The following is a 72,089-nucleotide window of genomic DNA, read 5'->3' as shown; positions in this document are numbered from 1 at the left end:
GCATTGAAAGAGAAGAACATGTAAATTATGCACAAAACAATAGTGTACACAGAATTGAGAAGAAAGCCTTGAGGCTTATACTATGTCTCTCTTCTGTATGTCATTCACGCTGCTAGGCTGGTGCGCAAGTTGCAGTGACTCGAATAAATATAATCTTATAGTCGAATGGTGCAAACTATGCTGTGTAAAAACAAGTTGTTTTAGTTTGTAATCAATTAGTTAGAAGGAAGAAAGGATAAAGGTTGAAGAAAAGGAAGGTGTGATAAGCAAGGTGGTACAGGGACTGGTCAGATCGGGATCGGGATAAGGTTTGTTGGAGCTTGTACTCAAAAACGTTTAGATTGGCGTATATAGTTCTGGACGTGGTCAAAGATAAGTTTGTTCGTTTGATATGAAGCTTCCTTCGATCCAAAGAGTAATAGTGGAAGAGACAAATGACCAACGGTGGATAACTGAACAATGAGATAATTTCGTTGGACGTTATATAATGGACAGGTGAAGAAAAAGTGGAAAGTGTCCTCAATTTCACCGCATTGACAATTAGGGCTGTTGACAATATTTTTTGAGAATAGATGCTCGTTAAGGTTGCTGCAGTGCATACGCAACCTCGCGTGATTGACACAAGATTTGCGGTCACCTTCGTAGTAGAAGTCAGGAACTTGTTTTTTGTTCTTATTAAGTTTGTATTTGAAAGAGGGCACGGATGGCGATGTACGAACTTCTTCCGGGAGTGCGTTCCATGCGGATATAGTTGATGGCAGAAATGAACTCGTCAACAACTGTGATTTGCATGAAATGTTTCGAATGTTAGCTGCATTTCTAAGGTTATACGAAGTAGTGTCGCCAACTCTTGTTGGAATCAGAGTAGTTAGATATGCTGGTGCAAGAGAGTGAAACATCTTGTAAAATAGGATAAGTTTATGTTTACGTCGCCTTTCTTTGAGTGGCTCGATTCCAGTTTCAACATAAAGATTTGTCAAAGATACTAAACGAGTTGCACCGGATATGATTCTGGCCGCCTCATGTTGAACTTTTTCTAAGTCATCCTCGTCAGCTTGCGTCAGATTATTCCAGACAACATCGCCATATTCCAACAAAGGCCTAATGAATGTGAAATACAGAACCTCAAGCGATTTACGATCAAGAACGTATTTGAGTGATCGCATGAAGTGAATTCGCTGCCAAGCCTTCTGTTTGACGGATTGAATATGATCGTGCCAGGAGCAGGTGCTAGAAAGTGTGACGCCCAAGTGTTTATGAGTTGTAACTTCAGATATTTCTGTATTATTCATGAATATTGAGGGGTGCATATGCCTATTAGACTTTCTAGTGAATAATAGCGATTTGGTTTTTGCAGGATTGAAAGTAACAAGCCATTTCTCTGCCCACATATGAATTTTGTCTAGGTCATTAGTAAGTTGCTGTGCGGCAGACACGGGGTCTTCGACAATTATATATAAGGTTGTATCATCTGCGAAGAGTCGAATATGTGATTGTATATCATCAACAATGTCGTTAATGTAGATAAGAAAGAGCAGCGGCCCAAGAATTGAGCCTTGAGGAACTCCAGCTGATATTGTAACTGTATCAGACATAGAACCAGAAAGAACAACACGTTGTTTACGTTCACTGAGATAATCACGAAGCCATAACAATAAAGAACCGGTAATGCCACTTTCACGAAGTTTATGGATAAGACCGTCATGCCATACTCGATCAAAGGCTTTCGAAATATCACAAAATACTGCTCTTACTTCTTTACCTTCATCTAGAGCGAGGCAAAAAGAATGATAGATCGACACGAGCTGGTTGACAGTGGAGTCTTTAGGAACAAAACCAGATTGAAATGATGATAGATGGTCGTTTTGACGCAAGAAATTAAACATGTACTTATGCAAAATTCTTTCAAGAACCTTACTGACAACACTTAAAAGTGAAATTGGTCGATAATTTCCAACATCTTGAGGGTCAGACTTCTTATAAATAGCACAGACATGAGCCAACTTCCACTTACATGGTACTTTACCGAGACGAAGTGAGGTATTAAAAAGATCACGGAGTGGGTAAGAAATTTCAATTGCTACTTCGCGCAGTACATAGCTATTTATTAAGTCTGGTCCAGTTGCTTTGCCGGTTTTAAGAGCCATTATTGAATCGATTACATCTTGAAGTGAAATAACAAAGTCTTGAAGTTTTGGATTATCACTGTCAGTGGAGGAAGAGAGGGGCCTGTTTGGTATATTTAATAGAGTCTGGGATTGGAAGAAATTATTTAATAGGTTCGCATTGTCCGTATCTGATTCGTAGATAGTACCGTTATTGCTAAGTGAAGGGATTTCTTTCGATGAAATTGTTGAGATAGCGAAGTTCTTTATGGTTTTCCAAAAATCGGAGGTGGCAATGTTTTTTTCCTTAAGTCGTGTAGCTAGTTTGTCATAATGTGACTGCTTGGCAGTTCGAACAAGGTTGGTAACGCGATTTCGTATTTGGTTGTATATACACCATTGGTGTTTGGAATTTATACGTTTCGCCGTTCTATAAGCGCGCCGTCTTTGTCGAAGAGATTTTCGGATTTCGTTGTGAAACCAAGGGGGGTCCCTATTGCGAATTACAACAGTCTTAGTAGGTATGCATGTCTCACACATAGTCATGAAGTGGTTAGTGAAATTATCGGTATATATATTGATATCTGTGTGCACACAGGACTGCCAGTCAAAATTAGAGATAAGGTTCCTTAGTTTGGCATAATCACCTTGAACGAATTTCCAGACCTTTCGTTTAAATGATGAACCGACAGTTTTATCGAAGCGTAGGACGCAATAGACTGGACAATGATATCGGACTAACTGTTCGAGGAATGGTTCACCTACTCCACAGTCGAGAACAATATCTTTTGAAGAAACGAGAAATAGGTCAATAAGAGACTCAGAGGATTCGGTAAAATGGGTAGGGTCTCGAATTACTTGGGTCAAGTTGAACTGTTGACAGATAGAATCAATCTTTTGACGGGTTGGGGGTTTATTCATATCTAGGTTAAAATCCCCTGTGATAAGAATGTCTTTGATACCTGTATCAACAGCCAATGAAATTGAGTTGGTAATACATTCAAGGACATATGGATTGGAGTTAGGAGGTCTATAGAATGTTCCAAGTAGAATGCGTCTATTTTTAATTCGCAGTTCAAGCCAAATACATTCAAGGTCATTTATCTCGAGGTCATGTCTTTCTAATACAAAAACATCTGACTTAATATATACAATAATACCCCCATGTGCATCGGATAGTCTATCTCTTCTGTACGGAACATGGAAGTTCGGAAATATCAAATCGGAGGTTACTGAATTAGAAGAGAGCCATGTTTCGGTGAAGGCTAGTATGTCAAAGTTGCGTAAGTCCGCGTACAAGATATCCTTTTTACTACTGAAACTTTGAACATTATAGTGGACGACATTAAGACATCCAGTAACGTCAACTGGGATTTCAGAGGAAGAGGATAGAGAATGTGCAGGGCCAGGATTTTCATGAACGTCTCCAGAACAGAGTAGGAGCATTGCTAGCCAGCAAATAAGTTCAAAGTGAGTGAGGCATTTGATTCCCTTAGCACGAGATTGATAGTAACAGAACAAACCTACCCTCATTCGAAATGTACCTAATTCAATAGACATGGGTAAAAGTGATTCCAGGATCAAACGGCGCTAGGAATGAGGGGTATCCACAAACCGTCTGACCAGTACCGCCATGGGATAGAAAGAAGAAAGAATAGAGTGAAAAGTAAGTTAGTGAATAGAAGTAAGAATACATTTTACAAGAAAATAAATGTGATGAGTTCCCTGTTTAAAAGAAGTGTTAGGGTAAGTGTAATTTCATATTTAAGCGTACGGTGAGAATAAAAGTTGTGCTCAATGTATGTAGCTGGTATTCTAAGTTTACATGTAATTGCAAAAAAGTATCTTTTATAACATTCAAAATAATCTGATCGTTTATATGTTTGATACCGTAGTATTGCAACCAAATCAAAAATAAGAATATTCGATTAGTATAATTCATCAGTCAATGGTATTATTTACCGCTTGACTAGCCACGACTCTAATCGAGCAGTACGAATTAGAATGTGCCTTTAATATGTATACAAATCTGCACGCTTTCCTCAAAATAAGCATGAATTAATTTGACATACATGTTGTATTTCTGAATGAAATTTTCCATTCATAGTTTTACGCTGTTAGTTGAAGCGGATTTAATCTTGTGATGTTATGAAAATGTGATTAGATATTTACTAGTGTAATATAGTAAAATTGTGATTGCAAAGTGATGCAAATATGAAATTAATAGTTTAACTGTGTTCTATGGAATTTAGTTGGAAATTATAAGAAGAAAGAAAAATCTAACAATTGAATTGTGGATTAACAATGTATGGAAATATTGTTGAGACATTTCTTAAAGATCAATTTGTATTGATGCAGTTGTTTGAATGCACGTTCGTGTATGCATGTATTTGATTATACATGCATATAATGACAGCAGCCTTAAGAAATTTGCAGTTAACTTAATAGTGTACTAGGTATGTAGAAATTTATAATTGTTTAGCATTTCAGTTAGATGTTACAGGACATCACTATATGGCAGATGTTTTAACATTTTAACATGTCATGTTTGTACATTTTTTTTACAAGTATATCTAGACATTTGACAGGTACCATTTGTTCAAAGTTCGAATACATATATTCATTATAAAAGGCAGATTTCTATATCAACATTATTGTATACACATGTGTATAGTGTTTATAGACAAAAAAAAACAATTTAAAGATAGGAATATTAATAAATTTGCACTTAAGTAACTAGCCAAAGAATTTGTAAAATGATGATTTTAAGGTTTCCATGATTAAGTTTAGACAAAATTTCACAATATATATCTGCATTAAACATAATTACCATTTAGAAATAAGCAAAAATGATCAAGATTTGAAATAGATGATAATAAAAAGCAAAGCTTAAGATGTGTAAAGTATAGACATCAAAATAAGATAGTTGACATATATATTGCAAATACTTCTAATATAGTATAGTAAAAGTATTTTAATGATGGATAAGTAGTATCATACATAAAGCTATTTAATTGTACATGCCAGAATATAAACATTGATGTGTGCTCAAATAGATGCTTAAATGACTTGTAATAATGTTCTTGTATAAGTATATATGAATAAACTATAAGAATTCAAAAAACACTTGATGCTTAACAAAGCAAAACAAAACAAGACATAATTAACCTTTCATGTAGGCCAAATGTAAATTGTAGAAATTCAGTTTTAAGGGTATCATTTATCATAATAACATGTATGCAGAAGTAATTGAAGTATTGAGATTTTTTGCACTGTTCAAAAGGTAAGTATATCAAAAAAACAGATGTCCATCTACATGTTTAAATAAGAATGAATATATGATGAACAAGATGACACAATATAGACAGTAATTATAAATATAATTATATGAGAATAATAATTATAGTGTTAAGTACAATTACTTTTGGATGTAGGTTGTGGTTATAAACTGAAAATAAAATATAAAAAGAGCAACAATATGTTTAAATATATTCATATAAAACAAAGGCATATATACACACACCACACACACATACATATGTATATACACACACGCACGCACGCACGCACGCACGCACGCACGCACGCACGCACGCACGCACACACACACACACATGTACACATATACATAAAATATTGCTGTCAACATAATGACTATATGAAACATATTTGCTTATTAGATGTTGTGCTAGCTAGGTAATTTTGGCTTTTATATACAAGTTAAACCAAGATGTAATATAACTTGAATGTACAGAGAAATTGATGTATACTGTAAGTCCATCTACCATCTATATCCAAATAGGTAGTTTCTCTGATATGTACATATATACTCAATGTTGAGTAAAAAACATGTATGTTAGTGCATGACCTAGATGATCTAGGTGCAAATAAGAGAAAACATTGTTTAAACATCAAAACTAATGCAGAAATTAATCTTGACAAATGACATAACACTTTAAGATTAATTAAGACTCAAATGGTTGCACTTCATGTCTGAAAGACCAACACTGGCACTTCTCAGTTCATAGATTGGTTTGGGTTATAACCAAACTGAACCAGGTCATTGTGGGTGTTGACTCTGATCATGTGGCCTTTCACCTCTGTTTTGATGTAGATGTTACCATCATAGGTCCAAGTGTCAAGTACAGGGGATTTGGGATTCTTTTTCAGGAGTCTGCATTGGAAGGCAAGTTCACCCCTGAATGAGGTGAGATGTTCATTGATATATGCTTGGCTTTTCCTTTGCCTTAGTTGTTTTCTGATTTTCATAAGATCATGTTTGGTCTTGTAGGACACAAACTTCACAATTATGTCTCTGGGTTTGTTGACTTTAGGTTTGCCATTTCTATGTGACCTGTCTATATCAGAGGGTGTAATATCAAGGCCACCTTCTTTTGCCACCTGTATGGCAATATCATTGGTATTTTCTTCAGGCAACTCCCTCATGTTGCTGATCAGTATACAGTTTCTTCTACTATACTGGTTTGCTGCATCCATTTCACCTTCAAGGTGACTGACCTTTGCCCTTAAGTGTGTCAGCTCATCTTTTAGGGGTTGAACTTGAGTCTGTATGGCAACATTCACTATGGCATTTATTTCATCTTTTAGTGAGATCTTCAGTGAGTCTACAATTCTTTGTATATCATGATCTGCTAATATGGAGATTTGATGAGGGTTTCCTGGGTGGGGAGGTCCTTGAAGTGACAATCGAGTTGGTATTACATTCAAAGATATATGGATTGGGGTAAGGAGGTCTATAGAATGTTCCAATTAGAAGGCGTATATCTTTAATTCGCAGTTCAAGTCAAATACATTCAATGTCGATTATTTCGAGGTCATGTATTTCTAATGCAAACACATCTGACTGTATGTATACAATAATACCACCCTGTGCATCGGAACGTCTATCTCTTCTATAAGGATCATGGAAATTTGTAAACATCAAATCGGGGGTTGCTGAGTTAGGAGTTGGCCATGTTTCGGTGGAGGCTACGATGTCAAAGTTGCATAAGTCAGCAAACAAGATATCATTTTTGCTACTGAAGCTTTGAACATTAAAGTGGACGATATAAAGGCATCCAGTAACGTCAACTCGGATTTCAGAAGAGTAGGAGGAGGATGGAAAATGTGCGTGGCCAGGATGTTCATGAACGTCTCCAGAACATAGTAGGAGCATTGCTGGCCAGCAAATTAGTTTGAAGTGAGTGAGGCAATTGTATCCCTTAGAACGAGATTGATAGAATCAGAACAAACATACACTCATTCGAAATGTACTAAATCAAAATACATTTAAAATGTTATTCCGGGATCAATCGGCGCTAAGAATTAGGGGTATTCCAAAACCGTCTGAATAGAAGTAAGATAACATACTATAAGGAAACAAATGTGATGAGATCTCTTTTCCTTTCTTATGGTTAGTGTAAATTTTATATTTAAGCATTCGGTAGAAATACGTATTGTGCTCCAAAGGAAAACATTCCATGTATCAACACTTATCGGAGTTAACCTTCTGTATGCTAGAGGAGATATACATTAGGGCTTTTTATGATTATTTTCAGTAATAACATAAAATGTGTCATATGATTTATGGTGTTCGTTATATTATATTATATTTGATTTCGAGACATTAAACAAGAGGAAATACCTTAAATCAGAATTTAGTTGGTAACTTTTTAGTTTTACATCCATTTAACCTACTACAGACGTGTTAACTTTACGAAAAGACCTTAATACGAACGGAAAGTAATTTAGTGATAGTTTACCAATAGACAGTGCTATCCGGAAGCTCAGTTAATTTCTTATAAATGCTGATCCTGATTTTGATGCTGATTCTGATTCTGATCTTGAACGAACATGTTTAATTACAAACTGAAGGTCCAAACTTATTGATGTCATCCAATTCAAAATTATTTTCTGTGTAAAACTGCCAACTTTGATTGTTGAATTAACGTCTTTTACTAACTCATAGCAAACAGTATTAGAAAACAATGTGAGCCATATATGAAAATGAAATTCACTTGTTATACGCGAACCTTGACAGCAAAACTTTAATTACCAATATATACCGTTTCATGTCGCCACTACTTTAAAAGATATGGAAGATATATACCGGGCTTATAAACACTTATTAAACAATATATGACGAAAATGTCCCCATATAAACAGATATCAATAAGCCAATATAAGCTATGCAACTTTAAATAGTTTAAAACAGTTTTAAATCAGATTAATACTGCGAGAAAAATTAATTCTGCAAGAAGATATGAAATACTATTTTTGAATTCATATCATAAGGAATGGTTGTGACAAGAATGTGCATCAAATTACTCTCCTTTAATGATCGTTTCCAATTGTTCTCAATTTTGTCAATTGGCATAAAAATCATTGATACTGTGGTTAGGAGCGTTAAAATGTTCAGACATATTTGTATATGTATCTGGAAAATGCTTAATATCAAACTTATGACTATTCATTCTCTGACTAAATGTATGTTTTGTCTGACCAACATATTGCTTTTTATATTTTTGATAATTGATAACATATATAACACATATAGAAGAACAGGACAATTCATCTTAAATTCTTTGCAAAAATATGTTCTTGAAAATTTGTCATTTTCAAAAATAGTACAACAATGTGAATATCTGGATCTATTACATTTAGTAACGATCCCGTTAGTGACAACATTTGTAAGTTTATTGTTAACAAGTATATCTTGAGTATTTTTAGGCCGCTTATATGCAACAATTGGTCTGTAGTAGATCTTGGATTGTTTTACCTTTTGAATATCTGAATAGTCCCCAATATTGGTTTATAATTGATGGATTAAAAGAACACACAAAAGGAATAATGTTTTTTCGATGATTTTACAGTTGGCTGTAAGGCGCCCACTGCACATGTTTTCGAAACAGTTTCATCTATAACAGAACAGAAAGGGTAGTTCGTTCTTAAAATAAGGTTTTTGGTTTATTACATTCCACCTGGAAACGGTCATCAGTTCTTCATGGACCACGATGTTATTCTTCTATAGCCTATAGCCTGGCTGTAAGGGATGCCCGACTTGCACTATTGGGGATGACACGAAGAGTATTCTATTTTTTTTGGTGGCAATTTGTTGATTTTTCAAAAAACGTTCTTTCCAAACAACCCTTTAATTCTTTTTCAGATTTGAACATCCAAGAATTAAACACATGTTTTTTGAGACATTATTCGTAAATTTAATATTTTTGTGTACTTTGTTGAACTCTTGAAGAAATTCTTCTTCAGAACGTTCCCAAATGAAGAAAATTCAATCAAGAAACCGCAACCATAGGGTTTTTTGAAACAGTTCTTAAGGAAATCTTGTTCAAACTTTCCCAATAACAAAGATGCAAAACATGGTGCCATTTCCGCGCACATAGCTGTTCCTAAAATCTGTAGGTAGTTTGCATCCTTTAATTGAAAAAAAAATGCTAATACAAGTTTGAATAATTTTGAGATGTCCTCAGTATATCCAAGAGAGTTATAATTGTCTTGTTCAAGGAAGAATGTGCATGCTGCTATACCATCATCATGTGGAATGTTAGTATAAAGAGAGCTGACGTCGAGTGTCACTAAATAATCACCTTTTTTAAATCGGAGAAAGATAGTATTTCTTGATGAAGCCTGTAATGTTCTTTACAAATGATGACAAATTTTCCGTGTGAGATTTTAAGACGCTGTCAACATTTTCCCGCTATTTCATCATATGGTGTATAGCCCCTTTAATTGATTTCACAAATAATAATAAAATTGTACTGAAATAGTCAGCAAGAAGATAATGTAGACAACCCAAAATGACACTAACAGATAGCTGTATTACTTTTACAGATCTTTATTTCTAATTAAAATTCATTTTTAAAATCCAAGCTAAGATCAAGAGTGTTTAACTTGTTTACGTTGAATCTTTTAAAAGGATTTCTAAGTATGGCCAAGGTAAAAGTTTTTGAACAGGAATACAAAGCTGACAACATAAAAAATCTAACCTAAAAAATTAATTCTGACTTGGAAAGACAATTTTTACAGGTACATCATTATTGTATAAGATCTGTCTTATTATGTTACTCCATGTTTAATTCAGAGTGACATCTTACCATAAAAACATAGCTGAACCTAAGGCACACATGCGAAACACATGACACTTCTGTGGGGTGGCGAAATATATCGGCCCAACTTGTTGGCATGATGTGGATAGTGGACTTGCTGGGCAAAATCCCATGAGTAGTGGTAGTGCACATCTTGGCTACATGGTTCAGCACCTTCAAAGACAATAATGATAGCAAATAAAAAATCAAATAGTATTTTACTTTATGAAAACAGGTGATCCGAACCGTTATTCAGTAACATTCAAATGATAGTAGTATGCACACTGCAGTTTGTTTACATTTTGAATCTCCTTGACATCTTCAGTTCTCAGAGTACCATCATAATTATTTTATAAAGTAATAAATCATCGTTGAAATTAGTCTCAGAAACATCATGTCCACTATCAGACTCTTGTTCATTTCACAATCAAAATCATCATTATTTATCAAACATAAAATTGACCTTTCATCTGAATCTTTTATATTTTGACTTTGAGAAGACTGCACAAATTCATTTATAATAAAGATTGTCAAGTTAAAGTTGTTCATTTGCAAAATCTGGATCATCATTTTGAATATATTCTTTTTCATAAGGTACCGTCGAGGCCTGTGACAACGTTTAACATTTAACCTTGGCGGTCATTATCGGTTGCTAACAACAAAACAATTCGCAGAATTCACTTCCGGGTTTTGACAATTACTTTGATTGCCATGTGAAAGTACTGTCAAATTACTTATCAAGCTTGTAGATTGTGTTATACTGATTAAAAATAATCATTAATGATTAATTAACATTTTATTTGTACTTACCACTTGCAATTCCACAATTTAAACCAAGAAACGTTGAAGTTTAACACCGGATGTTCCTCGTGATAAACTGGGAAACGGTGTCTCGGTTACTACGTTGTTTGTCAGAATGTTAACAAATATCGGTTATAAACAACCATTTCATGATCAAGCATATTCTGATCAATGTTCTTTCGTTTCAAAAAAATAAAATAATACTGTTTTTATTTCAAAAACGCCTCACATCATCGACCAGAAATGTTTGCACCTTACCGTCATACAAACGTAGTTACCAAAGCCCAAAAGCCGAACAGCTGATCAACTCTTTCGGTAAATTAAACACACGTTAAAAGGTTATGATCAACTAAACGTCAATAAATAGTGTTGCAGAGGGTTTATTGCTGAAATTGACGTGTTTTTTATGTTGACAACAAATAACTAAGTTTTAAGCTCGAAAATACCATGAAAAATCAAGGGGAAAAGAGTGCGCGATTTGATTCTCGCTTTTTCTCGTTATTCACGTTAGCATTACAATGATCAAAATCGCGTTCCCATCCACATATGAAGATACATTTTCTGTTCGTTATTCGCATCCCGATACTACAGGTCGGCCCGGATATGCCAGCGGTAAAGCATTATTGTGAATCTTTGGCAGGACGTTGAAAGCAGGCATTCTATTGTTAGTGCACGGGAGTAGTTTGCCTTTAATTGTTTCACAGATTTTATATATTTTTGACACTTCATGTACAATTTCCTTGGCGAACTGTTCTTGTGGGTTGTTTGGAAGTTTACAATTATGTACATGTATATTATTTTCAAATTGTCTGTCTACTTTATTTGTATGACCAGTCCAATTCATAATGACAGTAGTAGCTCTCTTGTCTGCCTTTTTTACTATGATCTTTTTATCTTTTAGGAGATATTTGAATGCCTAAATTTCTTCAGGTCATATATTTGACTGATATTTATAAAAAAAAAAAATTCAATTTCTTTATTTTTTTCTATATTTTTTTCATTTCCTTCTGCTTTATAGCCTGACGAATCTCCTGTTTCTTTTAGATTTCGTAGGCACGGAATTAATCTCTCTCTTATTGATGACCGGGTTTCCTTGTCTTGCTGATTTTTGTTCTTTTTCGTAACCGTTCTCCAGTGTTGTTTTGGGGTGTTGGTATTTCTGGTTTGTATTTGTTGTTGCTGATGATGGTTGGTTTGTTGATTATTTTGCTGTTGGTGTTGGTGATATTTTTGTTGCCTTTGCTTTTGTTGCTACTGTTGTTGTCTTCCCATTTGTACGGCTTCGCTGTAGCTGGTCTTGTTTGTGACCGGGGAGTGCGCGATTTTTTGAATGCTTATCAGTATTTTTAAGCGTTTTTCTGGTGCAATTTTCGAAAGAATGAACCATTTCCTTTTTTGGTTTGAAATTTTTCCCTACTACTTGTGCATTGTTCTGGCGGAGATGTCTCTGGAAAAGGTTTTTTTTTTTCAATTCAGTCGCGCTCTTTAACACATTGTATAAGCTTCTTCTCTTGTTTTGCAACAATTGCATTTTTCTAGGTGTCAACATGTTTATAGATTTCTTGTGTAATGTTTTTTTTGCCACAAGTTCATTGTTTATGAGCTTTATAAACTGTGTTTCAAGATCAAGCATTTTACCATTGGAGGTATGAAGCTGCCTTTGATGATTTTCTGCGACCAAAGACATCTTGTTAAGCACTCTGTCAACAGCTTGTAGATGACCATTATCTCCAACTTGTACTTGTAGTTTTAGCCTCAGACCAGTTGGAGCTACGTTTTCTGATATGCAGTTTTCCAGAAAACGCATATGAGTTGCTTTCCTTATTTGGAAGTCAGCCATTTCCTCTATTTTTCTGCGCCAAAGTTCTAAATCCATGTGAAGGATCTATACCGATACCAACGACTTCTTAATAAAGTACATATGGTGATTATTAAAGAAGTTTAATTTCAATACAAATTGTTAAATAATGAAACCTCATAAATTTCATTTAAAGATAATTTGTGTTGAAGTTGGACTTCTTCTATTATCACCATATTCCAATATAAACAGAAAATCAGAAGAGTAAATCTATCACTCTAAATCAACTCTATTCTATACTGTAAACGTAAACAAGAATCGTCAAGCAAGAAACACATGTAAAGGACATCTGAAATTGGCAAACAGTTTAAAGCTAGACAAAGTTAAAAAAACACATACAATCAAAGTCGAAAGAGAATCTATATATGTTAAATTCTAAACACTATGTAGTCAAGGGTCAAAATATCAAGATTCTGACCTAAAATTACCTCACACAAAAACCTAAAAGTAAATCCGTTAATCAAAAAATACTCAAAAAGGAATGAGAAAAAAATGGTTTCGGATCAAATAAAAATTAAATGAACTATTTCACATCAATAATGCGGGAAATATTGGACTATCTGGAACTCAGCTTAAAGATAAACACCATAGTATTGACAAAATAAAGACTGTTTGTCCAATACCACCTGATTTTTATTTCGCGCCAGTTGAAAAATATATTGATAGGTTAAACAAAAAACAAACGGAATAGATCTAATAGTAATCATTGCTTTCGAAGATTCGTTAAAGTTTCCATCCAAAACACAGCCAATGAGATCATAATGCAAGCACAGACAACCTCTACTTTCGAGAAAGATATAAGACCAGTTAGTATTTTACCATTAATGTCAAGATTATAATAAAGGGTTTTAAGCGAGCACCTGAAAAGTCATTTTGATGAAAAAAAGACTTCATCCTTTGCTGGCAGCTTTCAGAAATACATATACAATGCAGTTGTAAAAGTACCTTAATAGGCTGGTGAAAGACTTGAATAAAGCCCTTAATGAGAACGTATATGTAAAATTCTTATGGACCACTCAAAAGTATTCGACAGCCTGATTCATAATTTAATCTAGAACAAGCTTGACCTTTATGTTCTCTCTATGTTAACTATTGCACAGCTATCTAACAAACAGAAAAAACAACGGCTTAAAGTTAGGAACGCAGACATAATATATCGTCGACAATTGTAGCATAAACGTTCATCTGCACCAACTTACGAGTATGTGCAATTATAATGAAAATTTGATGTAGTGCCGTAACATAACAAAAAGATAAAACAAACTAACGATCGCTTGCCATAAATCTTGGTAAATATTAGAATACCAATATATACACTTAAAGAATGGCATAGACGGATTAACGGTATAGCGGGTCGCAGCAAATTGCAGTTTTAAATTTTTGTGCCATTGATGCAGCGTAAGGCCGAGACAGTCGGACGCAAAATACAGTGTTTGAGTACATATTGTCTCGCAATAACCGATAACAGTGTACATGGATATAGACGTAGAACTGCAATGCCTGTTGAACGGGGAAATTAGCAAATCAGCATGTTCAAAAGTCGATGGAAGTGTGTATCGTCCCATTTGAAAACTCGTATCGGAGGATCACGTTTTATGTACCTATAAATCAATTTACATTATAATAGTATGTCACGAAATATTAAATTAATGTAATAAAACAACGTGTAATCATTGCTCTGTTTTTTGTTGTTGTTTTTTGTAAGAAAAAAACCTATGTATTTTGTATTTTTTATAAAATAAGAAATTATGCATTTCAGTATAACTGTTAGGGTTTTAACTACCAACTTTTCGCTAACTTTTATTCTTATTTACTTACAAAGTCAAAAAAATCTTATATATCAAAATAGAGAAATTAATCTTAACTTTGTTATATACCCATTTATTTCACATACATTTAGTGTTACAATTTAGTTACACGAAGAAACTTACGCCTAGAGGGAAGTAAAAGTCAAGCTCCAATTATTACAAATGTTTACGTTTATTTATTGAATTCAAAATTGTTTTTGCAAATGAATTTGAATATTAATGAATTGCTTTTAAACATCGAATTAAAATTTTGACAATGAACGTTACTTGTTATAATAATTAAATACACAGTGTACGCATTTTACTGACATTTAGTTTAGCAAAAACAGTAAGAAGCAAATTATTCTCAAATGAACAAATGTATAAACGTTTATATAAAATTGTTGTTAAAATCAAACTAATGCAATAAATTTAGATGTTAAGATCAGATACAAAACAAACAAACAGTTTGTATCGACAAAAAAGATCAGATGTACGTATGTCAGTTATCTTGAGCCTTTGTTATGACGGGAAATTAATACATGCTACCCTTATTGGATGGTCTTATCATTTGTTAAAAGGTAGTTGTGTTGAAATAACGAACCCTATTACGACTGAAAAGGAGAAATGTTGAGTTTTAATTTTATCTAAATGATCACTTAATTCTAATATTTATTGACGCATAAAGATAATTCGAATAATGTGCCAAATTGATTAAGCGTTATGGTTCCGAGTCGACTAAGTGCTGAATATGTTGGTGCCAAATTATATTGTAGCGCAATTGTTCAATCAATAATCAACGTCTGTATTGTGGAGCTAAGCCTTTAAAATGCACTCTGATGCAACTGTCAACTGAGCGAGCTGTACTAATGATGACGTTTTAAATCTAATTGGTTGATGGCTAAAGGTACAAATCTATTTACTTGTTGAAATGAACGTTATATATACTCATAAAATGATCTAAGGTCCACAAGAAGTAACCCATATACGAAGTGATATGTTTTGCGTTTATATGCATTTAATAAAAGTGTCTTCATGTTAACCAAAATTGATCGTGTGTTACCCAACATGTGGACTGATTAGTACGATTTGAATATTCACATTCATTTATTTTACTTTTTTGTTAGCGTGGATGTTTGAATAAAATTGCATCTGTGTTTTTACTTATAATGCACGTTCGAAGACATTTAAATTAGGGTAAAATGCAACAAATCATTGGGAGGCTTTCGATTGGACAGAGCCAAAGAAACGTCGCATGTCAGTACAACGAAAACCATACAGTGATTGGCCGGTTACGGCAAAGGTACCTAGAAATCTGCTTTGTTGTATAATTTCCCTGAACTGGCCATTCGCGAAAGACAACGGTCCGCAATGACCGTTATAATGTTATAACTGCCCAAATAGGCACGTTCCAATCTGCACAAACGCTAAACACACACTTCTTGGAGGTGTTTTAGGTTCGCATGTGTGAACAATTCCTTAGAAATATACTTCATGGCACCATTTTTTGTGCTAACAGGACTGCTGTTTCACACCAAGTCAACAAATACTAAGATCCGATTTTTCCGATGATCACCTATGTATTAGACATCACAGACTCAAGTAATTCCTTTTTACATACGAGTCTTAATTCTGTGTTTAGTTCAATGGCGGCCCGAGACGTGAATGGAGGCAAAAACACGAGCGTCACGGTTGTCTTTATGTAATTGTCTTGGATGGGTTGGTTGTCATATGGTTGATCTACACACATGTATGTGTTCCGTAAAGATTCTTTAACCGCGGTTTGTTATCGCGACAAAACAATATAATTATAAGGCCATTTGATGGTCCTAAAGGCGACGACTTTGTGTCTATGGTTGATACGCTCGCCAACACCGAGCTCTGGTAGTCAACACATACATTGAAAGTGAGGGTTTAGAACATACCAGAAACATTCAGTTCTGTCAAACTTATTGAGGAGTGGGCACGTGTCCCTTGTCCACAGATTAGAACGTTCATTTGGTGTTTCCGATTTAGGTGCACAAAACTTATTGAAGCTCGTTGTGGACACACCTGGTATTAACACTTGGTTAAGAATAGTAGTTTCTATGAAACATATAATATATCAATATAATAACCTCGCGCATTCACATGTTATCACTCGATTTTTGGTGGTTATCACGACTATTAATTGCGTTCATGTTTATTATTGCTATTGTCCAAAGCAAAACATTACACCTGTGTATTAGTGACAATGCGGTATCATTTGCAAAACTTGTCTGGTCGTTGTTAATAAACACATATAAAACAAAGCCTTCTTAGTTTCCGGTCCTTAACTTACTTAGAGGAGTATATCTTGGACACGGCGCTGGCAGTAAAGACTCCGATGATAATTATAATTAACTAAATAGACAATTACAAAGCGAATGTCAGATAAGAGAAAGGTTATACGGAAAACGGACAGTGAAATTGAATACCTTGCTGATGAAAACAGATTAAAGTGTTCCAAGCATTCCAATACGGATGACATATGATATCCCAAGTGTACTCTAATTACACAACACTAGAGTAGACACTGCCAGTCAATAATGCCGTTGCGTTGGAAATATTCCATATATATAATTGTGATTTTTACAGGTATGTACTGGCTTGTTTTCATGTATAAGTTTTAATATCATTCAAACTTCATATGAACATGTTGTTAAAAGAATATTGGGTTGCGATAGGAATAACCTAGCAAGTCGTATCGAAATAATGTATTCTCTAAAATTATGATATTGTTTGTCAATGTAATGAACTCACTCATGTCATAAATTGGTCTTCAAAACTTAACTCGTTTATTTTAACGATAATAATTTCCGTTTAACGGTTGAGCAATGAAGTATCTAAGTATTGGTCGAAAAGCAGGGTGGATATTAACGAGCGTTATAGTTAATAACTGAAAACACACAGCAGGGTCTGAAAGCTGCATGCAGCGGTCCGGAAGTAGTTATTGGTTGTTAAATTGAATAACAAAAAACAAACATTTTGAACGAATGTGTTGCACTTTTGTCCTGTATTTTAGTCAACATAATTTCACAATTAAACAATGTTTAAATCCGACCAATATCATTATGCTTGAATACGCAGGTTAAAAATATTCGATCGAACGTATTCATGATTTTGTTTCTAAATTAGATTTACAGTGTTAAAGTCATATGTATAAGTTAGTCAATAAAGAGTGGAATACATATCATGCAAGTCCGTAATAACTTATATACGGCCTATATCGGTTACAACTTACTAATCAGCGTTTCATAGTAATGTCACTTTAAGAATGTAATCTATGAGGCAAACGTAGTTTTGAACATTTAAATGTTGTCAATAAATCATTTTGACTAAGTTAACAGAAGCTCTTTTCTGGTAACTTAACACATATTCATAAACATTTAAGATATAGACACATATTTTAAGGCATTTCATTTATGTAGAAAGAAGACCTGTATATCATTCCTAAAGAAAATTCAGTAAAAACCCTTGCAAATGCCGACTGAGTGATGAAAAATAAAAAAGGTACTCGGAGTAAGGAGAGTTCATATACTGAATCGTAAGCTGTGTAACTCAATGTGATAAGGTAAAGAAAATTCATGTTTAGTCTTATCCAATACAAACAAAAAACTGCATGAGATCGACAGTAACGTTGGACACTTCGGCATTAATGTTTATGATATGTTTAAATGTTTTTCATCTTTAATAGGGTTACTTTACACATTGTACGCAGTCAAGGCACGATTAGATGGCGCTTATTCAATTCGCTTGAATAAAAAAACGACCAACTCAGGTAAACATTATACTTTGCTGAATAGTATTTAAACGATTGTTTATTTTGTCATTGTTTTTGTTTTATTGACCTCTTAATAAACGCACCAAATATAAATCTGATTAGATCGCTGTTTTGTCTATTTCTTATTAAAATGTTAAATCAAGCGATGTTGACAGTATTAATGCCATTTTAAGCATAGAATCTGCAGTATGTCTTTTACTTATCAAACTTATTTATCTTCACGAGATCAATCAAATACATGTGTCCGATCAAATCTTGATCATTTTGTAGTTGTCGCTAATTCAATTCGCTTGGATCCAAATGCAAGGGATGGAAATGTACTTACAGGTATTATAATTTAAATGTGTGTCTATTAATGATTTATTATTGTGTTTAATTCATCATCTGATGTTTGGTCATTCATTTCATATAAGCTTTAAAGATATTTTTCTAATTTATTTAAGTGCTTATGGCAATTTCTTGAAATTTGTTATGAATATGCAATCGTTTTATTTCTGATTTATTTTTTGCATTTAGTTCCTATTTTATTTCTGGTGTAATAGTTTGTCGAATGACTGTATTTTAAAAGATAACTTAAACTAGTTGTGTACTCATTATTTTCCAGAAGGGAGTTATTAAATGTCCAGTACCCAGGTTCGCGTTTATTTGGAATTTTAATCTTAAGCGAGATAGCCATATGGTCGGTTGTTTGTATTATTGCCGGTCTAATTTATTTGGTTTATCTCTGTGGAACAGCCTGTTCTGCTTTTCTCAATGTCATTTTTACGCTCAAATGTGAACTGTTTTGATCAACATTAAATGGTTTCCAAATATCAAACATTTTAGGGGTTTTAATAAGTTTTGATATTTTTTTAGCGGTTCCGCTATCTCACTTTTTAAACGGTCGTATACTTTCGGTAATGGTTAACGTGTCATTATAGTCCCCTCCTATGATCTTAACTTCTGAACTATTTTCATGTACTATATTTGATATTTTGCAATAAAAGTAGTTCCACTCTCTTTTATATTTTGGAGCATATAAATTCACTAAAGTGAACGTATTATCATATATGTCTATATTTAGTAGAATATACCTGCCCTGTGTATCGCATACCTTGTCTGAAGCGCATTACTTAGCAGTATTGAACAACCCTTACTATTCTATTCACCATTATTAATACCCATTAACTAAACACATATTAATTATTTTTTCAATATTCTTCGTAAAATGCCTTTTTTAGAGAAAAAAATATCAGCGTTTTGATTCGTCAACCATTTGATTACTCAAGCGCGCTTACTACTATCTCTTGAACCTTGGACGTTAAAGCTGCACTCTTACAGATGTACCGTTTTTGCAAAAAAGTAAATATCTGAAAAATAATGATAAAAGATTGCTGACAAAAGATCAGATCGCAGATTTTCATATTGTTTGAAAATTAATGTTTTATGGCTTTAACCGTTACTAACGGTTTAATAAAAATGCATGAAACATCCATTTTTGAACTTAATTTTAAAAATCTGCGATCTCATTTTTTGTCAGCAGTCTCATATAACTGGTTTCCAGGGATTTTCGCAAGACGAAAAATAAAAAAAGTTGTCAAAACGTTCAATCTGTGAGAGTGCAGCTTTAAGCGATATCAGATAAATAATGTTGTTTAACTGTTGCATTGTTTGACGGTTATTAGAATAGTTTTAACAGTTTGAGTAAAAACCAACAATAACTGAAAATAGCATCAGCTCGAAAAGACATTTATCAAAGTGATTATAAGTGCGGACATATTATCTTAAAACAATAACGTGTGTGAAAAAAGTATATGTCGTAATAGAACATAGTTATTTGTTCTTACTCAAGGTGAGAAGTATAATTATTAACAGCTTTCTGAAAAAAAACAGAGTGAGGTTGAGTCCTATTCTACTGACTTTTTGTCATTTCTATGATAAGTGTTTGTTAAGCTGTTGTCGTTAAACCCAACATGATCTCTGATTAATTTTGACCGGTGTCAGTAAATAACACTCGACCTGATATGTGTTCGTCCGCAACACGTTCGAAACATTTTGGAAACAACATGCACATGTCATGTTGGTACCGAAATGTGTTCAGTTTGTCGAATTAATTAAAATAAAATCGAGCATCATTACACAAATAACTTTAAAACTGATATTTGGACAACTCATAACTGTGAATTCCGAGAGGATTCAAAATTAGATTTACCTTACGGGACTATTTGGTTTCTGATAAAAACGTGGAGAGATATCTTCTTTATTCATTGTGTTTAACTAGACCATTGAAATTGAAAATAAAATCAATATCTGATGATGTCAAACACTGGCGTTTTAGATTTAATCAACAACATAACACAACCTTTATTGGCTTTGCGAACTACTTGGCTCACATCTGAGAACTTGAGGACTGCAGCATTTACAGGCTGCTACGAATCTAATGAAGTCGTAAGAAAAGTGGCATAGCTTCAAAAAATATGCCAACAATTACTGGAAGGTGTTGAAAGACGGCAACGCAAAGGACAACTCCCGAAACATTAACATAGACATATTTACAGAATCTTTTCGGACCATAAATGATCCATATATGATAAAGTTTTTTAATCTGACGAAATGGACGTTGCCTTTACCTGAAATAATTAATAAAGGGGATTTTCACTTACACATTCATTTTGTTCAAAACAATAGGATGGCATTGATATTTTTATTTAACTTTTTTATACGTATCTTTTATGTGAAGAGGTTGTTTTTTATCCGTGTTAAAGAAACTGAAGGGTTATTCGACTTGTTAAGTTCAAAATGCTAATGGAAAGTGAGGCAATATGTCTTTATTTTTTGACTTTGTGCTCCAAAATATACAATAACATTGCGTAAGCAGAGAATCAAAATACACAATAAAGCTATTCTTGATAGTTTCCTTGATGATAAACCGGATTAGACTCTTATATAGTTTTATACATACCTTTGTTTTTATGTGATTAGAATTGTGTTTAAATACTGATATTGGAGTTTCTGCTTATTTTTAATCCCTTTTCCTTAGATAGGAATTCATTTTATTGGTTTCATATATTTGTGTTTGTATCCTATCGACATATACTTAAAGATGCTTTTAATGTAGTATGAAAAGATTATTACTTAAGGTTATCAATGAAATGGAGTCCAAGAATCAAGCAAATATCACTCAGCGCAGCCGTTATCAACCTGCAGCCAATTGTACAAACAATGATAAATAATTTGCAAGGTATAGAAAACACCGGTATTTCCGTGGTAGTATTACCAAGCCATTAAATGCGCTGTAAACAATAAATTACCAAGGCGGTAAATTTACATGGTATTGGTAATATTTTACCTGCGGTAAATTTTACCTAACTGCCCCATAATGCAATAGATTTCCCGCACAGCTGTCAGATTGAAGGTATCATTTTGAAAAAAAATTACTTCCACATTTCATTTTTATAATATCTATGCAAAAAGCAAATTTATGGACAAACTTCATTAAATTGGTCCAACATGGTGAATATTCAACAAAATAGTACAAAGTATTTTTAAGCTCCTTCCGTGGCTGATTCATTAAAACACATGCAACTCTTCATTGCAATGATATGCTAGTAATAAGGCACAATAAATCGATATTTCTCCAAAGTTAAATTAAACTGACAAGACATTATACCTGCTAAACCTAAATACAGAGAATCACTTTGAATATAATTTAATGGCATCGTCCATTTAGCTGTTTTCCACTACTAAGAAATTTATAGTCAGTTTCAACTTGTCATAGAAATGATGCACTGAGTTTCATATAATTAAAATTTATTACAATGATCAATAATGTATTCTTTAATGATAAATGCGTACCACTGTTTTAGTAGTTCATGAATTTGCTGGGACTTAATAGACCGTTGTTAAATTTTGACTTCAGTTATTCAGAATATATCCGTTATTAAGCAAACATCACTTATTATTTTACTATAAAAATGGACATATTATAACTTTACTTGACCTTTTCTACATCTCCCTTATATAATTAATTAAATTGTTTGAAATGTCATTAAATTGATGATACATCAAACCATTTTGCTAATTTCACAAGAGTATTAAACTACATGTTATTGTTTTATGAAATATCAGGGGCCGTCTTCATAAAACTTCTTAAGTCAAGTTCTTTACATTTTCAAAGTCAAATGAACAGAAATGAATAGGTTGTTATGACATTAATATAAGTTTTTTATTTCAATAAGAGCAATAGAAATAATGTATTTTGTTTATTTTTTTTATTTCATATGACTACAGAAATAAATAATAAGGAATGTGACTTGAGTTAGGAAATGACTTATTAATAAGAAGTTTTGTTATAAATTAAGACCAAATGATCTTGAATGTTTTACTTTGATTTTATTGGTAGCATAATGTATGTTTGTACAATTTGTTCTTACTCATAAGTTTGCAGTTATCTCAAACACTATAATTATTTAATGACATTATGTTGAGTTTCTGCTTACATATTTCATCACTGTTTCTGTTTTAAATAGAAGTAAACATGATCTCTTTTTTCGCAAGCACCTACTAAATATTGAATAATAATGTTATACTATTATAAAACTAAGAAGTCCAATTGTTGATGTCAAATTCGAAGTACTTACTCATATAGTCATTATATTTCCATTACAAGTAAAAAACATATCAATATGATATTTTCACTGCTTACTAAGGAGTGAATATATCAAGTTTAAGAACTACTTTTAGCATCCATTGTAGTTACTTCCCCTTGATCAAAACTAAATACGTCACTTTTTAACCACTAAATGTTGCCAAAAAAAATGAAATTTAAAAAAGGTTGCATATGTTAAATTTTAATATATATTCGGAAATAAACAACTTATATTTTCGAAGAAAAATGGTATTCCTGTTTTTCAAACGTTGTATTGGACTTTGAAACTGAATGTTCGAACATTTGCTTACAAATAAAACAAATTACAAATTAAAACAACTGATTCGATGTTATATCAGTGTTAATATATATTTTGAACTGTTAATCGTTGTTAAACGTTATACGAACTTTCTGAAATTTAACACAACAAGTAATATAATAACTGATAATTCTCTTACCTACGCCTAAAATGCGTCAACATCCTAGGTGTTCTTCACTTATTACCCGGAAACAACACGTCTTCATGCGAACCAGACGGATCTCTGACTGTGACGGATGCCTGAATACTCATGTATCATAAAACGAATTTTAAAACTATGAATCATGTTTTGATCCAATGATTATCCGCAATTTTCTAACATGTTCGACATTTCACTTTTTCATTCAATAAATTGTGGCGTGATATTTCGGTAAGTATTTAGCCTGGTATAATTTGAAATCGCTTTTTAAGCATTAACTGTTATTATTAGGAGTATATATGCATAGATAAAAGTTCATGGTTTAATGTTCATAAAACGTTTGCACTTAAACGAAATAAAAATAAACTATAAAACTAAAATTTCAATAACTCCTTATCCAAGAAATAGAAAATTGTCAGTTACGTCATCAACTATAACATTGCGTGAGGGGCGTCCCTCGGGTAGCGGTGTAGAAAACAGCGGTGTGGGTATTCAATGATAATAAATACCAAAATTAACTATAAAAGAAACAGAAAACTGATTGATTTCGGTGTAAGATCGTATTTTATTTCAATCGTGATCATATAATACTACATTTACAATCGTGGCTTCGCCACTCGTGAAAATATTTGTCCAATACACTGGTCAAATAAAATCAACAAATACCATAAATATCTTTTATCTAGAAATTGTATATAGTTTAATAGTTGTTTCTGAGAGCTGACATTCTGTAGATTGGAATTTCGAGCAAACTGAAATGTTTTGCTTGTTTGTTGTCTATTATGTTTACAAAATTATTTATTTACTGTATTATGTTCAAATTTTGCTTTGATGTTATTATTCAGAATATACAGACAGCCTCGTCGTAAATATTACCTTGCCTCAACGGCTATCAGCTATTGCCGATTTGCAATGCCCGGACGGATTTTGGAACGATGATGAGCTAATGTGGAACAATTCAAAGGCCAATCAACCCAGAATTACAGAATTTGAACAGTTTGTCAAAGGTACGATATAAGCATTATCTTGTTCCTGTATATGTCAATGTAAGAGAAGATGGAACAGCTATTTGAAATAGGTAAAATAGTATCCATGTTGGCATTTCATAACTGAAAACAAAAGCTTGATATCTATTAATTATATAGGGCCTTTTATTTTTTATTGAACGAACCGTCATGATTGAATATGTTAGTAGGAGGAGGAAATAAAATAAAAAGTAAAATTTCAAAATCTTGTATTATTTTTTGGTAAAATATGAGACATTAGTTAAGCTCCTTATAAATACTTTAATACTTTAAACACCAAACAGGGTTGAATCTTACCATTTTGTGCATTATTAAATAGTTTTCTTCCAGTTACTGAACAATTACTGCCTGAATAGTGTCCACATCATTAAATCTTAACAGCAGTTCAATATTGATTACTAGTATAAAGTTTCATTGAAATAATTACATGAAAGTAAATACTGACAAGTTACTGTTCACACTCCTAACAAAAGTTTTATATAAATGAATATTCATGAATTATCACATGACTGGTAATACTGACTAGATACTGTTCGCAATCATAACACTGTTCACATTCTTAACACAAGTTAGCTCAAGTTGGTCCCAAAATGACTTTCAAACAACATTAAGACCAAACCATGAGTCTGAATCCTGTTACTAGATGACAATGCTAGTCCTCCGGTAGTTGTGGTTCAAATCCAAAAGGAGGGCACACTTTTCTTTCCAGGATTATACACAGCAAAATAAAAGAAAACAAAAACTTTTTCGAACTTTTTATGTACAGCATTTTTTGGTATGGCTCGAACACGGAATATAATAGGTCCGTGACACTGGCACAAATAAAATCATTCAGTCAGAGTCAAAAACCGCCAGAATAATATTTTTCAGGAGGTACCCAATCACATTTCTTTGTCGTGGATATCATTATATCAAATGAATTGACAGTTTTTGTAGAATGCACGTTTTCTTCCTCTGTTTTTGACAGAACCTTTATGACAATGAATTTGACCCCGAATTGTATCAACAGGGAGCCCGGCATGTCAATTGGTATGATGATCTCCCTTCATGTTTACTTGCATTTCCAGCTGTTCGATATCCACATACATTCTTTACGAATGTATTAAAGGGGATGCTTGTGTTAAAAATATCGGAGACAGTATCTTTTTCATCTATTTTAACAAATGAATTTACTATTTTGTTGTCCGAAAAATTGCTTTATCTAAACCAGTCTTCGAGCGTTATTGTCCAAGTTTATATCTGGATACAAAAATCAGCGCTTACGATTTGATGACTTATAGACAACTGGCTATAGAAACGATGTAAAATTTATGTGGAAGGAGTTGTCTTTCCTTCCCCGACGTTTTGTTTTAATAGACAGGTAAAATTCGGGGCGGAGTTCATTAAAAAGTTTGGGATTTTTATAGTTTTTTCTTATGAATTTTTTTTTCGATCGGCGGGTTCGTTAAACGAACAATACAAAAAACAGTGGCCTAGTAAAAGAAAACAAAAGCGTGCATTGTAAAAGAGTTATGCACTAGATCAGGCAGGTAACAATTGTTTTACTAATATAATTATCATTGATCTAAAAACTAGTAAAGAGTAATGTAAATGCTATTTGTGCCGTTACAATCATAACAATTAAATGGTAAATATATATTTCACTTTTGTGTTTAAACGAGTTTTGCTTTCGATTATCGATCAGTAAAATAAAATACTTAGAATAATCATCAATATGAAATTATGAAATGTGTTCAAACGGTTTGTAAAATTTGAACCTTCATGAGAAAAGAAAAAAAAGTATCGAGAATGAATAGATTCATTTTCAGGAAAACAGTCATGCGTTCTGGAAATTGAAACGTTTGTAAAAGTTCGTACCTCTTATATATGGGTTAGAACATTTTAGCTTTGAAAGAAGCGACAACATCAATTAAGTGTGTATATATATATATAGAGAACACAAACGTTCGTCAAAGGCAACAAAGTAGAAAAATCAAACTTAAAAGGCTGATGCTTGATTGTGCAACAAAAGAATATTCGATTAAAACATGCATAGTTATTACATTACTTGTTAGGGAGTAACATAGAAAAGAAATATGTATTTGCTGAGTGCACTATTGTCTAATGCACAATTAGAACTGGTCAAGCCAAACAGTGTAACAACAGAGGATGGAAATAAAACTTAAAGTAATATAAAATAACAGTCAGATAACACAATGTTCACGCAGTGATCATTTTGCTTAATACTGTTTCACGTGAATTACGAATTGAACACAAATCGACATGTATTTAATTAAGTGTTTAAGTCACAAAGGAGTCATGTTAGTTGATTAATTGTTTTAGTTATTCTGACTTCTGCCAACTACCAGAGTTTCTTGAACAACAGAACGAGCGCAAAGCTCGAGTTTTGTATAATTTCAATCACAATTTCATGCTGCAGTAAATATTTGTACTATATTGTCAAAATTACTCTGTTAACTACAGGGAAAGGCCATGTGGGCAATACTCTAAAAAAGGCACTGTATTAAGGCACATTCGAACTCCTGACCGTCAAATATACCATGTTCCGTGTTTAAATCTGAACATAAGCTTCAATATCAGAACTGAGACAAGTCGGCGTAGCTTACTCTGTCTGCACTTACAATATATTACAATGATATCCCCCTTTATACGGCAATAGTGATGGAAGTTGTCCATTACCACACAATACAGAACAACATGCGTAAAATTACCAACCCTTTGATACAGTTGATTGCACATATTACAATAGCGTTGTAAAACATTAGCGCCCTACTTATTGAATGTCACTACCGATTAGAAATCTGCTATGAAACATAAAACATTAAAAGAAACAAAGTACACGCTTTAATTATCATTATTCAATTTCTCATGAGAAAGAATGATACTATTTTTGCAATTTTATTTTGAATATTTAGATATATAATGGGCAAAACGAAAATATTTATGAAACACTATAGCAACAGTGAGGACCGCCCTTGCTTTCGAACAGTGATATCTGACAAAAGGTTTATTGTAATTCAATCGATTGCCAGTATTTGGCCGAAACAGCTTGTTTGCCGACTGTACTTCCATAGTTCTTTGCCGGGTTAAGGCCGTGTTGATGACTGCTTGCGCAAGGCCATTTAAACATCAACATATAAAGTGACTCAGTATGTCTTCATATTAAAACAATGAAACAGTAGTATACATATTTAAGACTTAAACGAATTATATCTACATGTGTTTTTCAGATAATCATAAAAAGAAATAAAGAAAATATATTGATGACTTTCGTTGTAAAATGATATAGAGTCGGTTGTTTCCTGAAAATTAAACTCATCCATCTAAACTTAAACATGTTGTTTTTATCGATATTTGTTCCTCAATAATATGCACAGCAAAACAAAATTGCAACACTATCAAAGTCAAGTAGCACACATAAAATTTTGCTCTCGGGCGGGCAATGAAAAACTAATTCGATTTCAAGATGATATAATATCTTGTTTTTACAGCGAAGGAATGGAATTCTAAGAAACTAGATTATCAACCTGTGTTTGTAACCGCGGCATCATCAAATCATTTCCAAGAGGTTATGGGAATGTTTAACAGTTTTAATGATCTACAGCAGCGTTTAAACAGAGTATGGGTGCTGTATTTCTTTAATTTAGGTCTATCTAAAAAGGAAGAAGAACAGGTAAGTCTTTATGTAAATACCTCAAGGTTGACACTAGCTTTTATAACTTTAAAAGTAAAACATACCAGAACAATTCTTGATCTATCTTTATTACTTCAAGTAAGATAAGGTTGTTTATAAGAAATACACTTTACGACCAATCTGCCTGTTTCAGTTCATTGTTGTCACTCGCTCCTGCTCAATTGAATCCTTTGTTTTACAGCCGAAAGTGTACAAACCAGAACTATATTTACATGAAAGCAACTTAATATTCCATATAACCACAATTAACCCCGTTTCCGAAAATAAGAGTGAAATACGTGTTATTTTTCTTAAGAAAGGGATCATCATGGTCGGATTCAGTTCGTTACCGTAAAAGTCAACTTAATACATGCTAATCAATATATATTGAATAATGCGTGATATAACGTTGTTATTTTGCATGTGGTATGTCTGTATTGCGTATGTCGTATATCTGTGTTGTTTTGTACGTTCTGTGTCATTTTAAATGTCTGTTTGGCTTAGCCGTTTTGTGGACGCCGTGTGCAGACAAATATAATTTTGCTCCGTACTAACATTATGTTGTTATAATACTCAGCCACTGAATCTGGTAGTTCTCTTAAAACAAATCACCCTACGTGCAGTGTCATTTGGACTGTTACCTTGAGCCTCTAAACAGAGTTTATGTTTGAATGACTTATACATGTAGTTTTCAGATTAGTTATGTTTTACCTTGTGCCTTCAAACATGTTCGTCGTCAAACCAAGGCTTCCATTATTTTCCGTTAGGTTTAATTGTATTATTAAAACGATCCTTTATTACTTTTTAGGACGAATATGGCAAAAAAACTGAAATATTTAATATGATAAATAATGATATACAAATTAATATCTTTTTTATAGTTCCTTCATGTTGGTGAAATGAGTCCGATGGCCGGAAATCATACATATGTCCAAATATAAGCAACAAGCATTAAATGATTGTCTTACTTAAGAAGTTAAAGACTTATTGACGTATAAGTTTGCAATATTCTTTTTTTGTCATCAAAGGTTTTGTTCGTTGTTGTTTTACGAGTCAAACAATCTTCGAAATATATAAAATCTAAACATACACAAACCGAAACATTACACACAAAAAATGTGTTACATAACTGCCGTCTCATTTCAATTGAATGTACTAAAACGTTTGTTCTATTATATGCTTTGCTGTGATTTACATAGATTTATTATTGAAATAAAGGATATTTTACTGTTTCAAACAAGTCGATATTCCGAATTTGTATTAATTCAAATTCTCTCTCAACAAATTTTTTATTATTAACAAAATCATATCTGATGCTTTTCTATAATGTTCAACTTTGAACTATATTTTGTAAAGAAATTTATACTTATTACCTTCCCTTGTTGAATCATTATATATATTGATGCCTGACCGGAATCCACATTTTAGAAGTTAAAAAGTAATTTAAAAGTACTGTAGAAGCTATGCTTGAAATCTTTTTAAACTAACTATTTAACGCTCGTGCACTGTACAATAATCCAATGCATTGACTCAATATTTAACGCTCTTGCACTGTTCTATTTTACGACAAATGTCTGGAACAGTTTTAAGATCTTGACTTTCCATATAATGCTGTTCATGCAATCTCTTAGATTTTAATGTTCTCGAACTGGCTTATCAATGCTCATGCACTCGTCTTTAATCGAGTTCTTAATATATTCAAGTTCAAATAACAATAAATAATACAATTTATATGAGCAGCTTTTTTTATGAATTACATTCATTGTCTCAATGGGAACTACAGAGACAAGCCAAAGGTATAAACTAAACCCTGTTGATAGGCACAAGGAAGGAGTTAAAAACACTAAACGAGAGAACGTACAAAACACAACAAATGGACCACATACACATCCAAAAACCTTTTTTTTTTATAAAAGATGGGACTACAAACTTAGAATGGTCAGTGCTACATGATTTCACTGGAGCACAAGTTTACCGGGGATTTAAACTAGTTGTTAAACCTGTTTATGACGATAATTGAATTGTTTGTTTACAACTTTCTGTGAAACTGCAAAAATTATTCTGTAGTATTTTCCCAACAATGAATAATATTACAATGAAGAATAAGGCAATAATAAATCAAAAACGTCGTTACTAGGTGTCATCAACTGGTTTGATTAATATATATAAATATATATATATATATATATATATATATATATATATATATATATATATATATATATATATATATATATATATATATATATATATATATATATATATATATATATATATATATATATATATATATATATATATATATATATATACGTGTATCAAACAGAAATTGTATATATGGAATAAGTGCTCGACCTGGATTGATAAATGAGAATACTATTTTTTGTATGTATTTTTGAGATAGGTCAATCCAATGAAATGTCTGCTTTGGAAATTTCGTTTTAGGTGCAAAATATGTGTAACTGTACAGTAAAAACGTTTCACTTCGATCAATATCCGGAACACGTTAAGCATTTAAAGGGATATGCCTTCAAGCCGTTAGTTATTGAGGTAACTATAAATTTGTTATACAGATATCCAATGAAAAATCGATAGCTTTATACAATTGAAAGATTTCATTTTTCGATGAATTTTATTCCAGGTCTTTTTTATAAAATTAACTTAAAGTATTAGAAATTTTGCATTTCAGATAATCGCAAGGAATCACAAATTTATTGTTTGGATGGATTCTTCTACCAGATTTAAAAAAGCCGATTTGTACACACTTCTTGTCACAGGAAAAAAAGAAGGCGTAATTGTCACTCAAACTGGCGGCACTGTTGCACGACGAACGTTACCATCGATGTTTCAATACTTTAGCACGCATCCATGCAGGTTCCGAAATTTGAACGAATTGCAGAGTGGATTTATTATATTTTATTTGAATCCGTTTGTAATTCATCGAATTTTTTGGCCTTGGATTCGATGTGCCCTTGAACTTGGCTGCATGATACCGGTTTTGAATCCAGACATGTATTTAAAATGTAACACATATGGCAATGTGTATGGTGAGTGCCATAGATATGACCAATCAGCACTCGGTATCTTACTGTATACATCGTATGGTAAACAAATAAGTGAACATACTATTCACTGGAGTAAGAACCCGTATATGACCTTTATAAACCATTGATTGTAAATGATAATTGTTTTTAAAATTCAGGAACTATACGGCGTTACTAGGTGTCCTCACTAGGTGTTGTTTTAAGAAAAAGATTTCGAGAAGACTTGTATTATGATAAGCTAATAGTTCATTCAAGAATATTATTTGTATACCTATGAAAAATACATTTGGAATCATTTTGAAGTGAAATAAAATTGAAAATCAATATTTTGAAAATTTTGAAATATGTACATGTATGTAAATATTTCGTGTAATCAATCATTTGTATAAACGTGAAACGTTATTCTATGCTTAAGTGTATTATATTTATATAGTCTATGGTACGATGAATTCTTGTTTTGTATATCATTATCTACATATTATGTACTTCTAATAAATATTTTCAACGTTGTGCATGTCTATACAATTTCAATAACCGCTTTAATTATGGTTTAATTAAAAAACAAATTTCTTATCTGCTGAAGTGAACTTATTGAAAAACAGTGTTCGTATCTATTTTGACGCCATTCAAAACATTTATGAACTAAACAAAATTGTGAGTGTATTATATGAACGTTTCCATTCCAGATAATTTCCATTCATTTTGGAAAACTTGGATTGCACAAGTATCAGTTTGGTTTAAACAGTACTTATTTAGATAACCAATACAAAATAAAGAATACCAACATTAAGCATAATAAAACTAGTAAAAGTAAGAACACAAGCTAAATAAGATGGAAAATGCATAATGTTTGGCTAAATATATTTGACAGAATTGAGAAGAAAATATAAAGCTTATACACAATGTCTCGTTCCTGTCGTTATAACAAGAAGCTTGTAAAATGTTAAAACATGGTTGGTGAAAACTACGTGTATTGAAGTGTTTATAAGTTACAATATTGGATAGTGTCAATTATAATGAATCGTATTGTAAATAGTAATACAATATACAAGATACAAGATACAAGAATCTTTATTTAAAGTCGGACATATGTTAACAAGAAACATAAGCTCAATGGGCTATTTTCCGTCATGAATAATAAACATTCATAACATATCAAAGAATAACAATGAGCTTGTGACCTGGAAATTAAAGCATATAAGTTAAGATGAACAAGTATTGGAACAAGTATTTACAAAAGCCGTTTGCTATCACATTCATACATGCACTTACAAATAGCAGAGATAACATCAACAAGTGTACTTATCTGTTCGGGTAATCCACACGCTTACGGTATCGCTAGTTGTCTACCACTGTAAAATGGTTATTTCTTTCAAAAGTATAACTTAAAAGATAATCGTAATTATGGAAATAGCAAAATTGTAAGTAGCAATTTATGCATGGAAATAACAGCATTGCACATTGATGAGTAGTTGGTAAAAAACTTATAATTTATCGCTTGATAGGAAAAATCTTTGGAAAGTATTGCTTGATATTACTAGATTTTGCCGATATTATCAGAAACCGATATTGTTAGTCCTATTGGGGCAATCCCTACCTACAGATAACCATCCAAACCCCTGCCCGGCTAATGTCCTGACAATGAATGAATGAATGAATGAATGTAAATATTTGTATAGCGCATTATAAAACAAGTCTTTAAGCGCTGCACACGCGAATTAACAGGTTAAAAAGTCCACATCATTTCACTGATACGCCAATTTAAATAGGTGAGTTTTTAAAGCCTTTTTGAAAACTGTCAGGGAGTCAATGTGTTTAATTTCTAATGGCAGGCTGTTCCAAAGATTGGCTGCACATTTATCAAATCTCTTTTCACCATATGTTTTAGTTTTTGTACGTGGAACGTTCAGTAGCTTAGCAGAGTCTGATCTCAGAAGTCGTATTGGCTGGTATTCACTAATTAGATTGTTCATGTATACAGGAGCAAGTTCATGTCTGATTTTGAAAGAGTACAGTATGACTTTGTACTCTACTCTGTACGAAACCGGGAGCCAGTGTAGAGAATATAGAACCGGGGTTATGTGGTCACGCTTCTTTGTAAGCGTGATTAAACGAGCGGCAGTGTTCTGGATGCGCTGCAGTTTGTCGATTACTTTGCAGTTTGCACCACATAGCAAAACATTGGCATAGTCCAGCCGAGAGGTCACGAGAGAATTCACAAGTGTTTTACAGGCATTTATGGTAATGAATGGCCTAATCCGCCCAATATTACGCAGATGGAAAAAACAGGATTTTGAAATTGCACTAGCCTGTTTGTCCATGCTTAAAGTTTTATCAAAGAAGGCACCTAAGTTTTTCACAAATGATGATTCATGAACAATTGTTCCGTCAAATTGTAATTTGCAGCCAGAAAAATTCTTTACTTGATGTTTTGGTGCAAAGATGATGAGTTCAGTTTTGTCCTGGTTGATCTTAAGCATGTTCAGGTGCATCCAGGAACTGATGTCCGACAAGCACGCTTCAATTGCTGGTACTACACTAGTCCAACTGTCTTTTGGTTTAATGACAAGGTAGCATTGCGTATCATCAGCATAACCATGGTGTAGCATGTTGTGGTTCTTACATATATCCCCTATTGGTCTAGAGAACATACAGTATTTTCTCGGTCCCAGTACCGAGCCCTGAGGAACGCCAAAATGTAAAGAGGTTTCGTCAGAAACAGCCGACCGAACTGCAACGCGTTGAGACCTATTACTCAGATAAGAGTGAAACCACAGCAGGGCAGAGCCAGATATTCCATAGGCATGTTCAAAACGTTTAAGTAGAATAGGATGGTCGATGACATCAAAGGCGGCAGATAGATCTAACATTATCAAAACCACACATGAGTTATTGTCAAGTGCGGCCGCTATGTCTTGGTGGACTCGCAGAAGTGCTGTCTCTGTGGAATGTCGTGCACGGTACGCAGATTGTAAATTGTCATGTAATGTATTAGTGTCCAAGTGATCCTTCAGCCTTCTTGCTACCACTTTTTCAAGCACTTTAGACAGAAAAGGGAGGTTTGATACAGGTCTATAATTACTAAATGTATCGTGATCCAACCCAGGTTTCTTTAGTAAGGGTCGTACAATGGCCTGCTTAAATTGAGTAGGTACTTCAGAGTTCAACAATGATTGATTCATTATAGCTGTGATGATTGGGAGGATACTATCTAGACAGGGCTTCAACAGAGATGTTGGAATGGGGTCCAGTTCACAAGACTTTGCAGATGCATGTATGATGGTTTTCCTAACCTCTTCAGGGGTAACAGGATCCAGGGCTTCCATGCGCTCTCCAATGAACTTAACATCAGCCCGAAGGACATCATTGTCAGTCTGATTCTCACTCAACTTGTTACGGATACTGATAATTTTTCCAATGAAAAAGTCACAAAATTTGTTTGCCAAAGATTTGTCATTATCGGTGGATGGTAACACCGTATCTCGCTTACAACCCATGAGAGTGTTTGTGAGTTTAAAAAGGTGACGCCGATCGTTACTGTTTTCTTCAATTTAGGATGAATAGTAATCCTTTTTGGTCTGTAGCATAAGTTTATTATAGATAATACAAGCTTCTTTGTATATCTCTGTATGAACTGTCAAATTAGATTTTCGCATCTTTCTCTCAGCCTTACGACGGTTCCTCTTAGCAGCACGGAGACTATCATTATACCATGGTGTGTTTGGCCTGATGGTTATCACTTTGGTTTGTAATGGGGCATGTTTATCTAACAGCTCCTGGAGGCCTGTATTATACCTCTCTACAAGTTCCTCAGTCGTACCCTCTATGGACTGCAGCGTTTGTGAATTGGTGATATCTGTTACAAGATCGTCAATAGATATATCACGGAAGGCACGAAAAGATACAATTTTATGTTCTCTTTTTGGCTTTTGAGTTTGTAGATGGGTGCATATGGCAAGATGATCACCAGATGGGCAACCTTGAGAGTCAAATAGGCCTGGATTCTCTATCACGGGAGTTTCTTGGAGTAGAGAGCTACTTTGTCTGGTTATGAGTACATCCAGAGTGTGACCACGATTGTGAGTTGCACCAACTACATGTTGGGATAACCCATGTACTTCAAGAGTCTCAAGGAACTTCTGACTGTCAACGTTGGTAGAGTCATCGAGATGAAAGTTTAGATCACCTGTTAAGATGACTTCATCTGGGCTCAAAGCTAGTTCATCTAAATATGATGACCACTCCTCGAAGAATGTTGCAATGTGAAAGTTGTTGCCCTTTGACACAGGAGGTCTGTATAACGAACACAAGATAAAATGTGAGCTATTGGTACTGATGTCGCATTCCATATGCTCAAAATGTGTTGCCTGCGTAAACGATTGTACAGACTTAACATTGATGGTATTTTGGTATACAAGTCCTACACCACCACCCCTCCTCTCTGATCTAGAGACATGACAAAAGTTGTACTCATCTGGGAGGATCTCTGATATTACACTACACAATATCAGCACCTACCCTACCATTGTGTAAGAATGTTAATTGAAAATGTAAAGTCGTAACACCTAAACAATACTTGCCGAAAGAAAAAACACAAATAGTTATATGTGTTCGACAGATGCTATATAAATTTGAAACAATTATAAATAGATATTAGCCCATGTTATTTAATTTGATTATTTGAATTTTTTTCAAAACGTCCGCATAAATCTTTCTGGTATTTAAATGCCATATGAGGTAAAAATATGAAAATAGACGTGTAACAGAGAACAAAAAAGTAAATAGTAGAGTACGAGAGTCATAAAAAGTAGAGACATGACATTTTAAGAAGAAGGTGGTAGATGTCAGGTCTGTTCAAAATATGTTGATGATGATTTTAAATCTGTTGGTCTGTTTGATGAATGTTTGGATACATATGAAGATAGTCGAGTTTGTTTGGTCATTGGCCTTTTTCGAGCCGTAAAGAAAGAACTAAAGTGTGATCGGCCTGGATATATGCAATTTGTCAATTAGGCTTGCTCTTAAATCTCGGTAAAGTTGGCAGACAAAGAAAACAGTTGTATGTGCCTTCAATTTTCCCGCACTGGCAGCATCGACTATCAACAATATTTTAAGAGTATTAGTGTAACGGCCCGTTATCGAATGCCGTTAAGAAGAGCGACTAAAGACCGTTTATTATGTACTACAATAGTCAAACTGAAAGAAATAATTAAAAAAATACATAACACATAGTAAAATGTACCTATTTTAGGAATTAAACTCCGTGATTATAAGGGTCTTCTCACAGAACCAATCGAAATGTTCTGTGAGTGCATGACACTATAATTCTCGACAGAACTAAACGCAATGTTCTTCGAGCGCACAAAAACGACTGACTGCGTATTTCCGAAAAAAAAACCTCAAGTTAATACCTGCGCATACCCAATAAATGTAAACACAGTTAAGACAAAACAAAATAATGTAACCGGCTGCCATCACATGGCTCCACAAAATTAGTAATCTATTTTAACCAGTCATTATATATCAATTGACAAAAAATGAAGAAAAAGAACAAATAATAATGATAATATGACGATGAATATCACCTACAAAATCTGCAAGAATATTAACACGCGACCTGAAAACTAAAAACGCATACACACACATACAGACAAGCTTAAATTAAGGCTCCTCGACTGGGAATTCCTCGGTCTCTCTCGCCAACAACACCAGTTTGTGAATAAGACCTTTCGAGAAAAACTTCACACGAAACAGGCCTACCTCAGGCTTTCAGATTTCTGCCCATGGACAACTAAGCCTTGCGAACCAACCCGTCCTTATCAATAGTGACGCTCTTAATTCGAGCAAGTTTCCACTGATTTCTGACAACATTGTTATCATTAACAAGAGTCGACAGATTGAGAGAGAGATTTTGCCACTTGCGTCTAATTTGCAAAATTTGAAGATATCCATCTTGACCAGAACTGGTCTGCAAAATATTGAACTCGTCTCCAGCGCTTCCTTGCGTAGAAGTAAGCACGCTTAAAATTTGCAGGTGGATGCAAAATAACCTTTGTTTTGAGGGTCAGAAGGTTTTGTGGTGAAAGTGGTTCTGGGTCATTGATAGATTCGACAGAAAGAGGTCTACCTTTGACAATGTTTGCAGCTTCACACATGAACGTTCTCAACTGTTCATCATCTACGTGAGAGCCGCATTGATTCATCAGGCTTGCCAATACATTGCGTATAGAACGAATTTGCCTCTCCCATGAGCCACCCATATGACTCGCTGCTGGAACATTCATTTTGAAGTGAAAATCACAACCTTAAGAGAAATTCACCGATCTGATCTGTATCAATGCTTTCCATCTCTTCAACACAAGCTTATGTATAGCCTTTTGAGTTTTTGGCAATGTCAATAGCACTCTTCACCGCTTTTCAACTAGCAACTCTTCGTCTGAGTACTGAGATATATCTCAAACAAAGCGCAACAGACTTGATTGATCTGTGCCAGTCAGAGAAGTATTCCAAACATATTACAAAAAACACGAATGTTTAACCCTGGGTCATCCTCCAGAAGATCATATGATACCGATTCACCAACACTGGTAGGATGTTTGTCCTTCCAGAGAAATGAAGGCCCACGAAACCAACTTGGATCATTCATGAGGTCTGTTACCGTTGCACCTCGCGAGGCAATATCGGCTGGGTTTTCCTCTAATTTGACGTACTTCCATTTGAAGGTAGTGGTTCTGTCTCGTATCTGCTGAACCCTGTTTGCAACAAAAACATGGTCTATCTTTGAATTGTTTGAGATGTAACCCAGCACTACCTGACTATTGGTGTAATAGAAATGTGATACCTAATCGAAACCAAGTTCATCTTCCAACAGCTTACCATCCTTGATTGAAACCAGTGCTCCGGTTAGTTCTTATCTTGGAACTGTCATCGCTTTCAGAGGGGCAACTCTGGATTTGGCCATTACTAATGAACAATGAACTCCATTTCCAGACACCAAACGCACATATGAAAATTATTCTTATCCAGTGACACTAGCATCCGAGAAATTTCACCAAAGTCATAAGGCTTGACACAACAAGATATCTGAAACGCTTCAAGTAAACGAAGGTCCTGTCGCCATTTATCCCAGCTCACACGCACCTTGGCTTGAATTGGATCATCCCAACCGGCATGATCCGCACATATCTGTTGTAAAATGCGCTTCACAACAAGAACTACAGGGACAATGAGTCTAAGGGTGTCATAGATAGAACAGACCGTCGACATGATTCCACGACGCGATAATGGCTTATTGCGTAAAACTGTTCAGAATTTAAACGTATCTGACTCAATGCACCAACGAATACAAAGCGCTCTTTATACAGGTAAGGTATCACACGCAATGTCTATATTCTTCAAACCACTTGCTCTTTCCTCGAGTGTGAGGTTCTATATTACATGAAGTGAACTTATGCAGACGCAAACCAGCCTTACTACGCATCGCCTTGGCACCATTTATCAAATGAATAGCATCACTGACCGAAGCAACAGGCTTCAAACCGTCATCCACATAGAAATCTTTCCGAACAAAATCTGCAACGGATGAATCAAACTCTGACTCGAATTCATCTGCCATATTTTTTAAACCGAATTAGCACAACCTGGAGAGGATTTGGCATCGAGCAGGTAAACAGTCATACGATACTCGACCGAACATGTGCTGAAGTCATTCGTGTCCCAACACAAAAATCTCAAGAATTCTCTGTGCTCTTTGTTCACATTGAACTGGTAAAACATTATTTCGACATCACACATCAATGTAACCTGCTCTTTTCGGAACCTCAGCAACACTCCAACCAAACTGTTAATGAGGTCAGGACCTTGAAGGAGGCAAGCATTGAGACTTCTATTGTGGTACGTCGCACTGCAATCAAATACAATCCTAATTTTGTTGGGCTTCTGAGGGTGATATATCCCTTGGTGTGGAATTTACCACACTATTCACGAATTTGCATTTGAATTAGGATCACTGACCCTTTCCGAATGGCCTTTGTTAATAAGTCTAGTCATGAATTCAACATAATGCTGACAGAAAACCTTGTCTCTTTCGAGTCTTTTCCGTAATATGTGAAATCTACTTAAAGACATTTCACTCGAGGCAGAGTCACAAAAATCACGTTCCATTGTCTTCAACACATCGCTTATAACCACCTCTTTCACAGATGTCGGCAGTTGCCAAGGTTCCTTGCTCAGAAACTAACCCATGAGGAATCTCCCGACAGACAATACGATGACTCATTCCAATATAACCGTTGTCAGAAAAGGATGGATCATTAACACCAACAATATCCCAACCAAGATCAGTTGTCTGGCCATATGGACCATTACCATTGCACGGAATGGCCTCCCTAGGTACTAAAGCTCGTGGGCAATTATAACCTATGAGCAAACCAATTTCGCATTCATTCAACGGCATAAGGTCATTTGCAATTGGTTCAAAGTGTGGCCAGAATTTCGCATTTTCGGGTGTCGGAATATGTGAACGATTCGCTGGCATTATGTTTCTATCAAAGGTTACCGGAAGTGATATTTTGGATCAAGCCTATGTGTCTCTGGCTATCAACAACTTTGTTCTCAGCATACATTGTAGATAGAGACAACTGCACATCGACACCGTTAAGGTCAAAATCATTGCAAGTTGTCTCCAAAATAAATGTTGACTGAGTATCCAGTAAAGCGTATATCAATTTCTCATTGCTCCGATTATCTGAATGAGAAACGAAGACCGGAACAATCATTGAGCATTTGCTCGCCGAACTAGCATAGTAAAGAAATACTGCACCATCATGGATTGGTCTAGGTTTGGCGGTGCTTTTTGTCGTAGTGGAGTCTTGCTTAATCTGCACTTGCTCTCCATGTAAAGATGTCGGATGAAATTTCGAACAAATCCGGCATGTCTTCCCTGCTTGAATTTGCACGATATGTTATCTAGACCAAAGCATCCAAAGCACAATCGCGTGTTCCGACTGAATGTTTTTCTTTCTGTCATCGGTTTACCTAGAAACACAGTGCAATTTCTAACTCATGACCTTTATTGCACATCGGACAATTAATTGTTTTTGTGGTTATCGGGTTGACAAAACTACTCGGCTGGTTAGATGTTTCGGACCAAAATGAACGGCCTTGTGGCTTCCTTTTATTTTGAACAACCCTTTGGGATTTATAGCCATCCACGTGAAGCGATTGCAAAGACGTGACTGGAACGCATGCCAGTTTGGCCTCCTGCGAAGGCGGTAAGACACTGCCTCAAAAAATCTACAAACCGACGCAGAGACCTGCAGTCTCTAGAAACTACTCAGGAAAACTAGAAACGTCCCTGTTTTATAGCCGGTGTAGCTTTGTCTGTGCTACATGTTCAATGTACATGTATTTAAAACCCTGGCGATGTTGAGAATACGATTGTGTACAGTTTACCCGATACGCAACGGTTTACATATCGGCCAGTAATCGCAACGGTCATTTGCATGTTTTGCACGTGCACGCTATACATGTCATCCATATGTTGATTCAGTTCATGTCGTACCATTCATGCGAGAGGGGCTATTCTGAAAGTTATTTTTTTTTCTTTAATTTTTCACTGTTTTCGTTATGCCACGGCTTTCCGAAAACGAGCGAAATCAGGCGATTGGGATGCTTGCGGATGGGTTGTCAGCCAGGGTAGTCGCGCCTCGGTTCGGGTGCTGTCGGAAGACGATTAATCGTCTTGCATCCCGGTACCAGCAGACTGGGGCTGTTCACGACCGGCAGAGACCTGGTAGGCCCCGTGTAACGACGGCTAGAACAGATCGTTTCATTACGTTGACGCACTTACGTCATTGTCAATTTGCAGTCACAGTCACTGCTAGGCAATACAATGTCTAAGGGCAGACCATTCGCAACCGGTTGCGTCGTAACGCCCAACCAATCAGGGCACGCCGCCCGTACACTGGTCAGATAATGACCCAACGTCACCGTGCTGCCAGGCTGTTATGGGCGGGACGTCATCTTATTTGGAGAAGGGCTGACTGGAACCGAGTTTTGCTCATCGATGAATCTCGGTTCACAGTTAGTCATGCTGACAGAAAAATACGGGTATACAGGCTTAAAAATGAAAGATTCGCCGATTGTTGCATTGTTGAGAAGAACAGGTTTGGAGGAGGGAGCGTAATGATCTGGGGTGGGATCATGGGAAACCGGAAGACAGATTTGGTTGTTGTACAGGGCAACATTAATGCACAGCATTATGTTGCAGACTTGCTAAATGCATATGCCTTACCATTTATTCGTCAACATGGTCCTTGTGTAACATTGATGCATGACAATGCCCGCCCTCATGTAGCAAGGTTCACCACTCAATTCTTGCAGCAAAACAATGTCAACGTCATGCCATGGCCCGCGGTTTCCCCGGATCTCAATCCCATTGAGCACATATGGGATCAACTGGGTCGCATAGAACGAGCTAACCATCAGATTGACAATGTTCGCGATCTTACACGGGCGTTTCAACAGGAATGGAGGAATTTGCCCAACGTACTGGTATTGCGTTACGTTACGTCGATGGGGCGTAGGATCATTGCATGCATTCATGCAAATGGTGGGCATACTCGATACTAACGAGATATACTGGATGTGCCACACTTCTTATTGAAATTCCATCTCTAAACATTCAATAACACCTTTTGGGGATTTTTAATTTTGACCCCTACCTCCCTTGACCGGTTATCTCTCAAAAAGTTAACAAGATAGCATGATGTTAATAATTGGTTTTGATACAGAAATGAATGAACTTGTTTTTTCTATTTTGATTCATAAAAGTAACCCTTATGGTTTTCGATAAATCTTTCCTGAAATATGGAGGGACGTTTCTATTTTTGCTGAGTATACTTCCAGGAACTAGTTAAAATAATAAAACACTAAAAGTGCGCTAAAAGCTGAAATCATGGCAGATTGCAATTCTTACAACAACCTCAAATATCAGGGTAAAATGGTAGCAGTCAACACAAAATATGAGAACTGGAGCAGACAACCGTTTTCAAAAAATGCTGAGATATTTACAGGGCTACAAAATTATAATACTGGCCCGAACGCAATATGACTTTAAAAATTGCTAAGGTTAGAAATTGTGTACAATCATAAATATATTGGTGAATATTTAACACGACAATTATACAAAACCAAAATACATCTTGCAGAACCAGCCTATAAAGCAATAAATTTTCTTTATAAACGCATAAATAACTTCGATTTACCAATTAATAACCAGCTTAAACTGTTTGACCACACCATAGTGTCTATCCTAAAATTTACATGTGAGGTCTGGGGCCTTGAAGAAAATATTGTTTGCATTGAGAGAATCCACTTATCAATTTCACGTATAATCACTAAATCAACCTGCGTACATGTTGTATTGGGAACTGAACAGATATCCCATAAGTATAATAATTTAAGCTAGAATGATTAATTATTGGATTAAATTAATTCTAGGTGATACTAATAAGTATACTTCCTTTGTATATAATGCAATGCTCAACTTCCCGATACAATTTAAATAGTTAAAACATATACTTAAGAGGTTAGCAAACTCATATTTGTATAAAAGTCGGCACGCAACATGTAACAAGAAAAACAACAAGATTATTAAACGAGCTTTTTTTTACCAATCTATTCAGACATAGTTAAAGTCCATGACAATTGCAAATTAAGGAAACAATTTACCGTGCCATGGAGCATACGCAGTTTGAGGCTTACTTTAAACTGGTCCCATTAAAACAAGCCGAATCCTTTTGCAAACTAAGAACCATGAACTTTAATATTCCCAGTGAAATAAGACGCTGGAATAATACCCCCGATGAAGAAAGATATTGTACTTTATGTAACGATGAGATTAGGGGGATCGTTTTTACTACTTCCTTGTCTGTAGCTACTTTAATGATCAACGTAAAGTATATGAATATAATTTTTCGTACGCATCCAAATTAATTAAAACATCGTAAATTATTGCAATAAAAGAATCCTATAGTTCCAAATAAATAAGGTGCGTTTGCTGAGAGTTTCATTAAAACTTTCAAGGAGCACTTACCTGTCAGTGTATCCGTAAGTCCGTGTAGATGTTCAATTCATTTAGAAATAAAACAACAGAATATCACGATCACATCACAACTCAGTGATTTGCTTATTCATAAGTGCACGTTTACTTCCACATTTATGTTTCTGTTTATTACATCCTTTGCCCTTTCTTTGTAAACACTCGGTGGTTTTGCATAAATATTAAATTTGATATTATCCTTACCTGTGTTAACGAAATGTAGTTAACTAGTTTATTTATGTCGAATCTGTGTATGTTTGTTTTTGATACCCTCACGTAACTATTTAAGTTGCAACAAGCATTTGCTGTTGCGATATATTGATCGTCTATGCAATACGGGTAATTGTTCTTGTTTTTGTAATGTTGTATTGGTCTTGATGAAAGCACATTTTTGGTAGTGAATTTTAACATTTTGCGTCAGTTTTTAAACATGTCTTGGGTTATGTTATTGTTTTAACAAACAAATAAGAATATATTCATTATTCATATTGCGATGTTTTGCAGATGTATTGTCAGAATGGCTTGGCTACAAATAGTTAATGTACAATATTTTTTTCTTTCAATGTTTAGAGTTTGGGATCATTGTGTTTCTTTAATATGGCGTAATGAGTCAATCTCTTGTCTTGATTTACCATAATATTTTTATAATTATGTTCTAGTAAAAAAATACAATTACTCCTTATTATGATATTCTCTGTGTAGTCATTATTTTTAAGTGATTATTGTCATTTATTTTCGTTTGTTACATAATCTTATCATGCTTTTGTGTATTTTTTCTCAAAATTTGATGAAAAGGTTGAAATGAATAGGACAACTCACATTTTGATATATAGTGTAATGTATAATATATAATGCATAAAATATTAGTGTAGATGTTTGTGTATATATATTTTGGATAAATGTATTTACATTTCTTTTTCGAGAAAGATTGTTGAAAATGAAAAATTTGTTTTAGTGTCAACAATGTCTTGATATGATGATAGTTTTAAGATATTTAATCAAATAATGAAACAATCAAATAATGAAAACTGTTGGTTTAAAAAGCAAATATCGTTCTTAAAATCATCATCATCGTCATCTTCATCATCATTATCATCATCATCATCATCATCATCATCATCATCATCATCATCATCATCATCATCATCATCATCATCATCATCATCATCATCATCATCACCATCATCATCATCACCATCATCAAATTTATCATATTTCATCATATTCATCACATCATTATATTCATCATATTCATCATATATCTTGCAGTAGGATCAGCATCAGCATCAGCATCAAAATTAGCATCTGCAATTAAAAGGAATTAATTAACTGAGCCTCATGCAATTGGTAAACTATCCCTAAATTACTTTCCGTTCATATCAAGATCTTTTTATAAAGTAAACATGTCTGTTGTAAGTCAATTGGATGTTAAACTCACATGGGAAGATACGAACTAGATAAAGGTATTCTATCTAAATTCTTGTTTATTAAATAAGCGATCTTGTTTAAGGGCGCGAAATAAAATATAATATAACGAAAATCATCAATCGGATGGCAAAGTTCATGTTATCAATTTTAGGAAAATAATCAGAAAAGCGAAAATGTTTATTTGTTTAAGCCTGCAGAAGGCTTATTCCGATAAGTGTTGATACATGGCATGTTTTGGATTATGTCGGTTTTGATCCGCAAGTATATAAGCATATACTCAACTACCTACATGTAAAAAAGAACGTCATCATATTCAAAAAGAGCTTTCCGCTTGATAAGTTTGGAATACGATGACAATTAAATGAATAATTTTAAAAGAAGTAAGCAATATAGTGAATAACTACTCATATTTGAGCTAATTGTGATGCGTGTAATGAGTTTACCAAACCAATATCATGGTAAAATATATTTGCTAAGTATAAAGTGCCATTTTGTTACTCTTAGTGTGTCCCACACACCGATCATTGTGACTGCAAAATGCTTCCCTTATTCAATTATATTACAAAAAGCTTGTGCTGAAATACTGACACGTATTATTTACATCTTAATGCGTTCATCTTTATAAAACGCGATGTTTAAAATGTTTAGAAAGTGGCATCTGTACTCTGTAATTAAGTCCGTTTGTAAAGCTGCTTCAGCGACACGTATTTATAAGTATTTACAATCTGATATATGGCATAACACATTTGGAGAACTTCCTGTGTATAATGGCGAATTCGTAATATAGTTCACTTTCATTGTCATGAAGTTATCGGTGTACATGATGTCACAGGTTTTCTGTTCAAATATCTTGAGATAACACTCTTAGGGAATGTCTGAGATCGGTATCTTATTGACAATTTGTCTTCAGGTTTGCAAAAACGAAAACCAACTTAACATCTAGTATCTGATTATTTTGGCTGACTCGGAGTGTTTTGGCATGTGATGTAGTTTTCTTCAAATATTTTACATAGGTAATCATTTAGAAGAAAATCTTTGCCAATATATTTCGCTTTTATTTTCAACAATGTTTTTTTTTATATGTTCCCAGTATTAGTACAATGATGCTTTTTATTATGAAACTCTATGATCACACAGTTTTAAACCTTTTATTTTATAGGGCAGAGTGTGTGTGATGCTCATAGTTTCAAACAGTGACCGCATCGTATCTTTGAAAAGTTTTTGCATTAGGTGCTCTGAATTGTATTCCTCCGTCTGCGGGTAAAGCTGGGATCTCTTATCATTGAAGTACTTGGGGTTTACCTATAAGTTTATTAATATTTGTTTTATTATTAAGTTTCGTCAAGTTAATGCATACTTTGACAAGATTTACCTTTTACGTTGTTCTTTTCTTTAATTAGGAGTGTTGGGATAAGAGTGAGGTTTGTGCACGTAAACTGGTTTAAACCCCCAGTAAATATACATTTAACTGACCGTTCCAAGGCGGTACCTAACATTCCTTGTTAAACATACCTAGTTTATATATATATATATATATATATATATATATATATATATATATATATATATATATATATATATATATATATATATAATATGTATGCACTGTGCTGTTTGTTGAGTTTTGTGCTGTTCTACCATGTTTCTTGTTTGTGATTTTTTGTTTTTGTGTTCTATGTCTTTGGCGTTTACCAATTGCCATTAAACCGGGTGTATGTTTGAACTTTTTGCTATTGAGTTTGTTTCTGTAGTTTTTCACAAAAGTATTAAAATTAAATATCGTCTATTTTGTATTTGCATGAATTGATTTCATGCTTGTAAACAATTTATCTGGTTACAACTTAGTAATGTGTTATTGGTTTTGTAAGGATTTACAACACATAACATTCCTAAGTGTGGTTCGTCTGCAATGATAACGTGAAACAACTATTATGACAACTACTACCACTTCATCTACTTCTTCTACAACTTTACTACTATCATTACTGCTAAAATTACTACTAAAATTACTACCACTACTACTACTACTACTACTACTACTACTACTACTACTACTACTACTACTACTACTACTACTACCACCACCACCACCACCACCACCACCACCACCACCACCACCACCACCACCACCACCACCACCACTACTACTTCTACTACTACTACTACTACTACTACTACTACTACTACTACTACTACTACTACTACTACTACTACTACTACTACTACTACTACTACTACTACTACTACTACTACTACTACTACTACTACTACTACTACTACTACTTATCCTGCTACTGCTACTGCTACTGCTGCTGCTACGGCTACTGCTACTATTGTTGCTGTTGCTGCTATTGCTGCGGCTGCTACTAAAACTACTACTACTACTGCTACGGCTGCTACTGCTACTTTTACAACTGCTACTACTACTACTACTACTACTACTACTACTACTACTACTACTACTACTACTACTACTACTACTTCCACTACTGCTGCTGCTGCTGCTGCTGCTGCCGCCGCCGCCGCCGCCGCCGCCGCCGCCGCCACCGCCGCCACCACAACCACCACAACCACCACCACCACCACCACCACTACTACTACTACTACTATTACTCCTACTACTACTAGTTATTCTCAAACTTAGAGAAAGAACATGCGTAAAAAAACAAAACAAGTTCAATGTAAATTATTATTATGACAGGCGTATAAAAACCAAAAATGAAGAACTTATTTAAAAAACTAATAGCAACTCTTGTGAAGGTTTACTTACAATGTATGCGGACATGAAACATAATGAACGCCCTGGTTCGGATCGTCTCACTGCAAAATTCTTTCAGATATTTTGAATACTATTCAGCTGATATATATTGGCGTTTTAAATGTTTCCTTTATAATTGGTCATTTAACACCACTTCAAAAGCAATGTATAATTCCTCCAATAACAAAATTGTAATAGTTAGAAAACCTTTCCAATTGGAGACCGATAAGCTTATTGAATATTGACTATAAAATAGCCACGAAGGCATTAATTATAAAAAATCACGAAGGCATTAATTATAAAAAAGAGGTTTACCTTAAGTGATTGATGCCGAATAAACAGTGTTTTATTTAAGGCAGATACATACTTAAATAAACAACTTAGGTTTAAAGACTTAAATATATACATTGATTTTATCTCTTTGTAAAAGAAGTGGTAACGTGTCTGAGTACCAGATTCATTCAGAAATAAGATAAAACGAGCAATAGGAAAGAAGCAAATTCATACGTATAACTATTAAATAGTCGATCCCTACTAGCATGTTAAAAATTGATACAGTTTGGAAAAGGTGTAAAAGTTCAGGCTGAAAACAATATTTTGAAAAAAACACTTAGAATGAGCGTATTATTTTTCTGTATTATGCTTCAATATTGTTATTTCTGGTGTATTGATACGGCATATATGTTAGGAAATTTTCAATGTTTATATGTTTGATATGAATAGCAGATACAGACTGTGTTGTGTACAAAAAGTCACGTATTAGTCATACAAATTCTGATATTATACAACGAGTTCAGTAAACGAATTAAGTAAACGAGTGAAGTAATGGAATGCACTTTTATAGATTAAATAAACACACATCATATAACCCTAAGACGAAAATACTAATTGTTAGGACCTCAGTGTGATAAGTTGTAAAATTTTACGGGCTATCCAGAGAACATAAATATGTCTTAATGATACGATCTTACATTGAATTCAACATTATTTTTTTTATTTCATGCATATATCGTGTTTTTGGTTCAATATATTTCCACGTTAGAGTAAATTTTGTTTGACGACAGTCCCTTTCTGTGGCCTCTTCGCGAAGGGAAGTAATTGCGGCATAACCGCTATGTCAAAGTTACCTCCATTCGCGCGAGCAGTCCGTCCACTAAACAAAAATCCACACTTTATGGAAATGGTTGTTGGAATTGAAATTATTTTTAGATAAAACCCTACTTCCATCAACGAAACCATCATCATTTTAAACATTTATTCAGGCACAACACAAGTATTTAAACAAAAGCATTTCGGAAATAAAAAAATGTATCGCACAGAAAAATACAATTAAATGAAACTTGAGCATGTGACATTTTTGTACATTCAAAAACAATTTCAACAGATTTAAATTAACAATGATGGACCTTTACAAGTGTGTATTCGAAAGCAACGGAAGTCTGTGTTTAGTGTTTTTCGTAGTGTATATCTAGTCACTGTCGCTCTCAGACTCTGGATCTAACGGTATTTTTTCGCGGTGAATTCATGCTCAGTGCAGGCGAAGGATGTTTTGTTGTTGAGACAGCGAATTAGTTTCATATCTATTAAAGTTGAATGTCACGTTTTCGTTAAATTTTGTGTTTACAAAGACCCCAGAGGAAATATCGAGGATGTGCCCGAAGATGCTTTTGAAAAGGATGGAGCGCAGACTTTGAAAATTTTCTCGACAAGATGTCGGAAAACACCATGGCCTAGTAAGGCTAGTTGGTTTTCAATCTGCTTTAATTGTTCAGTTTTTTATGGCTGATGATCTGAGCTATTTGATAAGACTGGATTCCTTTATCGTTCAGCTTTTGGATAAGCCTTTTCTGAGCATTATTTTTTAAAAAGAAAAAATGAATTGTTGAACTGATGAAGGTAAACAATTGAAGGAAATTGGTCAAATTCAAAATGCTTGTGCATACATGTACGCAGTTCGAGCTTGTAGGAAGAAATGATCTATCAACTCTGTTACTAGCACAGGTGTCCAAGTAAATATTCAACCGATACCTACCAAGCAGGTTAATTGTAACAGTATGTTCCATGAAATAGTTCATACATAAATTGGTAAGTTTGTCTCTTTTAAAAGTTATAATCAAACACCAAAATGTTTGTTTTATTAAAACTATTGCATAATTTGATTTTGACAATTCTATAAGATTCGGTCAATGTGTATATTACTGCACTACAGACGACAACAAACATGTACTTGTTACATACATGTACTTTCCAAGTCAAGGGAAGCAAATCTTGTAAAAGATTGAAATTAGTCCCGAGTTGTCTGTACATAGTAGAATGATCAAATGTATCATTTCACTCGCGCCAGAGTAAAATGATCAAGTAATCATTTACCAATAGTTTTCATTCTTTCACCGATATGCATGAAATAAAATTATTTTTTATCCATTTTAGTTGTAATTCAATTCAAACAATATCGTCCTCTTGTGTTTTTCTTTTTTAATTTATCTTAAAAACCTTAACTTAAAATTTGGTAGTTGTCAATTTTAATAGTCAAACTGTTTCATATTACTCTTTCATAATAATAATTTGTATATGACATATATTTTACACGATTTAAATGAATGACACAATTGTATACAACATGTAATATATGCTTAAAACAGTAGTTATATGGCCAATGCAAGAGGCCTATATGTTATTTTAATATTTGGATAGTCGTCTGCAATATCTAACAATGATGATTCATATATGAGGGGCAACATGAAAAGCTGTAATGAGGAGTTGAGCAATATTTACACAAGAATATTTTATCAGGTTTTTCTATCAAAAAGCATTTACGTTTTCCCGGAAATACCTTAATACAAAAGGAAATGTTAATGAATCAAATTTATCGGAACTCTATCAACAACGTCTTGGGGCTTCGGGTTGGTTGCATATATTTAAAAAAAAGATATATGCATTTTTGTTACCCTGAAATAAATTTCATCCACTATTTGTCACCAATTTTCTGAATAACTTTCTTATTTGACATAATGTCATCAAAAACTCTCAATACATTGTTGAAGAGGTAGTTTGGGGCATTTTGGCATAAAAACAAAGTCATAATGTTGAAAGACTTTTCCGAAATAATGTGAATTTTTTTTTAACTCCTTACAACCTCAAAACATGTCACCAAAAATATATGTTTCACTCCCAAAAAGATCGTTCCTCAAAACTAAATGAAACATTAACTTCTTAAATATTTTAGTTTTTGACCTTCCTCACCCACTTTTGCATTGTGGCCGGCCCTTAAAGTGAGAAATTGACGCTATTGTTATTATAAACAGTTTCAGTTTTAATGCTAAATTGTCGCAACGCTGAGCGGCGTTGTGTGATAATTTCGAGCGGTATTACCCTGAATTAATCCTACTTGTACCTATGTATACTGTTAGCGGACAAACTTGTAAATGACCCAACAGACAACAGTTCCTTAAAATACCAGCGAAAGATACGAACATGCAAATATTGAATAAAGAGTTTTGCTAGCTAGAGTAACGCCAGAAAATGTCCAAAATGCCAATAACAAACACATTATAATATAACTATACCTTACTTTGCTATGTTAAAGATCGTAATATTGAAAACCAGACACAAACTATAGAGGTTACATATTAAAAGGAAAAGAAAATGTTTGTATTAAATGTCCTCAATACATAGTAGCTTGTCTTTGTCTAAGTTTATTACGGGCGTTTTCACTTGACGTGTTTCAATTGGCAAGCAGCTCCACGTGGATGGCGTGGACAAAGAAATATCTATCAATGAAATACCAAAGTGCAGTGAATTTTTCAAGTATTCCAATTAAGATAATCTACCTGGATTTATTTATAAGGTAAGATTTAAATTTAGTAGGAAGTAAGACATTCATGTTTATAAGTTATTATCTCAGTGGCAAATGAATGTATTAAACAAAGTTGAACGCACACGCATTCGGATCTAAGCAGACATAACTTGATAAAATCGGCTTGTCAAGTATATCATTATTTAGGTCCGTATGCCATTCGTTGACTTTTTCACTTATAGTAAGAAATACATATACCAAAAATGTTAAACAATTGTTTGCCAAACAATAATGCTGATGAAAATTTACTAAAACATTTCATTTTATATATAAAGAAAAACGTATCTCTTTTATACAGTAGTTTAACGATTCATAAAGAGTCTCGAAACAGGAATGTTACGATCATTAACAAAAACTTAATAAATGAAACAACAACTGTTTTTAAGGTATACAAATATGTTTACATGTTTGTAAGTATGCACCAATTTATCATACATTACATACAGAAGAAAATGCAATATGCTCTATTCTTAATTCTGTAAACCTATAATTTAAAATTGCAAGTTTACTTGTATGTCTAAGTATTATCGATCTTATAGTGTATGCTTCTGTATCCATGGAGACGTGTTTTGTGTATTGTGTAGTCAAAATAAATACTCGGTAAAACAATTATTGTGTATTAAATGTATTGGGCACAAATAATCTGTCAACTACCAAATATTTAGATAATCGTGTAAATTAAATGAATAGTAAAAATAGAAAACAAAACACAATAAACTGGAGACACAATTGAGTTCAATAACACAACTCAAAGAAGAAACATTTTAATAAAAGTGTGGATGAAATAATAGGGTTAGGGTTAGGGTCGACAAACAATTCCATGACACTTACGTTTTTCGTTTCTTAGTAATACCAAAATTTAACATTGGTTAAGGAAATCGGTTGATTCATTTTGAATTTATTTGTTGTTTGTTTATGCATTTACTCCTTTTCGGTGATGATCATATTAACCCCCGTCCTATATCATTCTGTCGGCTTCCTCTTCAGAACCTTCTAATGCGATTGATGGTTGCTTATTTCTAGTACATTACAATATGAAGAGAGTTTACGGCATTCTCTATTCTGACTTACATAACTTACATATCTTAGCCCTTACTTAATCACGCCTCACGCCAAGCATTGACTTTTCTGAGATGCTATTTCATGTCTTTATTAACATTTAAGAGGAGAAAGATCAACTGACTTTTTACTGACATCCTAATTCAACTTTATATGGACTTAAATTCATAATCTACTCAATGTCACTGGCGGTTGAAACCGAAATAAGATATATATTCATTACAGGATGGTTCGACCTTGATGTGAATTAATCATTATTTGAAAAAAAAAAAAAAAAAATCTTCCGTTACGCTACTCGTTTTACCTTAACTTCCAAACGCATTCTTGCCTTATTTTTCATCCTACATCAGAGATTGTTTAAAATGTGCTGTTGAGCAACCATTTTTTTCAGTTAATTTGTTGCCCTATTACTTGCAAATTGAAAACATATGGCATTCATATAAATGTTGAGTAAATTTATTTACCACGCATAGTTAATAAAACATTTCACGGTAGATGAATAAAAACACTTTTGGGGGAAGAAATGTGTTTTAATATAAAACAATATCAAATAATGTTCTAAGATTACACTAGTCACGTTTGCACTAAGTCATATTGGCTTACCATTTTGAATGAGCAATATTAATGCGAGAAGATACAGAAACAAGCTCAGCAGCAAAAAGTTTAAACATAAGCCAGGTTGTATTGCACTGGGTAAACATCAAAGACATAGAACATAAAAACAAACGATCACAAACAAGAAACATGGAAAAACAGCACAACACTCAACAAAAGCACAGTGCATTTATACTATATATAAATAAATGGGTATGTTTATCAATGATTGTTAGGTACCGCCTTGGAACGGTCAGTAAAATGTAAATTTACTGGGGGTTTAAAACAGTTTGTGTGCACAACCTCACTCTTATCCCAATAATCCCGAATAAAGAAATAACGTAAATGGTTTAACTTAATTTTCTAGGTGTTTCTTAAACATATGCCCTTCTAGTTTTTGCCATAATTTAGTTTAAAATAGGAATTTTTAAATTCCATTCAAAATAGTTTTCCCTGATAAACAGCTCGGTCAGAATTTATTATACTTTCTTTTTACTAAAAAAGTTGTTTGAATAACCTAACAAATGCGAATATATCATTTTAAGATGTATGTGGAAAAATAAAAGAAAAACAAAATGAAATGGTTATATGATTCATTTAGGTGAATTCAAAGCGTTTTATTTCGTGTATAAAAATAATTCAGCACACATCAACTTTCAACTAACAAACGCTTAGTTTAAATATGTGACGTTAGTTAATTGAAGAAAAAATATAACAAATAAGTGGAGATTAAATTAAGCAAAATCACAAAACCGATGAAAAACAACATTTATATACAAATGTGGAAGAAATGAGACAAGTCGGAAAATAAGTAGAGGACAAAACACTGAGGTATTTTAAAACATCACAAACAGGTCGAATAATGCCACAAATTCGAATGAGTTAATATCAACGGTTTACGTTGGTTAAACAATAGTTTAAGCCCGGAATTATAGATATTCTTGTTTTCCCAACCTAATTCTAATGTACAAACAAAAATATACCGCTTTAATTTACATTCGTTACTTCGGAAACAATAGAGCCATTGGTCTGTTGCATGAATTTCAATAGCACATAATTCACCTTTTATTTGTACCGGCATGGGAAAGCCCAGTTATGTAAATTCCGGGCTATATTATTGGATTGCGCACGTATTGCTTAAACAAACAATAACAGTCGGTGACAAAATAACACGGGCTTTCATTGCAGCGATAAAAAAGGCAAATATAATCAAAACAGTATAAATTAGTCCGAAAAATCATCTTGAGGTAACCTAAGTATAACATGTAACACTTTTTAAAAATTATAGTCAATTTTAACCACTTATCAATGAACAGTACACAGCCTGACTCCTAGCAACATTCCAACTCATCCAAAACACACTTGATATAATTAGATTTAATATATATCTGTAACTTGAAGCTATACGACATAGATTGAATATCGAAGTATAACTAAATGGCTTAGGTAAATTGATGGTGTAAGCAAATGTTTGTTGAATATGTTGTGAATTACTCTCACTCTGTTTATAATACATATGTCACGATATATGTAATAAATTATTTTTGGCGAATATCAGATTGCGGACCGGGCCGCGTGCTGTATAAACTACATAATCACCATGCATTCACCTGTTGAAGCTTAATGATTATTTAAAATGTAATGGAAGGCAAACACTTACGACATTAAGAAAAAGAAGATCTTGTTTATTTGAGAACAGAACGTAATTTTCCACTTTTTACAAGTTAATTTTTATTTAAATGCATTGTAAAATTTAAGACAAAAATAGATTAGTACAGATTACATTTGGACAGACTTGTTCTAGAATATAAGGGCGATTCTTTCAGAACGGCTCGACTTCGCAATGTATTAACAGCCAATTAATCGAAAATATTCTTCATTGTTGATTATTGCCATTTGATAATGTTCATTTTGCATCAATATTTTCGTTTGTTCAGTAGTGATTGAGTTCATTCAATTTGTGGTTTTTTTCGGGCACTCCAAAAAGATGCTTATATTTTTCAATATAGATTTGACAAAAGTCGCCTTCAAACTAAAACATTTAAAAACATATTTACTTTTCCCATCCTTTGATAAGACTGAGTTTGGAATCAGTGTAAGGGTTCTTATAGTTGCCTGTTGATAAATGTGTGTGTTTCTTTTTTGTATGAGGAAAACTGTACTCTAGGGAGTAATAAACATTGCTTGAAAACAAATTGACTTTTTCCATTTTTTGTTCAGGATCAATGTTAATAACGACGTATGTACCAAGATAAATTTGTATTGTATGCACACTGTCTCAAACGTTCAAGCTGGATGTCTAAACATCAAAGAGACATATAATAACGTTCTTAGTTTATTTCGAAATAAAAGAATGAAACTAAACACAAACGTTACAAAGCTTGATATTTGTTATTTATATTTATATGAAAAACTACAGAAACAAGCTCAGTAGCCAACAGTTTAAACATAAACCCCGTTTAATGGTATAGGATAAACGTCAAAGACATAGAACTTAAAAAAACAACAATAACAACTAAGAAACATGAGACAACATCACAAAACACCACAACACAGTGCATATAGACTACCGTTCTCAGTCTCTGTAAAACTGGAAATTATGACAAGATTAAATGGAAGTGCGGGACTCATTTATAGGGAATTTATTTTGGTTTTCATTTTGTATTAACTCCAAGAATTTAACCTCAAAACATCAAAAGGGATTTTTTTTGTATTAATAATACAATCAAAACTACGAAGATAAGCCTAGTAGTAGTAAATAATTAAATACTAAATACTGTTAAGAGGCACAGGGCAAAGCCCAAACGTCAAATATCTAATAACACTAACGTATTTTTCTCATACACAAATACATACTACTCAAACAGAGCAGACACGTTTCTATAATAGGTTATTCGAAAAATGGCTAAAGAAAAGTGAACTAAAAATCTTCAAAGATTTGAAGTATGGTTTTGGAGATAAATTTAATACAAAAAATAAACACAAGTGAGAACGATCACAACACTCGATAAATAAATATTTTTCAGCGCAACAAATGTGAAATTAAAATAGTATTGAAAGATATAACAGCATTTGATGAAACCCCTTTATTTAAGCGCGAGCAATGGGATAAACAATCCGATTCATTGAAATCTTGTCGCAACTTAACCTCTTACTTTGTCAAAACTTATTTGACAAAACCACAGAAACAAGCTCAGTAGCCAAAACTTTTAATATAAACCAAGTTTAATGGCACATGGTAAATATAAGTCGACCAATAGATCGCACGTGATAAGTAATTATTTTGGCAATTATTGTGTGTAAAACTACAGTAACACGAAAAATGGCCCATTTTTTTATGTCTGCCCGTTACCTCACTGTCATGTCTGTTTCAACCCTAAAAGTAAAAACATGTGTCTTTCGTTAATTGCGGACAAAAGGAACATATTGTCGATATAAAATAGTATCAAATATTTGTATCGTATTGCGCAAAATGCTAAAAACAATTATAAAATGTCAAAAGGTGTCACAAAGATTAATTATTTTCAAACCCTGGTGAACACAAAACAATAACACCGGGTAAGTAAAGTTAATTTGGCAAATACATTAATAAAAACAAAGCATTTCATGCAACAAAGATAATGTCTTTATTAAATCGCAAAACAATGTGAATATGTTATATAAATAAGACTTAATATTATTGGTCTATAGGTCTAGACAAACATTTAACACGTATATAGTAAATTAATTGATCAGCATAGTGTGAAAATACCCCATGTTTGATGACAAAACAACAAAGATCTTAATTGCATTCGCAAAATGCGGAAAACGACAGACAAATATTTGTTTTTAACACCATGTGTGAAACGTTGAAGCAACACGAACTGTTTTTGTTGTAGCGATAATTAATTGGGAAAACAATTACCAACATTTTAAATGTGATACAGTATTTGATATATTTGATATTTATATCAAGAACAACATTCAACACGTAATTATTTGAAATATTTTTTTGCAATCTAAACTTATAAAACCTCGAAATCGATGAGGTGACGGCTAAGTATTGAATAATTCCAAGAAACGTTAGCAACTCCTTCTTATTTTCAGGAGTGTTAAGGCCTTTTACTGCATTCATCGTCCGCAGGTTAAAAAGTATTTTTTTACTAATGATCGCTCAGATAAATATATCTTTTGGACTTGCACAGATGTCATTGAAGTTTTAAATTTTGTACTCAATAATTCTTTTCTTAAGTTTGGTAAATGTTTATATAAGCAAACTATTGGAATTCCAATGGGAGCCAATTATGCACCTTTACTTGCAGACCTCTTTTTATACTGCCATGAGAGTGAATATATGTTAAAATTATTTAAGTCTGGAGATCTAGCTCTTGTTGATAAATTCAATAGCACGTTTAGATGATATTCTAAGTTAAGATAATCCTGAGTTTACAGATAACATTCATTCGATATATCCTTCACAATTGCAACTTAATAAATCTAATACATCCGTTTTAAAAGCATCCTATTTAGATTTGCAACTAGAAGTAAAGGAAGATATATTGAGCATCAATCTATATGATAAACATGATGATATTAATTTTAAAATAATTAATTACCCTTCTTTAGATGGCGATGTTCCTATTTCACCATCGTATGGTGTTTTTATTGCACAGTTAATACGATTTGTCAGAATATGTACAGATGTAAAAAAAATCAGCTCTCGCAGTAAACTTATGACGCAAAAACTTCTAAAACAGGGTTTCCGAAATTTTAATTAAGGAAAACTTTCTCAAAATTTGTAAATGGTCATTATAATCTCATATCAAAGTACAATAGTAGTCTTAAATCGTGCACATAAACTGGATTAAACCCCCATTAAATTTACATTTTACTGACCGTTCCAAGGCGGTACCTAACAATTCTCGATAAACAAAACAATTATATATATATATATATATATAGTATTTATGCACTGTGCTGTTTGTAGAGTTGTGTGCATTTCTATGTTTCTTGTTTGTGAATTTGTGTTCTATATCTTTGGCGTTTGCCCATTGCCACTAAACCGGGTTTATGTTTAAACTTTTTGCTACTGAGCATGTTTCTGTAGCTTTTTGCATATATATTGCTGTATCTCTCAGTTTGTCAACACAAGTCCATCATATGGCAATTAAAATTAAAATTGTCATTACTGTTTATTATTCTAGTAATTCTAAAATATGTGATATTGCACCTTGAACGACTACAGTAGCGGATTATATATATCATTGTTCCTTTGATTTTGAATAAACAAGTGCATATCCCTGGAACAAAAAAAAACAACAACAACAAATGACATTATATATAATTTCCTATGTATCAAGACAAGGGAAAACATAAAAATGTGTAAAGTAAGATTATAAGTATCTTCCATGGCCGAGAATTTAAGATAAGTCCATTCCGACCCGAGCGTAGGGTGTTTTGCGGAGACGGGGTTTACCGAGTTTCCGAAAATCACCTTAAGCGAGGGTCGGGATGAATCTATCTTACACGAGCCGCTATGGTAGATGTTTTTTCTCCCACCTCAGTTAAACAAATTTAAGTAAAATTGTATTTTTTGCTGGAACTCTTTTATGCTTAGTGAAAACTGGGAGTAACTATTGGTCCCAGGTGATATGCGCGCAGTGATTCAGATTATGTTAATAGTCAAATCGGTCTTTAAATAGTTCTAAGGAGAGTGAAGCATTATTTCTTCAAAGGTGCGTGAAAACTGTTTTATGGTGCCATTTGAAGCGGGATATAATTAATTAGCGTTCTAAATATTGCCACAAGACAAGGTTTCCATAATTCTACAGACAACAGTCTTCAACAAGGGAGTTAATTACAATTTGGTGACCATTAAAAAAGGAGTTCGATACGGACATTTTATCTTCGCCCATGGGTAAGATACGAATTTCTAACATGGTTAAATTATTGGATCTAATTATCCGAGGTGGAAGAAAAATGGAGCCATGTTTTATGTGATAATCGCGAGTTGTGATGAAGGATTTATTGCAGAGCGAAAAGTGTTGAAAAAAACTAACAAAGTCAAACAATGCTCATAAAAATAATATTAAATTAAATTCAAAAGTTACAGAGTTTGTAGTAATTTAATTAGCATTCATATTGTAAAATATTGTGCAGATAATTAAAAACCTGTCTCAATTTTATTTTATGGCATTTAAAGTAGCCAAAATGTCACACTTTGTTTTTATTTTTTTGGTAGTGGTGTTTAGCCCACACTATTTGATCACAAAAGAACGAATGTTTTTATTTCGGTTCAAAAATTAGAAAAAAGAAATTAAAGAAAAGTCGAAAATCACAACTTTACATAATTCGTATCTATTTCATGACAAATATTAAGATTTAAGTTAAAAGTTAATAAAACACACACATTGTGTAGATACGCAAAATGCGATGTCAAATTGTTTATAACAGTAACAAAATGTGGAAACGTCCAAATACTCGGAATATGATGCAAACATTTGCTTTTTTCCCTGTTAGTTTTAAGAATCGTAGTAAACACATATAACGTATGTTAGGGATAAGTAGTATGCAAACGTGCACAATTTGGAAACTGTACATCTTGGAATACTCTCAATTACCTAGTGCCTCTAAATTGATATGTATTTGTTGTTTTGATGTCTGATATTGTCTCCGTAGTTGTCATTGTTTCAATTTAACTTCATCTTATGTTTATAGAATAGTGCTTCGTTCATGACTCTTTGTTTAAAATAATGCTAGAAACAGACTAAAGCCTTCATGGACAATCATTGGATTGGTTGTTTTATTTTTACTTTGCAAATACATAGCCGCTTTATAACACATAACTCATGTCGTTCTGTCCACACCGCGTGCAATATAGTATTATACATACTTGTGCAGTTTGCTTTCTTGCAACCTATTATACCATCATGAAATGCACTAACGAAAGCAGTTCATCCTTACACTGCTTCAAGAATAATCTTAAGAATACAGAATCAGTTCATAATATCAACTATGTGAATTGAGTGTCACTCATGCAAGGCTGCGGATGTATATTTGTAATACTAATGGACATTTGTTCTCTAGAAATATTGCCAACAACCCCAATAGCCAATGTGAAAACCATAAGGATCCCTTCTACACCTTTGTCCTAGATTAGGCTCAAAGAGATAATCTATTCGACTTGTTTTCTGTTATTAGTTCTGTTTTCATTTCAACTACTTCTATTTTTGAAAAATAAAGACATGCACTAGATCATCAAGGCGATGTTAACTCACTTATACATTTCATTGGTCCCAATAAATGCTTCTGATCTCTTCATGACTTAGATCAAACTTTATTTTATAACTGACGTAACCTGTACAAGAGCCCCCTTTTTTCTATTTCTTCTTTTTTAGTCTACTTTCTTGCACCAATCTCACCAAATTGACATTTACTACTTGTCCATTGTAATACACCTTTCAACCTATGCTGAAAAGTTGAGAATTAAAAAAAACAACACCATATTGAATATATGTCGAATTTTACATCATTACCGTAATTTAAAAAAATCAATGCATAATGTAAAGTACACATATTTTTAAAATAAAAATAAAATATTCATAACAACAAATGTCTATAAAATAGGTCACACAATGTAAATGAAAATAAATAAAAAAAATGTCGAAATATATCACAACAATTTTTTTTAAATCACATCAATAACGAAATTATAGACGTGTTTTTGAACGATTTAACACTTAAGTCATTAAATGAGCTCAAAATCTGATGATGATGATTTCACGCATATTATACGATCATGTTTTCATCGAGGCTTTTTAGGACCATTGTTTTACAATCACATTTTACAGTTCATTTGATCCTATTCTACACATTTTCAGATTTGACAAACATAATTGTCGAACAGGGTAAACAGGAAAAAATCTTTTTTTTTTAAGAATCTATGTCTACAGTGTTGCGAGGTATTAAAGGCAACAGGATCGTAGAAAGAAGATCAATTATAATGATAATAATAATAATAATAATAATAATAATAATAATAATAAAAAAAATAATAATAATAATAATAATAATAATAATAATAATAATAATAATAATAATAATAATAATAATAACAAAATAATAATAATAATAATAATAATAATAATAATAATAATAATAATAATAATTATGAATATAATAATAATAATAATAATAATAATAATAATAATAATACAGTAGCAGTAGTGGTTGTAGTAGTAGTAGAAGTAGTATTAGTAGTAAAAGTAGTAGTAGCAGTAGCAGTAGCAGTAGCAGTAGCAGTAGCAGTAGCAGTAGTAGGTAGTAGTAGTAGTAGTAGTAGTAGTAGTAGTAGTAGTAGTAGTAGTAGTAGTAGTAGTTGTAGTGGTAGTGGTAGTGGTAGTAGTAGTAGTAGTAGTAGTAGTAGTAGTAGTAGTAGTAGTAGTAGTAGTAGTAGTAGTAGTAGTAGTAGTAGTAGTGGTAGTGGTAGTGGTAGTGGTGGTGGTGGTGGTGGTGGTGGTGTTGGTGGTGGTGGAACTATCATTGTGAAGTGTTATTATCATTATAAATCATTATAATATTATTATAACATTGAAACTGTTTTTTTATTATTTATAAGTATATGCTTTGCTTGAATAATAAAACAAATCATAAAATTAATGATTTTCATACTTACTTAACTTTTTTGTGGAAAAGACATCTGCAGCAAACAAACTATTTTAATCGTCATCATTATCATTGACATTTTCATCATCATTATTATAACTATACTACAAACATATTGTTTATGGCTATGTTCTATCTAAGTATTACCTTTCCAATTTTCCAATACGGGAATATATATTAAGATGAAAACAATGTTTACATTCTCAAAAAAGGTACTTAAGAAAAAATATTCCTATGAATTACCATACGTCTTTTGTTATAAGCCCTTTTGACAGAGAAGTTGTCGTAAAGATATTTTCTTAGCAATCGAAGATAATTTTGCAATATGGACTGTTACTAGATAACAATATTTCATTGGTAGTAGAATGGAGATATATCGAACTTCGATAACATGACAGATGCGTGAAATCGTTAAGGAATGCCAGTTGTAAGTATAAACTACTATTAACGTTTGTAAACGCGTCTGGGCATTAAAACCGTGGTATAATTCATGATAGCGAGTTTCCTGTCTATTATATGAAATAAACGCTAGCCGTTGTATTCTTATTAAACTATCCTGCTGCTTTAGCGACGAGAATACGTATTTAGCTCATGATATTTCAAGTGTTTCCTTTCCACAATTGAAAATCAAACCAATTACATTCTGAAGCAATTGCAATACGGGGTGTCGCAGGTGCTCCTTTCAAAGGTCCACTGATTACAATCTTTGGGAATAGCCTAAACCGGATATCAAAACGAAGATTTGCTTTCAGGGTTGCAACAAAGAAATAACTTCACGTCTAGTTGAACAAAAATAAATAAACAGCTATCTGAATTTGGTTATTTTATTCACTACCACTACTACATTTAGTGCTACTAACTGAATGACCGTTCTGTATTGTTTTGACCGAATCAATATTGCATTCGAATAAAATGAAAAATCACGTTATTTTTCCAATGTGTGAATGGTTTAATTAACCCATAGGTATTGAAGAACGTACTACAAGCATTATTTTTGACTCTGATTCAAAAGGACACATGTAGCGCAAAATAAAATTTGAAAAATAGCTTAATTTGGAATTGTTCCTATAAAATGTTGCGTGTTGTTAGATAAAAGTTTGAGAGAAATATTCCAATATAAACTTATTTAATGAAAGTATTTGACAATTTACTATTGTTTGCCTGTTATCATATGGTTTGGGTTCGGGTTAGGGTTAGGGTTAAAGGGTTAGGGTTAAAGGGTTAGGGTTAAAGAGGATAGGTTAGGGTTAGGATCTTTAATGATGATGTGAAAAAAGAGTAAATTTTCATAACATGCGCGCTTTATTTTACAACTGTTATTTTAACTTTCTTTTAAGTGTAATAAAAATTTCCATTAAACTCCCTAAAAATACTATGTGTGTATGAATTATCAAACAAGTCAAGTTAATTTGTTAAATAATTGATTTGTTTAAATAATAAACTTTATTGATCTTGATTTAAGCATATTTCATTCGATGGAGTGCGTTTTAATTATTAACTGCTGTAACGAATTAAACACAACATCGACCTGGTAATAGTTTAGTTTATTATTTTATGAGTGCACGATAAATAAGTTAAGCCTGGTCAAATAAAGTGGTCACAAAGTAAGTTATTGTAATCATACGTTGTAAGTTGCTCTATTTGGAGGAAATGACATTCTTGTTATTGTCAACGAGTGTCATTATTGTCAACGAGTGTGAAAAGAACCAACCTGAACCCATCTCCTTTTACAACAGTGATCGTTATCAAACAGAATGTTAATATCGCGCCGCGAGTACTTTAATATAACTTCACATATTTAACTAAAATGAACGGGATTTTGCTGTGCCTCGCTATCTCAGAGATAGTTATTTACGTTATTCATTTGCATTTGCGAGATCTTTTTCTCTTTTCTACAATGCACAGGCACAGGAAAGAAATATTTAGCATCTTAAGACAGCCAAATTCTTTAAGAAAAAGTAGCATATCCTTAGGTTTTCAGTTTTGATGAACCAATCCCTCTTTGGACTGCCGTTCTGCATCAATAACTATTCTAATATTCACACACCCCTGTATATGCAGTCACAGAAATGAGTATTTTGAAAATAATGATTTCAATTCAACTAAAATATTTTAACTATGGTCATACTTAAAACGAAATAGAAATGTTCAACGTTATTATTCTATAATATTATATTTATTTGCAAAATTTAATACATTTCTTTGTAATTGTAGGAGCCAGTTTAAAATAAGGTCTTGTTTTACCTATTCTTTTATATAGATATCTATACACGTTTAAGTAGCGATTCATAAAGCAAAATACCTAGATTGTAAAATCGCTAATATAGTTTTAATATCTCATAATAATAATGAATCTAAACTATTCAATACAATAACGCTACAACGGACTAACGTTTAACGATGTATGTATGTTCTTCAAATGCAGCTATATCTCTTTCATTGGAATATAAGACAATAATAAGAAAACAATATCTGTATTAAATCTACTTTGTCCCAAACTATTCATACACATGTTTTATGCATGGCTATTTCCACAGTCTGCCATAGAAAATAAAAGGTTTAAGACTGTGTGATCACAGAGTTTCATAATAAAAAGCATCATTATATTAAATCTGGGAACTAATAAAGAAAACGTTAATAAAAATAAAAACAACATGTATTAGCTAAACTTTTTGTACCAAATGAATACCTATGTAAAATATTTGAAGAAGGAGACGTCACATGCCGGAGTATTCATAGTCAGCCAAATACAGTTTAACGATAACTGAATCTGCAAACGTTCCATAAATCAATGGACTGAACGTTTAATTATGTAAGGACGCTATATTCAACCTTATATTATGTTTAAGGAATGCATCTTTAAAAACTAGAAGGCAAGTATTGTCGTACAGTCTTCAGTTCATAAAAAAACAACAACAAGCAATTGATTGAGTTTATCTGCTCATATAACAGCTGGAAACTTTTTAGTTTTACGTTTTACGAATTTTGTTTAAAAACTCACCGTAAAAATCGGGATGAGCAATACAATTAGCAATCATCGATTTAAGACTACTATTGTACTTTTTTGTTGTGATCAATACTAGCCTTGTGTACCATACCTTAACTAAATATTTTACCAATTCCGGTACTTGTTAAACCACTAAATATTATCGTAGCTAGTGGAGCGTTTTTATAAGGAGCAAACTATGCTTCCATTTGAAGCACTCGCGAAGTTTTAGGGTTAGGGTTAGTACATAATAACATTTCTTATGGATTTGTATATGTTCTTCAGTTTGGTGTCCGTAAACGTAAGTGTAAAGTTTCCGGCCAAGTTTAATCTAAGAGCTATTGGATTTCTTTGGTCAAAGATTGTTTTTGGTCTCCCGTTAAAAGTGTTGAATTTGTTTTTAGTTATTATTCAATCATTGTTTTAAAATGACAGGTTTGTTTGGAACTGTATCATTGCTAGCCTTTTCTTCGTATATGATTAGTGCCAATACCTTTAAGTCTGCTCCAGGTTGATATCTTAACATCACTGGAAAACATTATAGTAAGCAATATCTGAAAAATACATATCCTAAAGAAATGAATATTTTACAGCTCTATGTGACGGAATTGCGTGAATGTTTGTGTATAAAATGAATTGGAAACACTTACTATGTCAACTATCGAATTGTTATTTGGAAAGTGTTAAGTATGTAAGTAAAATCACAAACTCAAATGAAAATAAAAATCATAATTTGAACCAAAAAATGGTGTCAGAACAACAGTGGCCTTTATTGGAGCTATAAAAAGGTTAAAACAAACACCAACAGAATAAATATGTAAACATAGTTATTATGCCCCCCCCCCCCTCGAAGAAGAAGAGGGGTATATTGCTGTGCACATGTCGGTCGGTCGGTCTATAGATCGGTCGGTCTGTCGGTCCGTCAGTAGACCAAAGCTTGTCCGAGTGATAACTCAACAATGCATGCACCCATGGCCCTCAAACTTGACTTGGAGATTCGGCCTATTGATTTTGGGGGTCATCGGGCTAAAGGTCAAGGTCGTAGTGACTTTAAATGATAAAATATTGTTCGAGTGATAACTCGACAATGCCTGCACCCGTTGCCCTTAAAATTGACTTAGGGGTTAAGCCTGATCTGTAGATGACATTTTATTATTTTAGGGGTTATCGGGTCAAAGGTCAAGGTAACAGTGACATTGAACGCAAAAAGCTTGCCTGTGTGATAACTAGACAATGACTGCACCTATGGCCCTCAAACTTGAAATTTAGGTTTTGGGTGAACAGTTGATGACTACTATGGATTAAAATTTTGATATATTTACTTATATCCTGCTGCTAAGCGAATACATTTTTATCTGCAAATATCAGTCATTATATGAACGTTATTAAAAAATTGTACCTACTGTCTTCACACTTTGAATGGTCATAATCCTAAAACTACCTCAAAGGCATCCAATGTCAATGACAAATCAGCTGTTTTTTTAAGACATGCAATTGTCCAAATAATCCTGACAACATGGCGCTCAGGTGGGGGGGGGGATAATGTTTGACAAACATCTCATGTTTCAAAGACATTGAAGTAAGTTGTCTAAACAATTCTTATGGTTATAACCAACTGTAAAAACTTATCAATCAGCCTTACATAGCTCTCTAAATAAATGAATTGAGCCTGAGTCTTACTCTAACTCAACAAAAACACACTTGATAACCAGAAATTAGATATGGTTCACCGCAAACCATTCCATAACAAGAAACTATATAGAGTACATTCAATATCAAAGAAAGTGAACTTGCAAAGTACTCTTGAAAACGAGCAAGAAATATTTTCATCGGTGACCCTGTTGTAACATAAAACTATATAAGTTACTTTCAATAACAGAGAAAGTGATATTGCAAAGTACTCTTAATAATGACCTATTAAATATGTCACGGTGACTCTGATGTAACATGAAACTAAGTGGTATCCATTAAATATCAAAATTGATTCTGTAAATAAAACCGTTTACTATCCCAATATTTGATAGTTTTGGTATGTTTATGCATACACATTTTCCCCAACCTTAACCCTAACCCTTATCCTATAGTGTCATCATCGTACAAGTGCCTCTATTTACCAGGCCACCGTCAAGCAAAATCCCCCTGTAGCGCAAAGGCCACCGTTAAAGGCCTAGTTTGAGCCTTCTATACGTGACCACCCCTAAAATCTGTCTACAGTACACAACCCCTGTGTATTGATCTTAATCTACTTGCCTTGATCCCTTTTATCAGATCTCCGATCTAAGTATCCTGTTGTGCAGTTAGGGAGGTTTTATTACCGAAATGGACCCTAAATGGCCCTGAACCAAGAAACGAAAACACAGGAAATTGGCCCCTACTGTGACACCAGTGCACTTAGCAGAAGACGCACTTGAGGGGATTTTCAAGCCAAACATTCCTTAAACTAGGCCCTTAGCAAAGAGCAAATTGACAAACACTAAGCCATGAGCGCCTGATAGCCTAACAGACAGTCAGACAGTCATACAGACAGACAGACAGACATACAGAAAGACAGACAAACAGACAGACAAACAGACACACTGACAGACACACAGACAGGAGGCAAGCATGTACATTTTATTTTTTTAACGCTGAAATTAGGGTTAGGTGTGTTTTGTTTTCTAGGGTTACGGTTAGGGTAAGCTAAGCGGGAGAGCTTAGCTTTATATGTATACTTTTGGTGAATATTAAGTGGCTGCCAACTGTAAACTGGCTGCCAACTTTTAAGTGGCTGGCAACTGTAAGCTGGCTGCCATCTTTAAAAAGCTACCAACCGTAAAGTGGCTGCCAACTGTAAAGTGGCAGCCAACTTTAAAGTGGCAGCCAACTATAAAGTGGCTGCTGACGGGGTTGACTGTGGCTGCTAGGCTTACAAAGGCTGCTGATATAAGAGAGTCAGCTAAGGTAGATTTCAGTGTTGACATTGACCGACCTCTCGAAAAGACCTTTCGGTACCTTGATCGACACGATCGGCCCAAGTACGGTCTAACCACAGCCCTAACCCTATGAATGTGTCCCATTCCCACCCAACTTAAAGGGCGAAACGAAGTATTAGAAGGATTTACAGGGAAAAGCTATGTCGATGTTAGTATTATTTTGGTTACCAAATAAAATGCATGACTGTATCAATAAAGAGCATCTTATACGGATGAAAGCACGTATATTTCCTACTCATTATAAATCTATACATGAATATTCATTTTCCTTATTTCAAATGTATTAGATATTTATATACAGCTAATTTTTTTAAGATGTTAACATTTTCAGACTTTAACATAGAAACTGACTTAAACATGCTTGGTCTGTCTCTATAGTATTTCTTAAGGTATTTACATCGTATTTTTTGTACAAAAGACATTCAAATAACAGGTGGTACTCATCTTTTAACTTATTGCATGCTCTACATAAGCGAACATTTCTAGGAATATTTGTCCATCTTCCAGTCTCAGCCGAGAGCCGGTGTGATGATAGTCGTAATTGAGCTTATGCTTTTTTATATTTATTAATGTTTGGATTCTTCAAACATGACTAACACTAGAGTCCATAAACGAGCCCCCAGATGTTAAAACAATACTGAAATAACACTATTTGGATACAACATCTATTACTGAATCACCATTATAAAATTGCAAATTTTGCGGTAGTCTACCGCCTTTCCTAAATACAACAATTTTCGTCTAATCCTTATTTACAAATAGAAGACAACTAGGTTTTATCCTGGTACGTGTTATCCAAGGCGGTTACCACAAAGTGTTGTTTCCAAGAGATTTCATTATTAATATAGTGTAACTGTTTCATTTTAAAATGCATATCCATATGAACAGATGATAACTATTTTATAATGTATTTCATATTGAATTACAAAAATAAGCTTTTCAAAATCAAGGTCAGATGTAAAAATGCAAATATGTTCAATATCGACTTTGTTATTATTTCATTTATTTATGTTTTGGTAAAAAAAATTGAAAAGTCTATTCATTACTTAAGTCACCAAGCAGTTTTAACCATAGTTCATATATTTCCCATATTAAAAGTCAATTTAACCACCAAATGTCCCTTCTTGAGCAAATTTAAACAAACTACATGCCATATATATTCCTGTGAGTCCCATGTAAGCACATCAAATCTGAAATATCGCTTTTAAAGTAATTCAGTGTTTTACCAACCTAATGTGTTGATATTATAGTTTCAAGCAACCCAAAAGTTCGTCCTAGGTCAAATGCATACTTTACAAGCCATAACGTGTGTAATATATAGAAGTCAACTAAATGCCTGAACCCAATTATAGCTTTCCAATTATAGCTTTTCAACTGCACTCTAAATGATTGATATAAAGCTCATTTGGTACCTTTCTTAATACAGAGGAGTTCGTCAAGAGCTCAAAGATCTCTTCGGTGGTTACAGACAACCATTCATTATCAAACAAATCTAAACGCGCTCTATAAAAGGCAATCCAGTGGTCATTCAACCGCTTTTTGGCTTTAACCAAACCCAATCTTCCAGACCATGATAGAGTTATGTCATATAAATCATTACATTATTTGATTTTTAATCATATTACAAATTATGGCCGCCATTTTGAACGCCATTTTAAATTTAGCGAATTAGCGCAACACAACATTTAAAAATATTTTGTATAACATGCCGGACACTCTTTTCTCTCAAAAAATGAAGACTTGGAACCCGGAATAGTATTGTTATCAGCAAAACTTCACCTACTCGCTCAAACAGATTGATGATTGGTTCAGCCAAACCGGTGATACTCGGTATTTTACCGATATCTCCCGGAACATCATGGTTATGGCACTGTATGCTTTGTCAAATTGCTTCTCTCACCTTTTATTTTGTTAAACAAGATGCGTGTTTACTTGATATGCTTTTTCAAAAATGAAAGACTTACTACCTTTATTTTGTTTTTGTTTTATCAATCAAATTAATCCGGAGATTATGCACGCTAGACCGATTCTTAATATCAGGTTTATGATGTTCATTCAACTATATCTGTAGAACTACAATTTCCAAGTTTCCTCCATACATCCCACATTTCTGATGCTGATATTCCATGGGACGTGAATACCGTGTGGACATCTTTGCATGAATTAAGAACTTTTTTTGTGTTATAAAATCCTGCCACGTTTTTAGGAATTATTCCTTGCCTATGAGCGCAAATGGCAACATAAACGTCTTCTAAATACAAAAATGGAACTGTGCTTGATATTTGAACTACAGATACTGCCACGTCGTAAGACAACACATATCCAGTTCCGCTGCAAAATACGGGATAGTGTTTGTGATTGTACTGTTTCAAAGTAACGTACCATTTAGAATTCTTATTTCGAATTGGCATAGCTGGGCCCCAACACTTCCCTATAAAATAACTTTGTTTTGGAGCATTGTTTAAGTACGCAGTCAGGCTGGTAACACTTACAAACATGTCATCGTCCGTTTTCATCACAAACTTTATTTTTCCATTACAGTTCATTGTACTCCATTGTAAGGCAAGCATTGTTTTGTAGGTTAAATTCGAATACACATCATAAGACGACACAATCAGAATATCTTTATAGACATCAGATTCTTTCAAAATGTAGCGATTAAGTGATTCGTTTCGACTTCGGCCAACGACAAAGACACATTTGGCATCTTTGTGCGAATTTGAGCATGCTGTGCCCCATGTACTTCTTATTGCTTCGCGAGCTAAGACGTTTTGTGAGGCAGAGACAATAAACACAAGAAGTGTGACATTTACATTACAGATATCGCTAGGAAATCTAGCAATAGATGAGTTTCTGAAAAGTTTTATGTTATACGAGGGTTTATACTCATCATTATAACCAACTGAAGCTTGGGAATAGTATTCAATATTTTTAGTTCCCACTGGATTATAACTTAATTCAAGAAATTTATAGTAAACTCCAAATAACAATGCCGTGCTGGTTATTCCAAAAATAAACAATATTTTGCATTTCGAAAACATATTAAAATAGCTAGATATGCTCGTATTTAGTTCAGATATAAGTGTAAACATAAATAAGAAACCATATCCCTCATGCCGTTGATATTTGACACTTTCTCCATTGAACGATAGCATTAGGTTGAAAATATATCAGATTTTACTAATCGTGTACTTTATGTACCCTTTAGTTTACTCTTTCATTGGCGTCCAGTTTGCATCAAAAACAGTGCTTTATTTATATCACTTTATGGCGGAAGTCCCACTATGTATTGATGGGCAACTTGTAACATAAGTTATTTTTTCTTACCTGGTTGTAGTAAGTGATATCTTTGTTGATGGCTGTCGCATAAGAACTTATTTATTGGTAAATGGGTAACGTGTAACCAACCTTCTGAATATTCAAAAGTAAATGTCGAGCATTTACATGAAACGAAATGTTTTTGTATTCATGACAATTTTCATCCCCAACGCAGCCTTGCATTTTGATAAGGTAAAGATGATAAGGCGCATATTTGGTAACATAATAAAATGATATTATCTCAAATCAAACGTTTTCGATTCACTTTGGCAAATCACAAACGCTATCCTGAACACCTAGATTTATTCATTATCTTATAAACCAATATTTCTAAAAGATATTTTGCCACCTGGTAAACAGCGGCTAGCAGCCCTTACCACTAAAAGGTCATTTGGGCTAGTTTTGATGATAACCCTGCTGATGATGTTAGCTTTATAATAATTAAATGATGCTGATTTTGTTAGATTAAAGTGTTTGCTGCATTTTATGTTTTAATGTTGACGTAAATGACGCGTTTTTCAGTACATGGGCATGTTATACTTTTTAGTTTCAATACGGTCGACATATTTACTCCAAGTCCTTTAAGCAACTTCTAATGGAATTAAAATAAGATTGATGAAGTTGAATAGGAATCCAACTCTCACTATAGACGTGGCCGGTTCGATCCTCACCACTGGTAACTTTACATGTCCTTTTTAACAGTACACAAGTAGTGGCTTATACCAAGAAACATGATGTTGTCATTTAATCTAAGAAAAGGTTTCTCGAATTTCCATCGTTTAGTAATGTCTGCAATTTAAAAAATACCGTCTTGATAAAGTAGACAGGGAAGTTGATGTGATTAGAATGTTTCTGACGGCGGCCTTTTCAATATTCTTTTCATCCCATTATGGCAGGGATGTAATAGAGTCCAGGTGAAAACAACAAAACCTCTTATCTTTACAAACTAACCTATATAATTACCCTGAATTAGCCTAAACAAGATCATGAATCTTTAATCACTCTCAGGTACTACTGAAAACTATACACAAACTATAATTCAACAAATTACATCAGCTTCAAGGTATGAGCGCCTTCAAGTTTGCTATTG

General features: G+C 33.5%; 2 protein-coding genes across 3 annotated transcripts; one reads left to right on the top strand and one right to left on the bottom strand.

Annotated features, from left to right (window-relative positions):
• The first annotated feature begins 17,144 nt into the window (after nucleotides 1-17,144).
• LOC128242469 (uncharacterized) lies at nucleotides 17,145-31,786 on the top strand. Of its 2 annotated transcripts, XM_052959626.1 has the most exons (7): nucleotides 17,145-17,269; nucleotides 18,369-18,452; nucleotides 18,726-18,782; nucleotides 24,386-24,547; nucleotides 28,057-28,238; nucleotides 30,684-30,788; nucleotides 30,928-31,786. In XM_052959626.1, exons 1-7 carry the CDS (start codon nucleotides 17,221-17,223, stop codon nucleotides 31,408-31,410), a joined length of 1,122 nt encoding a protein of 373 aa, XP_052815586.1. In that variant the 5' UTR covers nucleotides 17,145-17,220; the 3' UTR covers nucleotides 31,411-31,786. The 2 variants fall into 2 exon arrangements, with proteins under 2 accessions (XP_052815586.1, XP_052815587.1); XM_052959627.1 differs by lacking the exon at nucleotides 18,726-18,782.
• Nucleotides 31,787-68,307: 36,521 nt separating this feature from the next.
• LOC128245009 (beta-1,3-galactosyltransferase 1-like) lies at nucleotides 68,308-70,774 on the bottom strand. Its single transcript, XM_052963201.1, has one exon. It carries the CDS (start codon nucleotides 70,771-70,773, stop codon nucleotides 69,733-69,735), a length of 1,041 nt encoding a protein of 346 aa, XP_052819161.1. The 5' UTR covers nucleotide 70,774; the 3' UTR covers nucleotides 68,308-69,732.
• Between the last annotated feature and the right edge of the window lie 1,315 nt (nucleotides 70,775-72,089).

This window comes from Mya arenaria, chromosome 8 (assembly GCF_026914265.1).
Source record: "Mya arenaria isolate MELC-2E11 chromosome 8, ASM2691426v1".
Classification (NCBI taxonomy): Eukaryota; Metazoa; Mollusca; class Bivalvia; order Myida; family Myidae; genus Mya; species Mya arenaria.
The sequence above is the reverse complement of the archived record's forward strand: the minus strand, read 5'-3'. Positions and strand labels throughout refer to the sequence as shown.

What these genes read in the sequence shown, in the direction of transcription:
- LOC128245009 (XM_052963201.1), bottom strand. Translation starts at nt 70,773, where the DNA reads ATGTTTACACTTATATCTGAACTAAATACGAGCATATCTAGCTATTTT.
- LOC128242469 (XM_052959626.1), top strand. Translation starts at nt 17,221, where the DNA reads ATGCCGTTGCGTTGGAAATATTCCATATATATAATTGTGATTTTTACA. An exon ending in TATAATTGTGATTTTTACAG is followed by an intron (nt 17,270 to 18,368) that starts GTATGTACTGGC and finishes CATCTTTAATAG; the next exon opens with GGTTACTTTACACATTGTAC. An exon ending in CTAAAAAGGAAGAAGAACAG is followed by an intron (nt 28,239 to 30,683) that starts GTAAGTCTTTAT and finishes ATTTCGTTTTAG; the next exon opens with GTGCAAAATATGTGTAACTG.